Below are 72,089 nucleotides of genomic sequence, written 5' to 3'. Positions count from 1 at the left end.
CAAGGCATCAGCCACTACATTTGCCTTCCCTGGGTGGTAGTCGATCATACAATCATAATTCTTTAACAACTCGACCCACCTATGTTGCCTCAATTTCAACTAAGTATGTACTAAAGGCTTTTTTTGATCGGTGAAGATGTGGCACTTCTCACCAAACAGGTAAGCCTCTAAATCTTCAATGCGAAAACAATGCCACAAACTCTAAGTTATGGATGGCGTAACTATGTTTGTGTGTCTTAAGTCGATGGGATAAATAAGTCACAACCTTTCCTTTATGCTTTAGAATGCACCCCAGGTTATTTAACGAAGCATTATTGAACACTGTGAAGTCTTTTTTCGACTCAAGTTGGGTTAGAATTGGGGCCTAAGTTAGGATAGCCTTCAACTGTTCAAAGCTCTTCTATCGCTTCTTGTCCCACATGAAATGGACTCCTTTCTGAATTAACTTGGTCATCAATGATGCTATCATTGAGAAACATTTAAATCGATGATAGTACCCACAAGACCTAAGAAACTACACACCCCAGTTATGTTATTTAGGTGTTCCCAGTCAAGCACTACTTGAATCTTCTGAAGGTCAGCCCGAATTTCATTTGCTGCAATGATATGTCCCATAAATACAACCTCTGACAACCAAAACTCACACTTTTAAAACTTGGTAAACAATTATTGTTCTCGAAGTATTTGTAAAACTATACTGAGGTGCTAGTTATTTATGAAGACCACCAATAACTGATCTAGGTACGGGTGGAAAACTTGATTCGTTAAGTCCATGAATACCATTGGGGCATTGAGAAGTACAAACGATATTACCAGGAACTCATAATGACCATGCCTCATCCTAAAAGTTGTCTTTGGTATCTTAACCTTCAATTGGTAGTACCTCGACCTTAAGTCACTCTTGGAGTAAACACATGCTCCTTTAAGCTGGTCAAATAGGTTATCTATTCTAGAGAGAGGATAATGATTTTTGATGGTTAACTTGTTTTGCTGACGGTAGTCGAGACACAACCTCATTAACACATCATTTGTAACACCCATTTCCCGTATACGTTTCCATACACAAGTCATAGGTGTCACATGACTTTTAAAAACATTCACTCATTTGTAAAACCCATAAAATTTTGTTTCGAAACTAAAACATTCGTTAAAACATATTACTAAAAATTATGTTTTTAAGTACATTCCATAGCATTTTTCTTAAAGTCGATTACGTGCCAGCTAGTTTTCAAAATAAACATGATTTTCTTACTGTTACTGATAAGAGGTAACCTTAGATTGATGATAGCTACTACTGCACCCCTTACCCGGCTAGTCTTTCCTTTTACCTACGTGTGAAATCAACACACGTTAAGTATTTACTTAGTGAGACAAAACATTGTAAATAAACTGCAATTTATATATAAGTATATCATGGCTATTTAATTAGAACTAAATTGCATACTCCATTAAGATCAATTAAATCCTTCTCAGTTAAACCAATTTTTTTCATACAATCATTGAAATTATTCTTAGTATGCCCATCATACTTATTTTTTTTGTATATTTTTTCCCAATTATTCTTTATTTTCCTTGTGTATGTTAAATGGGAAAGTAATGTACATGTATTACACCAAAATATCAAATGGTCATTTATCTTTTATAAATTCCATGAGTGGAAACTTTTATGACGTTAATACACAGTTATGTATTTTCATTTGTGGCATCCTTTCATACCGATAATGAATTGTTATGCATTTTTATTTATGGCATCCTTTCATGCCAATAATGCAACGTTATGTATTTTCATTTATGTCATCCTTTTATGCCGATAATGCACTGTTATACATTTTCATTTATATCATCCTTTCATGCCGAAAATGCATAAATAATGCACCGTTATGCATTTTCATTTATGGCATCCTTTCATGCTGATAATGCACCGTTATGCATTTTCATTTATGGAATCTTTTCATGATGATAATACACCGTTATGCATTTTCATTTATGGCATCCTTTCATACCGATAATGCACCGTTATTCAATTTTTATTTATAGCATCCTTTCATGCCGATAATGCACCGTTATTCATTTTCATTTATGGCATTCTTTCATGCAGATAATGCAACATTATGCATTTTCATTTATTGTATCCTTTCATGCCGATAATGCACCGTTATGTATTTTCATTTATGGCATCCTTTCATGCCGATAATGCACCATTATGCATTTTCATTTATGGCATCATTTCATGCCGATAATGCACCATTATGCATTTTCATTTATGGCATCCTTTCATGCCGATAATGCACTATTATGCATTTTCATTTATGGCATCCTTTCATGCCGATAATGCACTGTTATGCATTTTTTATTCATTCATTCATTTTAGTGGAGTTCTTACTCTAAAACGTATTCATAATATCATTTTCATTCATATAATGAAAGTATATTAAATATTGTAAAAAAACATTAAATCAAAACATTCTAAGTTGTCCCATTGCGAGTCTTCCTCATCTCATATAAATACAATAAATGCACTCAATTGATATATCTTCCTAGTATGTTGTAATGACGTCCAACTACTAGACAACTTTATCCTTGCCCTTTTTCTTGCTTGACTCGGGAGCTGTGTTATGATCTACACAAGCATCCATTAAGTACACATACTATACCAATTTTTAGTATACTCTCTAACATTTATACTTTAATAATACTCAAAAGTACTATTATTTTCAATTTCTATTACAATTCCAACCTATCTTACAATTTTAGGCTCAATAGTATCGGTGCCCCTACCATGGTATCGATACTTGTATACTATGGTACTGATACTCCCTTCCAGTACTGATACCAACATTCTGGAATCCATGGTATCGATACCTTTCTCTTAGTATCAATACCCACATTAATATCGATACTAATTGCATCAGTATTAATAATGTTCATCGATATTCTTCAAATTTAAACCTATAGTATCGGTATTGTTCTTCCAGTACCAATACCCCTACCCAGATTTTCCATTTTTTTAGCTCGATTTTCACTAAATTTTCGTTTAATTCTCTTACTTTTACCTCTAACAATACCCTTACACTTAACATCACTTAATCCAACTAATTTTCCTCCATTTAGCTTCTTATAACATTCAAATTCTCTAAAGAACATCTCAAACCAAGAATCCTACTACTTTTTAACATGATTTTAATTGCATCCAATGCTTCTAATCTCTTATTTACTTCTTTGACAAGTCAAATATGCTAGTAAATCTCAATAAAAAACTCATATTTCAATATATCATTCAAAAACTCATTTTCTTCAATCTCAAATAAATCATCCATCTCTTAGTTTTAATTCTATTTAACCCTTCCTTAAGCCTCTATAACACTCAAGGTTTCAAGAGCAAACTAAAAACGAAAGGAAAAGCTAGCTAAATGAAGCTAGCTAGATGAAGTCTTACTTTTGGCTATGGAGGAGAGCACTTTCACGGGAAAGAAGAAGAGAAATAGCTTAGTGTATTTTCACTTTCCCCTTTTCCCCCTTTTTTTAATATCCTAATAAAATGAATTTTAAATTCATTTCCCTTTAAAGGACCAAAATGCACTCTTTATTCTTCTATTGTTACTAATTGGTCTTAAACACTATTTCTAAATCATTTCTTATTCTTTATCATTTATTCAAATTAATCCTCAAATTTAAAATCTTTTCAATAAAGTCACTAACCTACTATTTGGGGTATTACATCATTTTTCTTTACAAAGAGGATTGTTGCTTCCCAAAGAGAAATGCTTGGCTGAATAAAATCTTTCTATAACAACTCTTGAATTTGGGCTTTCAACTCATTTAGTTTCATGGGTGGCCTGTAATAGGGACAATAGATGTTAGAATAAATCATGGCATTACTTCGATGCCAAACTCTAGTTCTCAGTCAGGTGGTAAACATGACAACTTCTCTGGAAACACGTTAGGGAAGTCTCAAACAGTTCATATATCATTGAGTGTTGCAACTGCAACTCAAGTATCAACCAAATGAGCTAGAAAATCTTCACAACCCCGATCAATCATCCTTTGTGTCCTTACGACCGACACTATCTTTGAATACCTTGACTTCTTGCTAGTCATCATAACCTTAGTTCCATCAACCTTAATGAGTTTAAGTTGCCTAGCTTAGCATTTAAAACTAGCAACATGCTCCGAAAGCTAATATATGTTTAAAATCATGTCAAACTCTCTGAAAGTAACTCTATTAGATTGCATAAAAAAGTCTAATCCTAAGGGGCTAGACACTCAGACTCATATCTCTAAGTTATCTGCTATAATGGTTTTCTCTTAAACAAGATCAGAACAAATGTAAGATTGTGTGGACCCTAGATCTACTAAACCAATAACTAGAATAAAGAACACGACAAAGGTACCCGATATCACATAAGCTACGTCACACTGTTCTTAAGACCTAATCGTATACTATCGTGAGACTATTCTCGACTCAGAAATAACTACCGATATGGTTATCCCATACTAAATTATTCATGTATGGTGCTACCACCCTTCAAGGGCCCTCGACCTTGCCGATCTAATGGTGCTGATCTCTAGGTCATTGTTGGGACAACACCTTGTGCTCTAAGACAATCAAACAAAATGGTCTAGCAACCTGGAACCGTAGTATCCTCGGGTCCCATGCTGACATACTCCAGGGTGTCTCTTACAACAGGATGGGTGGGATGAATGAGATGGGGCCCTCGTTGATATGCTGGAGCTAACCCCAGAAGTTACATGAACCTTGTGAATCCTTGGCCCTTTTAACCAATGTTTAAAAAGACCTCACTTGTTCTATATATCTCTGGCTCTTACCTACCACGCCACTCGTAGCTCTAGATCTCATACTTAGAACCCTTTCAATCATCTTCGTTTGGAGAGTCAGCTCAACAAAGACTCTGGGAGTATCAATAGCTAGATGAGTAAGGATATTGAGGTAGTGGTCCTATCTAAACCTCCTATAGTGGTGGTACTCAAATGCGACCAACTTTGACGCACACCGACTCAATTGGAGAACTTCTTCTCGTACTCAAATACGAACTTTTCTCCTTGAGTTAGATATAGAAATTGATCCCTCAACTCATCGGTGTGAGCGTCTCTAATGTACTTCTTCCTAAACTCTAACAATAAGTGCTCCCACATTGGTCTCTAAGGCTCTATGGCCATCTCGATGGTCTACCACCAGTCTATGGTGTCACTCTTTAGTAGAGAAGTAACGTACTCGAGTTTACCCTTAGGGGTAAGGTGAAACTGTCAGAGCATCTAAAACTTCTCTCATGCACTGATCATCATCTATTGGGTCATCTCTAGATTCGAATAAATATGTTCCTAACTATTTCTATATGATCTCGAAAGAAGGTCATCTCATTAACCCTTACGTATCTTAAAATCTCAAACTCTAAGTTCGGGATAAACTCATAATCGGTATCGCCAGCTAGGGAGGCAAAACTCTCGTCTCTACCCTCTTGACTAGGATTTGTGCTATTGTCTATAGATTTTTTTTTTTAAATTAAGAAAAGAAAAGATGAGTCATTATCGCTATCCTAGACACAAAGAAAGTCTTGACACTCTAAAGGCATGTACCCATATTGAAACTTTTCTGACTCTAATCCTTGAGTCCTAGGAACGAATGAATCTAACGTTATGATACCACTAAATGTAACACTCTAATCTAATACGACCAGAAGATCGATGGACTAAAGTATTACAAGGGACCAACTAACCTAAATTTTTTTCTTGAAAATAATTAAAAAGCATCATTTAAAAATTATCTATAGAAGTTATAAGATAAAAGCATTGTATTTGAGTTTACAAATATGTGGATCTCCCAAAATACATCCTAAAAGTTAGACATAGAATGTTTCAAAATAGAGTTACAACTTGAATACATGAAGGTTTATGAATAGTAAATTCCCTCTAGTAAGTAAATCAAGACGTGCTCTATTTCTCTAGATGATATAGAAAAGGAAATTGCACGATAAGCTCCTTGATGATCCTCCTAAGAACCTACGCATGGAAACAAATTCTGAACATTGATCTCACAAGCTCAGTGCCACACTAATAACTAAATTTTACAACAAGCATCCACTACATGGCCATGCTAGTAAATAGAAACATTAGCATACGAGTATGCTATGATAAACACACATGCAGAGGTTGCCATCATGATGAGGTTAGAGGGTTTCACTATATCTCGAGACACACACTCCTCTAGCCTACCTAGGGTGAGATCTGAAATTTTTGTATCAGAAACATACACCCAGCCGACCTACACCTTGCAAGTACAAGGGGCATATGCACCTTTCCAGCAAATGAAGTGCTTGCGCACTAAATGAGACATGTCCAAATGTTCAAACATACAAGAAGATCATCACACTGCTAAAGTAATCATGTATCCATGTTGTTTCCTGAGAATCACAAAAAGGCTAGTTTTTTGTCGCTTAATTCATGCCATTTCTAGCTGTGCCTATGTTCATTAACTGTTCTCATTTTAAATTTTATTTGGTGAAATTATGGTGTTGTTAGAGACCTTTGTAAACCCCTTTATTAAATTGAGTTTCCTACCCAATTCAAGGCGAGGGTATCAATACTTACTGACGAGTATTGGTACTCCCTTTGGTACCAATACTAAAACTGAATTCTAGAATTTGAGAAATGCTTGCTCTTACTTGGAGTATCTTCTATATCGGGGTGTCAATACTATCTAGGGTGTCGATACCAAAAGTGGCTATTGAAATATGACAAGGCCTGACCGTATCAATACTCTTACTTGGAGTATCAATACTGGTCTTAAGGTATCGAAACCCACCCTTGGTACCGATACTATAAATGGTTACTAAAATATGAGGGAAGCTAAGGTATCGATACCCTTATTAGTAGTGCCAGTACTATGGCACTGGGTATCTATATCATCCTGACTATTGATACCCAAATAGCCTACTGAAATTTAAAATCTAGAGTTGGTATCAATTCTCTATCTATGGGTATCGATACTCATCGAACAATTTTGATACCCATTGAATAGGTATCGATACTATCAACCAAAAGCCCTTGTTTAAGGGTATCAGAAGAATAATATCAATATTGATCCAGTACCGAATACTAAAACCCATAAATGCTCTATTTTAAGCAGGAAAATCTGGCTTGACACTCTCCACTTGCCCCTTTAAGTCCCTTAAGAATTATTTAAGTCTTATATGAGTTGTCTGAGGTTATAAGAAGTCATTTTTATGCTGAAAAAAATCATGATTGTAATCTATCGTGAAACATACTCGTATGCTTCTTGAATTCATGCAAGCTAACCAAGAACGCTTAATGTCCTATAAGTAGTATAGAAAGGTTAGAAATATGTTACCTTTGTCTTAAGCTTCTAAGAAACGTTCCCAAGTCAACCAAGAACCAAATTCTCATTGGCTTTGGTCTCAGAACTTTCTCCAATCTCCTTCACTAATCATGACAAGAAAACTGAGTTACTAACCCATTTAGGAACATAGAATAAAGCTAACACATCCTAAAACCTAGGTACATAAAAAATGAGCTGGAAATCTATAGTTTCCTAAACCCCCACTAAACCTTTACATTGGCTACCTTGGTGAAATTGAGAGGTTGAATGCTTGATTTGGAGCTCTAGAGAAGATGAAGATTCTCACATTTCTAAGGCCAGATTAGGAGTGTAACCCACTAAAGTTACCACATTTGCTCTAGCTCTAGGGAGAAGAGTGAAGTTGAAGAGGGTGAAGAAGAAGATGACAAAGTTTTAGAAGATGGAAGGGGTGTTCAGATGTGAGGTCATTTCCAACTAATGGAATTCAACCTTTCAAAATAAAAAAAGGTATAATTATGCCCTTGGTTCCTTAAGTTTTGATCTCAACCTAAAAATATCATTTTTACCACAAGCTGGGCTCAGCCCATGCCCAATCCAACTCAAGTTTGGGTCAAGGCTTCCTACAAGGTTAATGGACTTTTCTAAAACCCTCTCGGGTCATCCCGAAACTATTAATCATGGATTTAGGGCACTATATATACCTTAAACCCTAAACCTCAAACTCTTAACCTTAAATCATAAACCCTAATTATTAAATCTTAAACCCTAAATCCTAAGCATAACCCGTAAAAGAAAAAATTGTTTTACTGTGAGTTAAAAAATATTTATTTATGGGTTATATGTTTTAATTAAATTCAAGTCATTTATTTATTTAATTTTAATGGCTATAAATTGGTGTAAAACTTTCTAATTTTACATAGTATAAGTGGATTCTATGATCCAATTACATAGTGTAAAATTATAAAGTTTTACACCTTTTTAGGGTTATTGGATGAAGGGAATCAAATGCCATGATAAACAATAGAAAATGAGATGATATTTACTAAAAAAAAGTTAGGAGTTAATTTTAACATTTGATTTTTTCTCATCTAAATGTCCTAAAAATAAGGATGAAAAAGTGGTTGTGGAGAGACTTGCAAAAGCTGATATTAACAGATCATCTAACCTTTAAATGTTTGTGTATGTAGTTTCAATTTTCGGTTAGCTTGTTTGGCTCAATGAGGTCTGTTCCCGTGGGTCCTCTGCCTCTGTGTAGATTTTTATGTTGCGTGGTCCTCCAGATTTGACCTGATCCAATTAAGCTTCACTTTCTTTTTTCCTTAAGAAAAACGAGTATATTCGCTTTTTTCTTAATTTTTATATATTATTTTTCATTTTCTTCTTTTATGTAAATTATTTATTATTTTAAAAAAATATTACAATATATCATTGTCTTCTTTTGTTTACACGAAACACAATCTAATAGAAGAAAAATGAGTTGAAATTTTGATCGTTTTGATCTAACATGGATTTGAGAATTATTATTTTTAATCTGATATGTGCTCTGCCCCGACTTTAGAAGATGTCTTACTTATTTCGACCTCTAAAGATGAAATTGCACTCTAACTCTACCAATCCGAGATGTTTTACATTTTTGTTAAATAAATATAATTTTTTATTTATTTAAAATCGAGCCCTAAATTATGAGTCTCGTTAACCCTAAATTATGAGTCTCGTTAAAAATCTTCTTAATCTTAGATATTATATATAAAAAATGCCTCCATTATCGCGACCAACGCCACTGTCACAAACTATTAAAACATTTTCTCTTCTTTTCACAAACTTATTTCACCATCAATTTTTTTCTGCAATTACGGTGGAAAATCTTTTCCCATGAAAACCTAGCAAGTAGCAGCGCAGTAAAGAAAAAAAATATAGAAAGCATAGTTAGGTTGGGTTCAAGATATATTTTTTTACTTTAAATTTTATTCTGACTTGAATTTAACATTTTTACATACAAAGTTAGATTTTATCTGACTCAAATATAATTTTTTTAAAAAAAATTAATTTTATAAGTTAAAATTGTAAAATGTGAAATTTAAATAAAATGATGATTTCTTTGGCCCCAGATGAATTTGGATATATGATTTGTATTCAAAAATAGTTTTCTCACGAAATTTGATTGTGATTGGAAATTGTTGGTGGCGTTTCAGTTGTTTGATCATTTATTGTGGTTCGTTTATCAATATAGTTATATTTATTCACGTCTTTATTTTGTATGAGTTTTTTTAGATGAGTTTTTAATCTTTTCCTTACATGGTATTTATGTGATGTAGAGTGACTAGTTACATGTTAAAGATTATAGGGATTATCCTAATTATGTGTTTAATTTACACTTATGGTTGCAAATTGTTATTGTAACTTTGAATTTTTTTTAATAAAACTAACAACTTCTATTTACATAAAAAATAATAGCATTGCTCAATTAAGTAACTTGTATATCAATAAAAAAATACTATTTTAATTATAATTGACATTAGGTCTCGAATTCGGTCTTAATCAATTTTTTTTCTATAAAAATATTATTATCTAAAAAAATTTCAATTACCTCTCAAGTTCAAATTACAAGAACATTTAGTAAAATTATATGAAATTCTATTCTAGTCATATAGAATAATAAATTAATCTGAATTGAATAATAAATTAATTTAAATAAAATTGATATTTATTAAAAATATTAGATTTATAATAAAAATAATATAAAGTTTAGTTATGTTATTATATAAGCGGAATATCAAAGTGAGAATCTAATTGTAAGATTGAAAATAATAATAAATAAAATTTACTTATCTTACTTGTAATAAAAATATTATATTTATAATAAAAATAATAGAAAACAACTAAAACAAGGGAAATAATATTATATTTTATAATAAAAATAATGGAAAACAACTAAAACAAAGGAAATAATATTATATTTATAATAAAAAATAATATCAAGTTTACTTATTTTATGACTAAAACTTAACAAATAAAATTATGTATTATTTTTTAAAATTTAATAAAAAGCTAAATTTATAATTTGAAATAAATTTTTTAATAAAAAATAATTTTTTTTATCAAATAGCTCTCATTATAAGCTTTTCATACAAGATCAATATAAACTTTTAATAACAAATTCTAACACGCATTATAGGATCGTATTTGTGTCAAATTATAGATTTATCATCTCTAAATGATGGTTTAATTCAAAATACTGAACGATTGAGAATTGATATTAGGCCTAAATTATAAGATTAACAAACATGAAGACATATTTTTTACAAGAATATATCAATAATTTTATATATACTTGATTAGACTCATAATCAATTCAACCAGAATTGACCTGATATAAAGGTTAACCTAAAACGAAAATCAATTGATCTAATATTGACTCGACCCGATATTTACACGGCCCGAAATCTAACTGATCTGATATTGACCCAACCCAAAAATCAACCGATCTGATATTGATCCAAATAGAAAAACAACCGATCTGATAATCACCCCACCCAAAAAATTGACTTGACCCGATACCCGACCCGATTCAATTTATCGTACACACAAACTAGATCCAACCAGATTCAATCCGACCCAAAAAAAGTTAAATCGAATATAATCTAGACCCGAAATAACCCAATCTGAAATGACTCAACCCAAACCCGATCTGAATGACTCGTTTGCCACCTCTATTTTTATCCATGAATAAATGTATATTTTTTTTATATAAATTATTCTTATTAGTTATTCATTTGTTTAATGGTTTAAACAGAGATTAAATCTATTAATCATTGATAAATGTATATATTTTTCTTATGAATTATTTTTATTCGTTATTTATTTAATGGTCTGAAGAGAGACTGAACACATAAACAAAAAAAAAAGTCTGTCATCAAGTGAGTATATATTTTTCATAATGTCTAAGTTCTGTTTGTTCCCTTCAATTTGCCTTCGTAGATTTCAATGAAACAATCATCCTTTATCTTATCAATGATAATCTATGGTGAGAAAGGTCCCAACAATGATATTGCCATATATTTGCAGCCTCTTATTGAAGAGTTGAAACAATTATGGGTGGGTGTCGAAACATATGATGTGTTGAAGAAGGATAACTTCAATTTACGTGCAACTTTATTATGGACTATTAATGATTTCCCTTCTTATGCAAATATATATGGTTGGAGTACCAAAAGTCATTATGATTGTCCTTGTTGTGCTACGCAGACATGTTCAAAGTGGTTGTATAATGGAAAAAATTATCTTACATGGGTCATTGTTGATGGTTAGGTGAAAATCATATATTCAGATATTAAAAATTTTTGTTTGATGGTACTGAAGAGTTTAGAAAAGCTCCTGACCAAACAATCAGGTCAGATATCTTGTCAATGTTGAAACATATCAAGTTCACTTTATGGAAAGATGAATCAACCATCAAATACACGATCAAAGAAAAAGGTAAAACATGTTTATCATTATGATGTTGAACAATAGAGTAATTATGACTCTGATGAAGAAGATGATCCAAATAAGGTGGATTTGTGGAAAAAGAGAAGTATTTTCTTCGAGTTACCTTATTGGAAGGATTTCATTTGAAGACATAATTTTGATGCCATGCACATTGAGAAGAATGTTTGTGAGAATATTATCGGGACCATTCTCAATGTCGATAATAAATCTAAAGATAATATAAAGAGTCAACTTGACTTAGTTAATATCAGAATTCGGTGTGATCGTCATCCTCAATTACTTCCTAATGAAAAATCTTGGTTACTGCCTTCTATTTTTGAAATGTCGAAGAAAGAAAAAGAAGTCTTCTACATGGTGTTGAAGGATATATCCCATATGGGTATGCATCAAATATATCCCGATGTGTCAGTGTTAAAGATCGAAGACTTTATTCTCTAAAGTCACATGATTATCATATATCGATGCAAGATTTACTACCAGTTGCTTTACGTGGTTGTATGTCGAATAAGGTGACATCTTGTATAATTGAACTTTCCAATATAATGAAATCTATTTATGGGAAAGTTCTAATGGTTGAAGAAGTTGAGAAATTGCAAGATCGAGTCACCTTAACTTTATGCAATCTGAAAAAGATATTTCGACCTTCATTCTTCACAATTATGGTGCATTTGCTAGTTTATCTCTCTCATGAAGCTAAATTTGGTGGACCAGTTTTCTATCGCTGGATGTATCCTATAGATAGGTGTTTGGTTGTGTTATGTGTATTCAATATATATTGAACATATCTTTTAATGGAAACTATTAATATATAGTTATGTTTAGTGTATAGGTTTTTATGCAAGTTTAAGTCTTACTGTCGTAATAAGCGTTATCCAGAATGATCAATTGCTGAAGGGTATTTGGAAGAGAAGTGTATGACTTTTTGCTCTAGATATTTAGAAGATGCTGAAACAAGATTGAATAGACCAAATAGAAATGAAGTGTCCAATATGAATAACTTAGTTGATACTTATTTGTTTGGAAGTTATTGTGAACCACTCGACAAAGTTGGAACTGCATAGTTAGATGAGAAGTCTTAGGTACGAGCACACCGATATGTTCTTTTCCATAACAATTCATTAGATCCTTTACGCACCTAAGTTTTACAATAAAAATCCTAATGTACTTTCTTGTGAACTTTCATATTTCTCGTTCTTTAACCACATAATCTTCTTTATAATGAGTTTAAAGAAGTATTAAGATCTCAATCACGCTCCAGAAGAATACATCAGCGACACATTAAAAATGTATTCACATAAACTTTTCATGAATATTTAGGGCATACGGTAAGCAAATAACTCCTTCCACGACACGAAATTATGTATAACACTTATTGTTTTAATATATTGATATAACTTCTAACCGATTAACCTTTCATGCATAATAGGTTTGGAGTAGGAGATAAGTTAGTGAAGAGGTTAAATGGCTTTCTCAAGGTTCGAATAGAATTGTTAAAAAATATAATGCCATCATCATTAATGGGTTCAGGTTCCACACAAAATCTCGTGAAAGATTAAGGATGACACAAAATTGTCGAGTAATTGTTACTTCTTCAACTACAAGTTATGCTAGTGCTAGAGACAACCATCCTGCGGTTGGAGATGTAGAATATTATGGAATCCTTATGGATATCATTAAGTTGGATTATTATGGAAAATGAATGATTGTGTTATTTAGGTGTGACTGGGCTGATGTAAATAGTACTCGAGGTATTAAAAGAGATCAATTAGGTTTTACAATGGAGAAATTTTCTCGATTATTTCACACTGGTCAGTAATTGATGGACGAGCCATTTGCATTTTCTTCACAAGTCAAACAAGTTTTTTATTGCTACGATCCAGTGGATGGGGGTTGGTATATTATACTTCGTAACACCCCTAGAGACTTGATAGACTTCGAGGATGGAAGTAGAGATGACATTGAAATAATATTAGAAACTTTTTCCTTTTGTAGAAAAAATTTAGATAAACCTATTACTAGTACTAGCTCACAATTCTAATGGGTTAGGGATGACATGGATGAAGATATTTATGAAAATTGGTATGACATAACAATGTAGTTAGATTGTATATCTTAATTGAGTAATTTATAATTTTATCATTTATATATGTTGATGTCGTCGAATATATATTATTAGTATTGTTGTTGGTATTTACTAATATTATTGTTTGTTTATTGCAAATATTATGTCTAGGACAAAATTAAGTGTTCTGCGAATTGTTTGAGCTCCTACAGAGGAGGAAGAAACAAATAATGAACAGTTAATTTGTGTTGGATCTACAGAAGTTCCAAATACCGTTGAACAAACTGTAGAAATTGAATGTAACACACCAAAATCAGGGCTAGTGATTAAAATGTAAGTTTTGAAACTTTAGAGTCTGATTTCAAAGATTTGAAAAGTTTAAGGATTTAATTGGAAATGTTGCGAGTATGATTGATTAGTAAAGATGGAAAGATAGAATGGTATAATGGTCATTTGACAAGAAATAATTAAAAATTCATTGGTTGTGTTATATTTAACACATGGGTGTTTGGGAGAATTACCTGGAACTCTTTTCTTCTTGCTTTCTTCCTCACGTTTGCTCCAGCTCCAAAGGTGAGTTTAATTTTTGTTGTTTAATTCTTGGATTTCTAAGCGGGTTTTGATTCTTTGGGTGTTATATAAGCTTACGGAAAGCTTATATGGGATTTAAACAATAAGATGAGTGAAGTAGGAAGGGAATTGTAAAATGGGTTTTAAGATGAATTTTTGATATGGTGTGGTTTTTAGAGTTTTGATGAGATTTTTGACTTGTCAATATTCTAAATTAAGAGTTAGGAGTGTTATAATTGGTTAATAACATGTTTGAAATCTTGGTGTGATTTTAAGATTCAAGTGTTCAAACGAGAAATTGGATAATTAAGAGTGGTAAATGAATACTAATTGGTGTGGAAGTATAAAGGTGAGTTTTAAAGCTTGATGGTGATGAATATAGGATATTTGGGAAGCTTTTGGGTTGATTTTCAAAGTGAAAATGGCCATTATGGTCTTCGAGTATCGGTACCCTTATGAACAATACATATACTTCTTGGGTTAAATATGAGTATTTTGTAAGGGTAGTATCGATACCTGTTGAAGAGGTATCGATACTGTAAGGGTAGTATCGTTACCTTAAGGATGATATCGATACCCTTGAAACATTGAATGCCATATTGGTATCGGTACCATGAGAAGGTATTGATACCCTTGAAGGGTAGTATCGATACTATCAGGGTAGTACCGATACTTTAAAACATGAAAGTGGAAATTAGTGTTTTATTTAGTTGCTTTTATATGAATTTTGTCAAGTAATTCAATCCTGATATTCATTGGAATTTATGTAGATATCGATCAATGTCATGCTAGGAAGATTTGAAGATATAAGAATACGCAAGAGTCATAAGTATTCGAATTGGCTAATGAGGCCAGGTGAGTGCATACTAGTTATATGATGTGTAATAGAAATAAGACTTGCCACGACTCTATTTCCTATATCAGAATGCATGAATTAAGGAATATAAGCATGTCTTTGATATGAGTATATGTGCTATATGTTATGGTATGTGTTACATGATATGTGTAAATACATGTTAGTGTAAAAAATCATGTGAATCGATATAAAAAATTCATATGATTATATAAGAATATGATATAAGTTACGTGATCATGAACTATATAGATAAGAAAGACTTAAGTAATAACAAGAGGAAGTAGTATAAATACCAATAATTATATGACATGTAATATAGGTTAGGTAATGAGGATCTATGTGTCTATATGACTAAGAGAAGAGATAAGAACACTAGGTAAACTATGGAATAAGAATTTACGTATTTATGTATTATCATCTTATGTACTTATGTGAATACATGATAAGTGAACACAAACCCTAGGGAATGTTCTAAGTTTAAGAAAACTATAAGACATATAGTATATTGTATGATAATGATTTAGGTGAAATATGATAACCAAGTACACGTTATATAAATTAGATCTATGTGAACTAATATGATAGACTTATGTGATTAAATGAAGACTGAGATAAGTTTAGTAGCATTGATATATATATATGATAATAAAATGAGAATCAGATGTAAACTAGGAAATATCGTCATAAGTTATTATACTAATATGTTATATTAGTTGTATGGTAATTATATAGGAAACCATATGAGAATACATGCTTAGGTAACAAAAGATGTGAAGCTGAACTAAGTGAATATAGGAAACTAGTATAAACTTTATATGATATAGATAATCATGAAAATTTGTAAGATAAGTTATATTGTATTAATATACATATTATAATAAGATATTTATAAGAGTACTTGCTTAAATTATATGGTTATATGTTATGTTAATACATTTTTGCTTGTATTACATGTTATGTGATATGAACTTATGTGATATGTGTTATAAGGAAATAAACTAAGTAACCATATGAAAAGGTTATATGAAACAAGTGATATATGATATGAGATTTGACCCATGTGATCATAGGTGAAATGATATAAGTCATGTGAAATCTGTGTGATTATGAGAATGTGTAACAAAAATAAATGATAATGCCCATGTTATATGATATGAGAGCTAGGGGTATAGTTGGCAAAAATCTGATTATGAGAATTCCCGAAGAAAAACGAGAGGTGAAACTGATGGTGCTAGCAATTCAGCTACCCTAGCCAGGCAAGATGAAGAGCGGACACCTCAGAAAGTGCCTCATAAGATCAAAGGTTGATTTCAGAAAGTTAAAAACATGATAGAATAGCGTTGAATGATCCCCATTGTTTTGAATAAAAAATATGATATGGAGTAGTTTCATTATTTCGTGGATGAGATAAAATATGGTGAACAAGTGTCACCCTAAGAACGTTAAAAGATCAAATGATGTGGTTAGAATTTGTAGAAGAGTTCAAGAATAAGTGCATCAGTGACAAGTTTATAAGATAAATGAAACTAGTGTTACGAATTTGAAACAAAGGAATAATATTATGTATAAGCAAGAGTATGGATAAGATAAGAGTTTACATTTTAGATGGAAAGAGTTAGCGTTGGCTAACAAGATTATGTGATGGAAAGTGTATTGGAGTTATAAGATTTTAAGATATTGTCAGGTTAAGATAACCAAATATGAAGTGGATCTGGATATAGTTGCATATTTTGATCATGTAAATGTGATATAGTGAAGGAGGTGATGATTTGTATGTTTGAGTGAAGCTAAGGACTGATAAGAAGAGTTTAAGATGATAAAAAGGGATATGTGTATTGTGATTTAAACAAGGATTTACAAAGAATAAGGTTTATGTAAGTAGTGTTGAATATCAGAATTATGAAAATGCGATAAAGATTGGTAATTAAGGATAAGTATAAGTGATATGAAAGGAGTATGAAGCATGAAGGAAAAGATATGACCTATGTTATAAGGAGATATTGATTTATGAAAAATAATGAGATAAGGAAATGAAGAGGATGAAGTTTAAAGGATCAGGTATGACAAAAGTTATATTGAGGTATAGATTATAAGTTTGATTAGAAGTAAGAAAAGTACATCAAGTGATATTAAAGATTGTTTGATTTTGCAAAGTGTATCTCTTGATGATGAAGAGTTAAGGTTATGTTTCTTGGTCAAGTAGACGTAGTCAGAGAGATAAATAATGATTTATAGGTATTAAGAGAAGTTTAAGATGCAGATGAATGATGAGGGAATAAAAGTTTGGTTATTATTACAAGGTAATTAGAGATTGATAAGGGAACTGATTGAGTTATGATTTTGATTGATAAAAATTTATGTTATTGTCTATATGATAAGTGAAATGATAAGGAAGGAAAAAGGGTAGTTGAAGAATTGAAGTAGTGAAAGCTAAGTTATTAGTGATAACACGAAAGATTAAATTGATGAGGTAACATGAGAATATGAATAGTATATGTGCAGACAATATCTTCATCTATAGGTGCAGTGAAAATTCAAGGGCGAATTTTCTTAAAGGAGGGGAGATATGTAACACCCCAAAATTAGGGATAGTGACTAAAATGTAAGTTTTAAAACTTTGGGGTCTGATTTTAAAGAATTGAAAAGTTCAGGGATTTAATTGGAAATTTTACGAGTAGGATTGATTAGTAAAGAGGAAAAGATATAAGAGTATAATGGTCATTTGACAAGAAATAATTAAAAATTCATTGGTTGTGTTATATGTAACACGTGGGTGTTTGGGAGAATTATCTGGAACTCTTTTCTTCTTGCCTTCTTCTTCACATTTCCTCCAACTTAAAGGTGACTTTAATTTTTTTTGTTTAATTCTTGGATTTCTAAGTGGGTTTTGATTCTTTGGGTGTTATATATGCATAAGGAAAACTTATATAGGATTTAAACAATAAGATGAGTAAATTAGGAAGGGAATTGTAAAATGGGTTTTAAGATGACTTTTTGATATTGTGTGGTTTTTAGAGTTTTGATGAGATTTTTGAATTGTCAGTGTTCTAAATTAAGAGTTATGAGTGTTAGAATTGGTTAATAACATGCTTGAAATCTTGGTGTGATTTTAAGATTCAAATGTTCAAACGGGAATTTGGATAATTAAGAGTGGTAAATGAATACTAATTGGTGTGGAAGTATAAAGGTGTGTTTTAAAGCTTGAGGGTGATGAATATAGGAGATTTAGGAAGCTTTTGGCTTGATTTTCAAAGTGAAATGGCCATTTTGGGCTTCGAGTATCGGTACCCTTATGAACAGTACTGATACTTCTTGGGTTAAATATGACTATTTTGTAAGGGTAATATCAATATTTGTTGAAGAGGTATCGATACTGTAAGGGTAGTATCGGTACCTTAAGGATGGTATCGATACCCTTGAAACATTGAATGCCAGATTGGTATCGGTACCATGAGAAGGTATTGATACCCTTGAAGGGTAGTATCGGTACTGTCAGGGTAGTACAGATACTTCAAAACATTAAAGTGGAAATTAGTGTTTTATTTAGTTGCTTTGATATGAATTTTGTCAAGTAATTTAATCCCGATATTCATTGGATTATATTCGTGTAAATATCGATCGAAGTTAAGACTGGAAGATTCGATGATATAAGAATGTGCAAGAGTCATAAGTATTTGAATTGGCTAGTGATGCCAGGTGAGTGCATACTAGTTATATGATGTGTAATGGAAATAAGACTTGCAACGAGTCTATTTCCTATATTAGAATGCACGAGTTAAGGAATATAAGCATGTGTTTGATATGAATATATGTTACGGTATGTGTTACATGATATGTGTAAATACATGTTAGTGTAAAAAATCATGTGAATCGATATAAATAATTCATATGATTATATAAGAATATGATATAAGTTACGTGATCATGAACTATGTAGATAAGAAAGACTTAAGTAATAACAAGAGGAAGTAGTATAAGCTTTGTGGTATAAATACCAATAATTATATGACATGTAATATAGGTTAGGTAATGAGGATCTATGTGTCTATATCACTAGCAGAAGAGATAAGAACAATAGGTAAACTATGGAATAAGAATTTACGTATTTATGTATTATCATCTTAAGTACTTATGTGAATACATGATAAGTGAACACGAACCCTAGGGAATGTTCTAAGTTTAAGGAAACTATATGGCATATAGTATATTGTATGATAATGATTTAGGTGAAATATGATAATCAAGTACACGTTATATAAATTAGATATATGTGAACTAATATGATGGACTTATGTGATTAAATAAAGACTAAGATAAGTTTAGTAGCATTGATATATCTAGGATAATAAAATGAGAATCATATGTAAACTAGGAAATACTGTCATAAATTATTATACTAATATGTAATATTAGTTGTATGGTAATCATATAGGAAACCATATGAGAATGCATGCTTAGGTAACAAAACATGTGAAGCTAAACTAAGTGAATATAGGAAACTAGTATAAACTTTATGTGATATAGATGATCATGAAAATATGTAAGATAAGCTATATTGTATTAATATACAGATTATAATGAGATATGTATAAGAGTACTTGCTTAAATTATATGGTTATAAGTTATGTTAATACATTTTTGCTTGTATTACATGTTATGTGATATGTGTTCTGAGGCAATGAACTAAGTAACCATATGAAAAGGTTACATGAAACATGTGATATATGCTATGAGATCTGACCCATGGGATCATATATTAAATGATATAAGTCATGTGAAATTTATGTGATTATGAGAATTTGTAACAAAAATAAATGACTATAACCATGTTATATGATATGAGAGCTAGGGGTATAGTTGGCATGCCAAGAGTAGAGGGTTTTATGTGGTCCTTTAAGATAAATATGTGGTCCTCTGAGACAAATATGTGGTCATTCGGGAAAAATATGTGGTCATTCGGGACAAATATGTGGTCCTTCAGGACAAATCCTATGTGCCCCTAGTGGGAATTATACGAGCTGTGGTGATAGCATATTTGCACAACTTCTACGTACTCACATATATTTAGTTCTCACATGTGTACATGGGCTAATAAAAGTGATAATAGAAATAATCTTTGTGTGATGTTATGTGTGTTTCTTTGTGAAATGTGTTATATTCTTTGTAAAGATAATTAGTTCAAGAGTATATGATAAAAGGAATTATCGATAATGATAATAATATTAATGATGATAATGATGATGGATGTGTAAGCATGAATTTTGTTATATGTAATAGTATATGATCTTTTATTATATGATGATATGAAGTGAGGTTAATGACGAGATATGGGTATGTCTACATTTGATACTCTGAATATTTCATGGTTTTGTATGATATTATAGTATGAATTATTCATGCATTGTTAAGTATTTAGAGTTTCCATTATATGTTTTATGCCTCACTAAGTCATCGACTTAGAGTGTGAATGTTTCACATGGATGTTCCGAGAAGGTTAAGGAGCATAGAGGGTTAAGACAGGTCAGCTACTTCTTTCCGAAGATCATATCAGAAAATGATTTTGAGTTGTATCTATTTTGCTATAATGAAGTAGTTGGCATGTAAATAAAGATTTGAACAATATTTGCTCTGATTGGTTTTGTAAAAAATCTTATTATTGTAATTAATGAAATTTATTCAATTTATTTTCAATATGAACTGAAATTTTAATTGTTTTGTAAAGATAAATGTTTTGAAAAGTCAATGTGACACATCGGATTCGTATCCGGGTTGAGTACGGGTTGAAGGTGTTACATTAAAGGTAATGTTCGACTCCTTATTTAAATGGTGATTGATTTTCATATTTACTTGCTTTTGAAAACCTACACTAAATTATTTCTTATGTAGTTGAAAATTGTCAAAGGCACAAGAGTAGACGTCGTACAATAATGAAGGAATTGTACCAACTTCCTCTTGGGGACCACGTGAGAGTTTCAAGTAACGATGTTGGTCAATCTGTTAGGAAAGAAGCACGTGTTCTATCAGGTTACCTAGGCATTATTGAAAGAAATGCAAGTATTCTACCGATCAATTATGAGTCATGGCATGAGATGTCGAATAGTAGCAAAAACCAGGCTATGGATTGCATTAAGGTAATAATTTCATTGTAATAAATTATTCATTATATTTCAATAGTAATATATATTTAATTTCAACACTTGTACAAATTATAGGATAAATTTTCTTTATAGTTCTCAGATGAATATTTAAAGCAAGCGTTAGGAAAGAAATGGAGAGACCACAAGAGTTTCTTAAAAAATAAATATTTTAAGAACAATCTCAGCCTTGAAGGAAAGCTGCAAAATGTCCCACCTGGAATGCTCAGATATCAATGGGAAGATACACTCAGGTTTTGGAGTTCAAAGAAAGGAGAGGTATGACACACTTTAAAAATAATATTATGTCATTAAATTATTAACTTTATTAGTCATGTGGAGTTTAAATTGTAGTACCGAGAGCACGTTGGTATTACTAGTAGACAACAACAAAAGTTTACACACATTGTTGGATCAAAGAGCTTTTCTCGTGTAGCTCATGAATAGGTATTCACATTTTAATTGTGATTATTCATATAGTCATTTCAAGTTGGTAGCATATAGTAATTAAAAGTTTTTTCTATTATTTCTTACTTTTTCGTTATTATTAATTTATATTCTACATTGTAGGAAATCACATCTGGCAGTAAAGATGGTCGAATACAACTCTTTGAAATGACACATACAAAAAATATGGCTCTCCTATGGCTCTTGAAGCTACATAAATTATGGTATATTTACTGGACATAAAATTTGCATTATGTTATATTTATAGTATAAAATTTTGTATTTTAAATAATTATTGAATTTGTTATATATTCTTAACTGATTATCAAGAAAAATTGAGAGATAAAAGGGTAGAGTACGAAGCTACGGCTTCATCCCATGCTTCTATTAATGTGGAGGATATTGAAAATAAAGTTATTGCTGAAGTTTTCGGTCCTGAAAGATATGGTCGAGTTCGCTGTCAGGGATCATTCGTTGCTCCAACCAAATTCTTTGGATCCAGCTCGTCTCAGTATATGCCATCACACAACCAATCTTCTCATCAAGAAGTTATTCAATTAAAATAACAGCTGAGTTAAGTTGATGACAAAACTACTCAAATGAAAGCTGATGCTGAAGCAAAAGAAGCATAGAGAGAAGCTTAGAGGCTCGACACAATAACAAAATATGAAAAAACTTTTAACAGAGGTGATTTTCCCAAAAAATCACCCTAGGGAACTTTAATTCCTGTCAGGCACTGTTCAGACTATATTTCCCGATCTAACACCCTTTGTAGAAAGGCGCGCCCCATGCAGAGCGCTTTACGCTGATCTGGCACCACGTGGGGTAAGGCGCCCCCCCTGAAGCATGCCTTATGCTGAGTTGGATACACGTGGCTAAAGCGCGACCCCTGGGGTGCGCCTTACCTTTAATTCTGACACGCGTCAGAAAGGCGCGCCCCCTGTAGCTCCCCTTACCTTTAATGACCCAATTACCCCAGCCATTCACCCCTCATCCCACCCTATAAATACCCCCATCCTCAATCACTTTCATCACACCAAATTCTCTCAACTTCTCTCAAATACTCTTATATTCTCTTATAATTGTTTAAGGTATATTTTATTATATTTAGTATTTTTTTAGTAATTTATTTAAATTTAAATTTTTTAATATTTTATTTAATTAATTTTTTTTGTAGATATAAAATGGAAGGCGGTCTACTTTGCTTGGATGGAAATCATATATCTCGATATTTTTGCTGATACGGTAACATTTTAACATCTTAATATAATTTAAATTATTAGTAATGATTTATTTATTTATTTAATGCATGATTATTAGATTAAGAATTAATTTTTGTAATTATTTATATTTTAGGAGAGAGACCATATATTAGATCCTTTTATTAGGAACCTTAAGTCAGCGATACCTACCCGTGTCTGGCCATATTTAGCAGAGGCTGGATTCGATCACATAGGTAGATATTAAGGTCACTATAAGATAGAACAAGACCTTATTTCTGCCTTAGTAGAGCAGTAGAGGCCGTAGACCCACACATTCCATCTTCCGTGCGGAGAGTGCACGATTACATTTGAGGATGTTTCTATGCACCTGGGGCTTCCGGTGGATAGAGGTGTGATATCAGGGATTGCTCACGATTCCTGAACTACTTTGTGCCGGGAAAATCTAGGATGTGTCCCGGAAAATTTTAACGGTGGTCGGATACCGTTAAATTGGTTAGATGTCAATTTTCGGGAGTTGAGTGCAGACGCCTCTGAAGAAGAAGTTAAAATGTATGCACGGGCATGCATAATATAGCTGATAGGAGGTTTGTCGATGCCAGACAAATCGTGCAACCAAGTTCACTGTATGTGGTTGCAACATCTTGGCGACTTTCATCTGGCTGGATCACTCAGTTGGCGCTCGGCAGTTTTGGCTTTCCAGTAAAGGGAGATATGTCGAGCGACTGACTACAGGAAAAATGTTATCGGTGGATGTCTCCTTCTGCTGCAGTCTTGGGCATGGTATCGATTGCCCTTTTTATGTCCCGTTGTGTAAACCCCCAACCCGTATCCGACCCGGATCCGAGTCCGAGGTGTCATATTGACTTTTCAAAACTCTGTTATTTACAAATCCACTAAAATCTTACTTTCTCATTTGAGAAAATAATTACTTTACAATAATTATTACTATCAAATTGTTTAATAAACCATTCAGAGCATATTAAACTCAATCAATTAGTATATGCCAACTATATTCAAAATAACCAAATACATTTAAATCATCTATTTTCTGATATGAAACTTTGTAAGGGATATGCTGACCTGTCTTGCTCTTCTTCGCTCGTGTGAAACAATCACACACTAAGTCTATGACTTAGTGAGGCATTACATTTATAAAAGAACTCTAATTATTTAAACATGCAGGAACACATCATCTCATGATGTCATACCAAAACAATATAACATTTCATACAATGTAATATACACATATACATATCTCACACTATTTCCATTACTAACCTTATTCCACAATCTATAGTCTTATCATTTATGTCTTATAACCATATACTCGTATGTCTATTCTTTTAAGCCACATATGATTCATTTAACCAAGTAATACACACATCATCATATAATCATATAATGCAATTTATATGACAAAAACATATACTTTACATGTAATATATATATTTATTGTTATCTCTTTGTTAGCCCATGTATATATGTGAGAACTTAAGGTATGTGAGTACATTGAGGTTGTGCACTATTATGTTGTCACCACAGCTCGTATAATTATCCCGAAGGACCTATCCAAAGGTCATAAAGAACCTCGACAACTATGCATAGGTCCTAAAGAACCTAGGTAAACTATCCATATGTTCCTTAGAACATAGGTATACTGTCCATATGTCTCAAAAGACATAGGTAATTCTATCCATATGTTCTGTAGAACATAGGTAAACCCTCGACTCTTGGCATGCCAACTATACCCCTAGCTCTCATATCATATAACATGGGCATTATCATTTATAATAGTTCACATATTTACATATTCATATCACATCATTCTTTCACATAGCTCTTTATCACATTTCATGTAATCACATATTTATTCTCTTCTGTCACATACCACATGTATGTGTAAACATTTATCTCATATCACATAAGATGTATCACATATTCCATATTCATGTAATCATATAGATCATGTAACATAGCTTATACAAAAACATATACACTCATATAATCAAGCATACATACATTTCATGTCATTCATTTCATTCTCTATATCCTTATCATATAACTTGTTCACATATATTTCCCATATAACTCATATCATTTTATTCATATCTTATTCTTATATCTTCTCATATACATATATTCACATATAAATCATAGCAAACGCATACTTCTATAAATTCATGCATTTTACTATTGAAAATAGACTTATCACAAGTCTTATTTTCCATTGAACATCATTACTAAATAATGTGCACTCACCTTGGCCTCACTAAGTTCCAATCCCATTTTATGATTCATTTCTTTCGATCAAATTTTAACTTGATAGTCGTCCCGGAACTTGTTCGTGCTCGATATTTACATAATCATACACTGATACATATCAATATTCAATTGATGTATTCTAATCTATCATATCTTAGACCAAAAGAAGTGTCTCATTCTATTTCCCCTTGAAGTGCATCGGTACATTCTATAGTGCATCGATGCATTCCTTAACATGTGCATCGATGCACTATCCATGCATCGGTACATAAATTACATTCGATGTTTTTATTTTAAGGGAGTGCATCGATGCACTCCTTATGCATCGATGCACTAATTGCATTCGATGTTTATTTATTTGAGAGTGCATCGATACACATTGAAGATGCATCGATGCACATAACCCAGAAATTCCATTTTGAGCACGAAAATGTCCTACTTTGTCCTCAAATTCCACTTATTAACCCCTCCTTATACCTTAAAACTTTTCTATACATATGTAAAACTTTTTATAACACTATAACACTTCACCATCTCTCATAATTAACCATAAATCTTGAATCAAAGAATTTCATCAAATTTTCCATGTGTTCTTAATTCAATTCTATCACCTCTAAGTTCTTAATTAATCCTTTGAAAAGTCAAATTTAACCTCAAATTATACTTATCAACTCTTTTCCAAATTTTCATTTAAAAACTTCAAATCTTTTATCTCTCTTAACTCCTTAATCTTATGGTTTTAAGACAAATTAAGTTTTCCTTAAGCTTAATTATCATCTCAAGAATTAAACCCAACTTCAAATTGAAAGGAAACAATCACTTGACATAATCTTACCTTACCAATGGAGCCACGGGAAGAAAGGAAGAAGAAAGCCAAGCATCTTCAGAGTCTTCTAATTTTTCTTCTCCTCTCCACGTGTCTACTTCTTTTATAAGGGAAAATAAAAATATTTCTTTGTCAAATGACCATTATACCCCTTATTCCATTAGTTATTTACTAAACAATAAAATAAATCTTTCAAAATCAAACTTCAAATTTTCAAAACTTCCATTTTAGTCACTAACCCCGATTTTGGGATATTACAAATCTCCCATCCTTTAAGAAAATTTGTCCTCGAATTTTCACTGTACACATCGATAAGTACACTACCTCTACATATCTTCTAATGCTCTTTATCCACATTCGTTCCTTTATACATTCATCTACTGTCGCTTATCGTATAACCAGTAACCAGTAACCTCAATCCATTTTTGTCTTTTCTCTCATTCGATTTTGTATTTTCCTTTGACCATTCTAAAATTCCATATCATGTCACTCATCACATAGACAGTAACATCCATTTTCATCTCTCAATCTCATAAATCCATCTCTAATTACCTTATAACCATAACCAAACTCGTTTTCCATCATCATTTGACCAAGAACACAACCTTAAATCTTCTTTAAATATGATTAACAGACACTTTAAATAATCTTTTCACATCACCTTGCACACTTTTCTTACTTCTATATCGAAATTATCATCTACACTTCCGTATAACATCTATCGTATATGATCCTTTAAACTCAATCATTTTCATTTCTTTATTCCATTATTCCTTTATTCATTCAAAATTGAAATCTCCTTATACATAAATCATAACTTTCCTTTCATGTTCGCATACTCTTTTCCTATCACTTATACTCATCTCTGATTACCAATCTTTATCACCTTTTCATAACTTTGATAATCAATTTCACTTATATAAACCTCATTCTTTATAATCTCTTATACTTGTATTTTCCTCAATCATACAAATCCTTATCTCCTTTACTACCTTACATTTCCATACTCAGAATACACCATCATATCCAAATCCACATTATATTTGGCTATCATAACCGGATAATATCTTATAATCTTATAATTCCGGTACATTTTATCACATACTCTGGTTAGCCAACGCTAACGTTTTCCATCTTAATTGCAAACCCTTATCATATACACACTTTTACTTATACACAATATTATCCCTTCATTTCAAACTCATAAGCTTTGACTTTATACATCTTATACGCTTGTCACTGATACACTTATTCTTGAACTCTTCTACCAATTCTCACTGCATCATTTGATCTTTTAACGCTCTTATGGTGACACTTGTTCACCATATTTTATCTTATCCATGAAATAACAAAACGAATCCATATCACCTTTCCGATTAAAAACAATGAAAACTTTCTATCATTATCCAGATATGATTTCAACTTTCTGAAATCAACCTTTAATCTTATAAGACGCTTTCTGAGGTTTCCACTCTTCATCCTGCCTTGCCAGGGCAGGTGAATTGCTATCACCATCAGATTTGTCAGCTATTGATTCACTTCGACAATTTATATAATCCATTTCTACTATATCATACAAATCTTATTCTATTAACAAGACAACATACTCCTTACACTATCAGATCAGAAATTTTCACTTTGAGTTGGCATGTACACATTTTTAAAACTCTATTACCTTCTGTTTAAGCCTAGAATCGGCTAAACCTTAGCTCTGATACCATTAAATGTAACACCCCCAACCCGTATCCGAGTCCGAGGTGTCAGATTAACTTTTCAAAACTCTGTTATTTACAAATCCTCTAAAATCTTACTTTCCTCATTTGAGAAAATAATTACTTTACAATAATTAATACTATCAAATTTTTTTATAAACCATTCAGAGCATATTCAACTCAATTAATTAGTGCATGCCAACTATATTCAAAATAACCAAATACATTTAAATCATCTATTTTCTGATCTGAAACTTTGTAAGGGAGATGCTGACCTGTCTTGCTCTTCTTCGCTCGTGTGAAACAATCACACGCTAAGTCTATGACTTAGTGAGGCATTACATTTATAAAAGAACTCTAATTATTTAAACATGCAGGAACACATCATCTTATGATGTCATACCAAAACAATATAACATTACACACAATGTAATATACACATATACATATCTCACACTATTTCCATTACTAACCTTATTCCACTATCTATATTCTTATCATTTATGTCTTATAACCATATACTCGTATGTCTATTCTATTAAGCCACATATGATTCACTTAACCAAGCAATACACACATCATCATATAATCATATAATGCAATTCATATGACAAAAACATATACTTTACATGTAATATATATATATTTATTGTTATCTCTTTGTTAGCCCATGTACATAAGTGAGAACTTAAGGTATGTGAGTACATTCAGGTTGTGTACTATTATGTTGTCACCACAGCTCATATAATTATCCCGAATGACCTATCCAGAGGTTATAAAGAACCTCGGCAACTGTCCATAGGTCCCAAAGAACCTAGGTAAACTGTCCATATGTTCCTTAGAACATAGGTATACTGTTCATATGTCTCAAAAGACATAGGTAATTCTGTCTATATGTTCTGTAGAACGTAGGTAAACCCTCGACTCTTGGCATGCCAACTATACCCCTAGCTCTCATATCATATAACATGGGCATTATCATTTATAACAGTTCACATATTTACATATTCATATCACATCATTCTTTCACATAGCTCTTTATCACATTTCATGTAATCACATATTTATTCTCTTCTGTCACATACCACATGTATGTGTAAACATTTATCTCATATCATATAACATGTATCACATATTGCATATTCATGTAATCATATAGATCATGTCACATAGCTTATACAAAAACATATACACTCGTATAATCAAGTATACATACATTTCATGTCATTCATTTCATTCTCTATATCCTTATCACATAACTTGTTCACATATATTTCCCATATAACTCATATAATTTTATTCAGATCTTATTCTTATATCTTCTCATATACATATATTCACATATAAATCATAGCAAATACATACTTCTATGAATTCATGCATTTTACTATTGAAAATAGACTTATCACAAGTCTTATTTTTCCATTGAACATCATATACTAAATAATGTGCACTCACCTTGGCCTCACTAAGTTCCAATCCCATTTTATGATTCCTTTCTTTCGATCGAATTTTAACCTGATAGTCGTCCCAGAACTTGTTCGTGCTCGATATCTACATAATCATACATTTATACATATCAGTATCCAATTGATGTATTTTAATCTATCATTTCTTAGACCAAAAGAAAGGTCTAATTCTATTTCCCCTTAAAGTGCATCGGTATATTCTACAGTGCATCGATGCATTCTTTAACATGTGCATCGATGCACTATCCATGCATCGGTACATAAATTATATTCGATGTTTTCATTTTAAGGGAGTGCATCGATGCACTCCTTATGCATCGATGCACTAATTGCATTCGATGTTTATTTATTTGAGAGTGCATCGATGCACACAACCCAGAAATTCCATTTTGAGCACAAAAATGTCCTACTTTGTCCTCAAATTCCACTTATTAACCCCTCCTTATACCTTAAAACTTATCTATACATATGTAAAACTTTTTATAACACTATAACACTTCACCATCTCTCATAATTCACCATAATTCTTGAATCAAAGAATTTCATCAAATTTTCTATGTGCTCTTAATTCAATTCTATCACCTCTAAGTTCTTAATTAACCCTTTGACAAGTCAAATTTAACCTCAAATTATACTTATCAACTCTTTTCCAAAATTTCATTTAATAACTTCAAATCTTTTATCTCTCTTAACTCCTTCATCTTATGGTTTTAAGACAAATTAAGCTTTCCTTAAGCTTAATTATCATCTCAAGAATTAAACGCAACTTCAAATTGAAAGGAAACAATCACTTGACATTATCTTACCTTACCAATGGAGCCACGGAAAGAAAGGAAGAAGAAAGCCAAGCATCTCTAGAGTCTTCTAATTTTTCTTCTCCTCTCCACGTTTCTACTCATTTTATAAGGGAAAATAAAAATATTTCTTTGTCAAATGACCATTATACCCCTTATTCCATTAGTTATTTATTGAATAATAAAATAAATATTTCAAAATCAGACTTCAAATTTTAAAAACTTCCATTTTAGTCACTAACCCCAATTATAGGATATTACACGTTGTATAGAACCCATTCGTATTTCCGCTACAATTGAGGTAATTATAAAACAGATTTCGTATATTAATCATTTTATACAGTGTATAATAATTTTTTTCTTTGAATAGGTGGTCTACTCACAGGAAAAATCATCAGGAGCTACCTGATGATTTAGAAAAAAAATTAGGGTGCTAATCGATCAGAAGGCTAGCACACAGGTATGCATTTTAATTTTTATAAATCGATTTATATTATAGTTATATATTTAGATTATTATTTTGATAAAAATTATATATATTTGTTTTAGTTTGAATGGGTGTCATATTCTAATGATGATGTGAGGATGGCGATCCCACCTGAGTTTAGGCGCCCATCAGATGTTTGGATGGCGATGGTCCCTTTGATCTGTTATGCGATCGTCGAGTGGCACTCCACTGATCTCGTGCTCTGGCAATTTGGTTGTTTTCAACCAATTTCGGAAGAACCTCGCAATATGGATGAGTTGCCTAGCACAGATCGACGCGGCAAGACAGATACAGATTGGCTGGTGAAGCATCATGAGTGGGTCGTGCTGTGGGAGGATCGACATCGGCGCCTTCCCCGTAGAGAGCCCATTTATGATGACCTATTGACGATTGGTGATGATTATTATCAATAGTTTAACAGTAACGGGAAATTATTTCTGCTTTCTGAGGATGCACGAGGGCTGACCTTTCAGCGACATCGACAGAGACGTCCACCGTCACAGCACCATCGTCCCCCGACTTGTGGACGGAGAGCATGTGCTTTTGGTTCATCCTCAACTGCACCAGTAGGACCTTCGCAGCAGCCACCGTCTCCAGCGACTTACATACCGCAACCATATATGATGTCGCCACCGCCTTTCCTTTACCAAATGTCGCCGCCGCCGGCTTTACCTGGTTTTATGACCCCGCCGCTGGCACTGTCACAGAGTTATATGACCTCTCCTCGAGGATATTATAGGTCTATGTTTGTAGATCCAACTTGGGGTTCATATGCTGGTTATTTAACGGGTGCAGCCTCATCACCCATGGCCGCAACACAGACACCTCCTGTACAGTTTTCACACACGGCGATGTCTGGTTTTATGAGTTTTCTCAGTTTTCGCAGGCCGGTGGGATAATCAGTCATACACCTCCATGGTTCTTATTCTATGGAGGTGCTACATCGTCATCAGCTCCTCATCAACAAAATGTATCTGCTCATGACGATGATAACAACGACGACGACGATGATGATGAGAGCGAGGACTCAGAACCAATTATACGAAGAAATCCTCCTCGAGACCGACAGCCATCGCCCTGCAGAACACATTCGCACCGCAGACATCGATAGATTTTGTTTTTTTATTATATTTGTATTTAGTTGTTTATTGGACTTTTTTATTGTAATTTTTTATTTATCATTAAATACTTACTTTATTTTATTAATTTGGTTGGATTTTTTAAAATTTATTTTGTTGGATTTTTTCTTAATTTATTTTGATAATTGAAAGGCGCGGCCCCTGCACCGCTCCTTGTATTATGCATGTGTGATAATTGAAAGGCGCGGCCCATGCCTCGCGCTATAGCCTTACGTGACGTAAGACACATGTATCCAACTCAGCAAAGGCACGTTTCAGGGGGGCGCCACAGGGGGCATGCCTTTCTGTAAAGTGTGTTGGATCAGAAAATATAATCTTAACAGTGTCTGACAGGGAATTAAAATACCCTAAGGTGATTTTTTTTTGGGAAAATCACCTTTAACAGACAATACACGTCATCTTATGCACAAAACGTCTAAATATAAAACAACTTTTAACGGACAATACACGTTACATAAACGATGTGGACCCAAAAAGCCTACAGCCACGTGTATCTCATGTTACATAAATGTCTAAATTCTAATCATAAAAACCTTCATCAGTGTGCGAGCATACTAAATCCCAAACTGGATGGACCACTCAAATAAACTGAGTAGGCCAATTCAAAGCAAGCAGTGATGCAGATGTATCTTCAAAATTTAAAAATTGTCAAATGTTTTAAAAAAATTTATGCATTTTTTTATTGAAAATTGATTTTGCTCCTTAAAAATTCATGTTTTTCTAAAATATTTCGATAAGACAATAGCTGTTACACATCACAGCAATAGTTTGATCTATTTACATTTATTTGTTTTAATCAATGTTATATTTTATTTTATAACAATCTTATTTTCACAAAAATTTAAAAGCAATGTCTATCTCCTAAAACATGATGCAACTCAATAACACAGCCTGGTTACCCGAGTTCAAGTTTTGTGATGCCTTTTGTTTCGTTTTTCCTATTCATTATTATATAACATATTACAAGGCAAAAGTAAAACCCTTAACAGTAAAAGTCAACTTTTATTTTCTATTTCCGAAAAGGTTGTACGATGTTTTCCGAAAGGAGAGCTTCGATTTCGATGTTTTATTTCCTAAACCCTTAACAGTAAAAGTCAACTTTTATCTGTAATTAAAATCAACATCGGTCAATAGGAAAAGTAAACACCAGTCAACTACTGGACTTAACTTGGCTTAAATTGACTCAGGTGAGCTCGGTTAAATCGGTTTAAAAGGTTAGGTCAGTCAAATCGAGTTAAACGAGTCAGGTTGATCAAATAGAGCCAAATGGTTCGAGTAAGTTAAAACCATGTTGAATTGATTTGGTTTGGTTTGATTTGAACATAGTCTGAGACAACAAGACCGATCAAAATTGACCAAAGTGAATGGGCTATAATGTAAGCCCATTTTTCTTTGACCCAAACCATTTGGTTTGGTTGAAGCTAAATGGGTTGGTAACCTATCCCAATCATGCTTATGGTTTGTTTTCGGCTCAAGGGACTGATGGGGCTGAACGACGACGGTTGCATCAACGTGTGAATCTCACAACAATCATCTAGCACCTAAAAATGAAAGAAAATCGATTGGAGAAGAAAAGGTAGAGGAAGAAAAAAAGTAAAGATGAAAGAAAGTGATATGTACCACGAGCTTTCTTAGCTTGCTAACGTTGGGATTATTTATCTTACATGTTTAAGAATTATAATAAAACAACGATATCATTAGAAGAATCTCGGTAAGAATACAAAAGTATACTAATAAAGACTTGAGTGTGCATATAGATGTTATGACTTTATTTGAGTTATGTTGTAAATATTTTATTCACGCATTAATTTTAAAATAAATGAGTTTTTTCCCCTTGTATTTTTATGTTTTTATATTCTTGTATTAGTGGTTTAAAAATTTTAATAAGCCGTCTCATCAAAAAATGTAAAATTTAAGGTCATTTCGGTGATTAAATGTGGCATATGCAAACTCGATTACATTTAAAGATCATATTTGAAGTGTTGTGGGTAGTCTCCTATCTTACCTCTCCCTTATCCCATACATATGGGAAAAAGGGACAGCCATTTGAAGTGTTACAAAACTATGTGGAGAAAGTTGTCTCATAATAAATATATCTAGTATTTGATCTGGAAAAGTAAATTAATAATTTGGAGAGTGATGTTTAGATAAAAAAGAAAGGAAGAAAAGAATTTTAACCTTAACTCTTATTCCACACATAATCTAAGTTAAATTTTAATTTACTTTTCACCAACACTTTTTCCCGACAATATATTCAACCGTTTGCTTTTATTTAGTGCAATTCAAACTTTTTACAGTCCTAAATAGATCCCTCGGTGATCATGTACAGCAGAATTCTGTCTTTCTCAATCTATTCTGATTTACAAACTGCAAATACAGATTAGCGTTTTAGTATCTAATTAATTGATATCAGTATATATTACCACGAAACTAATTTAGTTATATATGTTTTTTTAAAGGTTAAGATCCACTTACACAATATAAAATTCTTTAATTTTAGACATATTTAGAAGTAAATGGCTGAGATAAACTCTTTACTTTTTTTTTGTAAATATATTCTCATTTCCTACTATTAATCTCAACCATATATTTTCACTCATCCAACGGTCCTAAACATATAAAACTAAAATCATTTTACATTGTGTCACTACTTCGATAAATGAAAAAAAGAGAGATATTTTTACACTATATATTACAAATTAGAATGAAGTAGGAATCGAAATAATAAAATCTTTAAACATTGATGTATAAAATAAAAACCCTACTAATTACAGATCTGTACATCCGGGATCAATTTGGATGTTGGAATTGGTTCAATCCTAATTGGTGGTTGAATTTGGTGCCGGCCTAAAACCGTGGCCTGAACCACGACAAAGAGGACAAGATCTATGCTGAAGCAACCATTGATCTATGCATGATCGATGGTACAGATGTTTACACTTCGAAAGAGCCTTACAAGAATCCCCATCTTTGAACTCTTCCAAGCAAATAGCGCAATCGGTGCAACGCCGCTCACCATTCTCGTACCGGATCGTCATCGATCTTGAAGTTTCGTCTGGCTGTTGCTGAAATGGCTGGCTCAGAAATCTTCTTTCGATATCATGGTTGATGTCTCCGTTGGTGCCCCGGCGAACATGATGACGCATTCCTTCACATATCCTTAAATAAACCACTACCATCACAACAAGCAACATACTGAGAATAAGTACGATCCCAGGTATCATGGATAGGTGAAAGCCACGAGGTGGCATCGATGGTGACGATGGTAACATGTTTGCAGACTGCTAATCAAAACTAGAATATTAAGCTTTTGTACTCTTTATATGTATCCTCGTTGCTTGGGGAAGAAGGAATTAGTTTTTAACCTTAACTTTTGAGTTAGTGTTTAACCGTAACTCTTATATTACATATAATCTAATTTAAATTTTATTTAAATTTAATTATTATTTTGGGAAACTAAACCTTTAATACCCAACTATCACTTTTATTTTATTTTGGTCACTTGACTATTTTTTTTCAAAAGCATGTCTAACGCTATGTTTGATTTCATTTCGATCATCTACCATTAAAAAATTAACAGAATTTTGATGTAACATTTTTTATCTTTTTCAATAATGAAATGATAGTATTTTATGATGACACATCAGCATCATCATAAATTTTTTAACGGCGGCTAAACAAAATAAAACAAAAACTAAACGTTAGGTATAATATTTTTTTAAAAACGTTGGGTGACCAAAGCAGAAAAAAATGATAGTTGGGGTATTAAAAGTGTAGTTTACCATATTATTTTTAACACTTATCTTCCTATTTTTTAGTAAACTGCCTGTTATTATATAATGCAATCCAGTTTCTTTATTGCCATAAATAAACAAGTCCAGTGACATAGTTTTATGCGCCGTTCTCCTTTTCTTCTTTCGTTAAACCTGTCTAGAAAAGAAGTAATAGCATGATTTCTCTATTGCCTAAATTGGACATTCGTGCTAAATAGAAGCAAGGGCATTCTAAAGTTGACGATGGATTCAAGGTTCCTAAAGGAAAAATCACCTCCATTGCAGCATCTATTGATGTGGACGAGGGATTTGAATCTTATGAAGAAACTAGAAGTAATATTACAAATGGTAGCGGAAGCCACACTAGCAGACGCTATCGTGATAAGGCAGCTAGTGTAACAACTAATTTTGAAAGCGCTGTTACTGTAGACAGAGGAGGCAATGATGATACATTTGGTACTTCACGCTCAAGAGAACATTGGAGTTAAGATGTTCAAGCTTCGTCTAGTTCGAGTTCAAGGAAAAGACACTATTATGGTCATAGAAGAGATACCCATGGTCGATACGGTGAAGATTATAGAAGAAACCGAAGTAGATATGAAAGTCAAACGCCTGGCAGATTTGATTGGGATGATGGGTGATGGGAATGGCAAAATACATGATAACCGTCGTTATTTTGTATGAAAATAATTCTTGACTTCTTAATAAATAAAAAGGAAAATATCGTATAAAGAAACAAGGTCGATCCATAGGGCTATAATTTTTATGATTTAATAAAATTGTTTATTGATTTTAGAAGAAGATAGAATTCCAGATGAAGTTGAAAAGATATATTAAAATAAAATAAATAATAAAAAAATAATAATAATAATAAAATAATAAATATTAATAATAATAGTAATAAATATAAAAGGGGATTTTAAAAGTTGTTTTTAAAATAAAAAAATAATTAAATAAAAGAAAAATAATTAAATAAAACGAATTAAAGAGATTGAGATAAAGAGAAACTTATTGTGAAAGCAGCCTCAGACTTCAATTTTGTCTCAAATTCCTCGGATCATCGAAATAGATTTTTTACTTCAAGATTCACGTCAACTTACAAGAACAGTTCTTTGCTGTCAACTCGGATTGTGTCGTTTCAATAACAACTGATTCCGATCTCAGTTTCCTCTTAGCAAACAATTTTGCTAAGTGTGTTCTCGGGAAGTTGAATATGCTTCAATAAGCAAATCCTTCTTCGAACGTTAACCATAACAATATCGGACCAATTTCGAAATCGTTTTGATTTGAAAAATAAACTCAGAAAACAGAGAGAAAATCTGAAGCGATTTAAGTACCTTACAATTCACACGTTTGGAATTGAGTCTTCGATTTAGTCTTCGGCTTGAAAGAAAATTAGCTAAGCATAACCAAAGTCGTACTTAGCATAATAGAAAAGTGTGCGAAAAATAGAGAGAAAACTAGAGAGAGAAAGAAGATTTTATTCTCATATGAGAGATATATGTTTTTAGACTCACCCTTAGAGGGTATTTTTAGCCTTCAAATTCATAAAAACAAGCTAAAACATCTTAAATTCTAATTAAAACACTTAAAACTATTTAAACTAAAATACCTAAAAATAATATAATATTCTAAATCTTAATTAAAATACTAAACCTATTTAAACTAAAATACCTAAAACAAAGATAAAATATAAAAATAATATCATAAAACTTAATTAAAATAATAAAAACCTATTTAAACTAAAATACAAAGATAAAATATAATGTTTAAAATATTATCCTAAACTTGAGTTTAATTCAAACCCGAATTCCAACCAGCTTTGATTCGGAAAATAAAAAAATCTGTAGAATTGTGTAATTTTTTTGTAATTCTCAGATTCTTACGTCCTGTAAAAAAATGAATTAAAATGAACAAATAAGCCACACAAATCAATGATTAAGGAGTAATTTAAAAGTAAAATATTAACTAAAGTAAGAACTTATCAAATTTCCCCTAACTTATTCAATGCTCGTCCTAAAGCATTCCTAAATTAACATATCAAAATCATTAGTTGTCATATTCAATTTCAACTTATTTCTCAAACTTTCAATCAAACTAAGTCCATGATATTTGTCGAATTCAAGTTACAATCAAACAAAGATACAACCAATAAAATTTAAAGTAAGCAAGATATCACAATTAATTGTCAACTTCAATGAAACATGACTCAATACCTCACAATGATTCACACATATCCGCTCAAAGTGATTGGGTTAAATGGAATCGTTCAAACCGAAACTAACCAAAATATTACCATAGGCTTGGAATCCAATCAATCTCCACTACGAAAAATGAACATAATGCAATAATCAAGGGGTCTTTAAACTAGGTGTAACGGGGCTTAGGTTAGGGTAGGGAAAAGGCCGAAAATAAAGGTTTAAAATACCAAAACAAGAGATAAAAATAATTAAGAACAATCCATGAATTAACATGAAGCGCAATGAAGAACAAAATAAGGAAAAAGAATAGATGAAAGAAATTGAAGCGATCGATTTTTTCTTCATTTTTTTGTTTTTTTGAACAAAGTGCTTTTTTTCTTCTTTTTTGTTGTTCGAAACAATGAACAACTTTTTTTTCGGTTTTTTTCGTGGAACAACAATGATACAAGATCTCAAGTCTCGATAAGGGTGCGAAAAGAGAGGAAAAATAAAAAGAAAGGCTTCGGGTTTAATTATGAGGTGTAAAACAAAGAAAGTGATATATGCTCAAACGTGGTTAACTAGTGGATATATAACCGGGTAGGCTTTTTGGGAAAAGTAGGTTATCCTAGGTGCCCCAATCACTTTAAAACATTACGTTCAACATGTAGTCTCAGTATGCATTGTAATTACAAGTTCTAGAATATCCTAATTAGTTCGGCACTCACAAGTCAAACAATGAGTAAGAAAGAAAATGTATGCTCGTTAGGCTCAAATCTCACAAGAAAAATTTATATGCATTGAGTCAAGTTCATCTCTATCGACAAAATCATGAGATATCAATACTCAACAAAAATTCACTAGCTATATCAATCACCAATCATGCAATTTAAATTCGATAAAAAACATGGTCATAATCCAAAAAGAAGAAAGAGTATAAAGTGAAATTCAAGACTAGCAACCAACGATCCCAACATATCAACATCAGAATAACTCAATTTCAAACAATTAAACAAGTCAAGGAAAAATTTGACACATGTTTATCCTCCCCCTCACTTATTCCGTTTTTTCCCCAAAACGTATATAAAATTTAAAATCAAAGAGAGGGAAAAGGAATACTCCCCAATCTAGTGGCGATCGCGACCATGGTCATGTCGAGATGAGTCCGGGAGAAGGTAAGAAACATTCGATCGAAATTCGAATTTGTTCAGAGAAAAATAAAATAAAATAACTCAAAATTAAAAAAAATAGAATGAAATAAAGTTCGTTGAAAATAAAATGAAAATAAAAAAATTTAACGAAATGGGTTGCCTCCCATCAAGCGCTTTCGTTAGCTCGACGACCTGATTTTTCAAAGCGTGGGTTCCTCTAAATTGATTTCTTCGATTAGACCAACAAGAGCATTTTCATAATATGGCTTCAATATTTGACCATTAACTTTAAATCGTACTCCTGAGTTATCTTCAATTTCAACAGCACCATGAGGAAATACTTGAGTAACTATAAACGGTCTGAGCCTTTTTGATTTGAGTTTTCCTGCAAAACATTTAAATTTAGAGTTAAATAATAAAACCTTTTGAACAACAAAATTTTTTTTGAAAGAAATTATACTATCGTGAAATTCTTTTATTTTTTCTTTAAATATTCGAGCATTATCATAGGCATTTCTTCGGATTTCCTCAAGTTCTTGAATGTGTAATTTCCGAGCTTCACCAATTGCATCCATGTCCATGTTACATTGTTTAACGACCCAATAAGCCCGATGTTCTAACTCGATCGGTAAATGGCACGGTTTACCGAAAACAAGCTGGTATGGTGACATCCCAATGGGACCTTTATAAGCAGTTCGATATGCCCAAAGTGCATTGGTTAATTTTAAACTCTAATCCTTTCGATCCGGTTTAACAATTTTCTCAATAATTGTTTTAATTTCTCGATTTGATACTTATGTCTGTCCATTTGTTTGTGGATGGTAAGCGGTAGCAATTCTTTGAGTTACTCCAAATTTCTTCATTAGCGACTCGATTACTCGGTTGATGAAATGTGTTCCTCTGTCGCTTATTATAGCCCGTGGCGTGCCAAACCTAGAAAAAATATTTTTCAAAAAATTAAATGTAGTTTTAGCATCCTTATTCCGAGTGGCTTTAGCTTCCACCCATTTAGAAATATAATCCACAACTAAGATAATATAAGTATTCCCAAATGACGAAGTAAAATGACCCATATAGTTGATTCTCCAAACATAAAAAATTTCATAAACTTGTATAGAATTAAGAGGCATTTAATTCCTACGGTTTAAATTACATGTACGTTGACATCTTTCACAAGTTTTACAAAATAGATAAAAATCCCGAGAGATGTTAGGCCAATAGAAACCGCATTCAAGAATTTTATGAGCTGTACGTTTTGGCCCAAAATGACACCACAGTAAGAATGAAAAAATTGTAAAATTGCGTTTACCTCACTTTCGACGATACATAGTCTAATTACTTGATCCGAGCAGTGCTTCCATAAATAAGGATCGTCCCAAATATAGTATCAGGATTCTCGCTTAATTCGATTGATTTTAGCTCTCAAAAAATCTAATGGTAACTTACATGTGGCCAAATAATTAACCACGTCTGTAAACCATGGAGTTATGCTTTGCGCCACCATCAATTTTTCTTCAGGAAATCTTCTCTAAGTGGTGGTTCGGATGTGGAAAGGGGAATTTGACTCAAGTGATATGCTACCAGATTTTCACATCCCTTTTTGTCTTTGATTTCCAAGTTAAATTCCTGTAAAAGCATGATCCACCAGATAAGCCTCGGTTTTACTTCATTTTTGCTCATCAAATACCTTATAGCTGCATGATCAGAAAAAACAGTAATTTTAGTACCAATCAAATAGGATCTAAATTTTTTTAAAGAAAAATTATAGAAAAAAGTTATTTTTCCGTAGTCGAATAATTTTTCTAAGCCGGGTCCAAAGTTTAGGATGCGTAGGCTATGACATGTGGCTCTTTCCCTAGTCTTTGGCCAAGAACGGGTCCAACGCTAGTGTCCAATGCGTCAGACATAATTTTAAAAGGATGATTCAAATCTGGCAGCTGAACAATTGGAGCTGAAATAATCTTTTCCTTTAATGAATCGAAAGACTCCTTGCATTTTGAATTAAAGTCAAAGTCTTGATCCTTTTGAAGTAGATTGCATAAAGGTTGTATTATCTTCAAAAAGTCCTTAATAAATATGCGGTAAATCCTACATGGCCAAGAAAAGAACGAATCTCCCTCACAGTTGTGGGGTAAGGAAGTGAGCGTATAACATCTGTTTTGGATTTATCAACCGTAATCCCTTTTGAGGAAACAATATGACCTAAAATTAACCCTTTATCAACCATAAAATGACATTTTTCATAGTTCAAAACAAGATTATATTCTAAGCATCTTTTAAGCACATTAGTTAAATTATTAAGACATTCATTAAAAGAGTTACCATAAGCTGTGAAGTCATCCATAAAGACTTCGATGCCCTTCTCTACATAGTCGGAAAATATACTTAACATCCATCTTTGGAAGGTGGTCGATCCGTTACAAAGATCAAAGGGCATTCGTCTATATGCAAATGTACCGAAGGGACAAGTAAAAGTCGTTTTTCATGATCCTCTAACGCCACTAGGATTTGGAAAACACCTGAAAAACCATCAAGGCAACAATAATGAGTTTTCCCCAGCTAATTTTTCAATCATTTGATCTATAAAAGGAATAGGAAAATGATTTTTTCGAGTAAGAGAGTTGAACTTCCTGTAATCAATACAAACTCACCATCCATTTTGAACTGTTGTTGACACTGACTCCCCTTCTTGATTTTCAACCACTGTGACTCCCGTTTTCTTGGGAACCACATGAATCGGACTTACCCATTTACTATCCGAAATTGGATAGATTAAGTTAGCAACAAGGAGTTTCTTAATTTTTTTCTTTACTACTCCATCATCGGTGGATTTAATCGACATTGCCCTTCATGTGATAGATTTACTCCTTCTTCGACTTTGATCTTGTGCATGCAAGTCGAGGGACTTAATCCTTTAATGTCGGCAATGGTCCATCCTATGGCTTCTTTGTGAGAGCGCAATACCGCTACCAAAGCTTCATCTTCTCTTTCGGATAATTTACTTGAGATTATCACTGGCAAAGTTAATATTTGCCCAAAAAGACATATTTCAAATGCTTCAGTAATTGCTTCAATTCTATCTCAGGTGCCGGCAAAATAGAAGGTAAAATTTTAGTTTTAGAGAAAGATAAAGATAAATCAGAATTTATTGAATTAATATTTTCAAACTCCCTTTCTTCCTCTTCGTGGCAAAGTTCAGGATCCTTAAAAATATCATAAGAAAAATTAGATTCAATATATTCATCAATTAAAGGATCTATAACATCAACAGAATTAATTCTTTCAACATGATCAGGGCATTTCATTGCTTTGTAAACATCAAATTCAACAATCTCACCATCAAATTCCATTGCTAGTATACCACTTCTAACATCGATCTTTGTATGTGATGTTACACAAAACTATAACACGTGGGCAATATGTATAGATTCTTACCTTCAAGGTAAAGACTTGTGGGAGGTTTTCGGTGGTAGTGAAGTTACACAACCGACAGCGGAAGATGCTAATGGTGTCTTGCGAAAGTGGGAAACTAAAGCACGCAAAGCAATGTTTGCTTTAAAGACCACAATAGAAGAAGATATGTTAGAGCATATTAAGGATGCTAAATCACCGAAGGAAGCGTGGGACACCTTCGCTATACTCTTGTCGAAGAGGAACAATACAAAATTACAACTTCTCGAGAATGAATTTCTATCAATGGTGCAACGCGACATGGTGGTTTCCCAATACTTTCATAAGGTGAAGTCGATATGCCGCGAAATTTTAGAATTAGATATGACAGCTGCTATTGGGGAAGCCAGGATAAAAAGAATAATTGTCCATGGTTTGAGACCCGAATATCAAGGGTTTGTTGCCGCTGTACAGGGATGGCCGACACAACCATTGCTTGTTGAGTTCAAAAATTTGGTTGTAGGTCAGGAAGCCATGGCTAAGCAAATGGGAAGAGTCTCGCTGAAGGGTGAAGAGGAAGCGCTCTACACCAGCAAAAGCAGAGGCACTTTTTAGTGGTATACTGGCAGTGGATCTAAAAAGGATGGTGACAAGGTGAAAAATTACCAAGGAAAAGGAGGCCCTCATTCAGGGGGAGCTTCCAAGAATCGCGGTAATAATAGAATGTTCGATGGCAAGTGTTACAATTGCGGGAAGATGGGCCACATGGCAAAAGATTGTTGGACCAAGAAAAAGCCTGTTGAAAGTAATACTGCTACTTCTAGCTCGAAGGAGAATAATAAAGATGGTTGGGATGCTGAAGCGTATTTGCTACGGAGGAAGAAGAATGAGCTCTCATGGTAACAACACCAAAACATATTGACTACAAGAATGATTGGATCGTAGATTCGGGCTGCTCAAATCATATGGCGGATGACAAACAGAAGTTGCAAAACCTGTCTGAGTACAATGGAAGTCATGTGGTGGTGATAGCTGACAACTCAAGGTTACCGATAACTCACATCGGTAAGACTATAGTTACGTCTCGATATAATTCTAACCAGGTGCAACTTCAAGATGTTTACCATGTCCCAGGAATGTAGAAAAATTTGCTCTATGTGGCTCAACTGACATCATCAGGCCATTATGTCTTATTTAGTCCCAAAGACGTGAAGGTTTATCGTGACCTCAAAATCTCAGAAACACCAACAATGGAGGGATGAAGTTTGGAGTCAATCTAGGTGATGTCAGCAGAGTATGCATATGTAGACAGGACAAGAAAAAATGAGACACCAGATCTATGATACACGCGGTTAGGTCACGTTAGCTATTACAAGCTAAGTGTGATGGTGAAGAAGTCGATGCTTAAGGGGCTTCCTCAACTAGACGTGAGAACAGACACGGTCTGTGCGGGATACCAGTATGGTAAAGTACACCAATTACCATATGACGAGTGTAAGTTTAAAGCAAAAGAACCGTTGGAGTTAGTTCACTCTGACATGTTCGGATCGGTTAAGCAACAATCAATTAGCGGTATACAGTACATGGTAACATTCATTGATGACTTCTCCAGGTATGTGTGGGTTTTCTTTATGAAAGAAAAATCTGACACATTCTCAAAGTTTAAAGAGTTCAGACAGTCAGCTGAAGGAGAAGTGGGAAAGAAGATATGTTGCTTGCGTACAGACAACGAAGGAGAATATAGATCAAACGAGTTCTCTCAATACCTAAGGGAATGCCAAATACGTCATCAGTACACTTGTTCCAACACGCCACAACAGAATGGTGTAGCGGAAAGAAAAAACCGACATCTTGCAGAAATTTGTCGAAGTATACTACATGCAAAGAATGTACCTGGAAAGTTTTGGGCTGTAGCAATGAGGAGTACAACCTTTGTGATCAACAGACTTCCTCAACCAAGGTTAGGATTTGTTTCGCTCTTTAAGAAACTATGGAACATAAAACCTACGGTTAGCTACTTTCGAGTATTTGACTGTGTATGTTATGTGTTTGTTCTTGATCATTTACGGAGCAAGTTTGATAAAAAAGCTGTTAGATGTATCTTTGTGGGATATGATAGCCAGAGAAAGGGGTGGAATGTTGTAATCCAATGAGTGGAAGATGCTACACGTCACGAAATATGGTATTTGATGAAGCATCTTCTTGGTGGTCCTCAGAGAATGAGGTGTTCCAGACTCGAGAAAATTTGGAGACAAACTGTAACAAAAGATGGGGGAGTATACTGTTCAACTTCAAACAAGTTAAGATAAATTAGGAGATCCAAACGGCGATGATGTCGAACAAAGAGTGACTCAGAATCCTTGGCAAACTGGCTTGTATCAACAACCAAATGAAGAAGGCTGGACTAGTGAAACAGAAGAATCAATTCCACAATCTCAACTTCGAATGTCAACAAGAATACGAAGGCCAAATCTCAAATATGCCAATGCAGCCGTAATTGAAGATGCAACAGAGCCTGAGACGTTCGAAGAAGCATCACATAGTTATGAGTGGATGGCAGCTATTAAAAAGTGATCGATGCACTTCAGCAAAATCAAACTTGTGATATTGTGCCAAAGACAAAAAATGTGAAACCCGTATCTTGCAAATGGGTTTACAAGATAAAGCACCATCCAGATGGGTCAATCGAGAGGTACAAGGCACGATTGGTAGCTCATGGTTTCTCTCAACAGTATGGACTAGACTATGATGAAACATTTAGAACAGTGGCAAAACTTACAACTGTACGAGTCTTACTTGCACTTGCAGCCAACAAAGACTGGAACTTGTGGCATATAGATGTGAAGAATGCTTTTCTTCATAGAGAGCTAGATCGAGAGATCTACATGACCCAACCAATGGGTTTTCAGTGCCAATATCATCCTGAATATGTGTGTAGGCTGCGAAAAGCACTCTACGGATTGAAACAAGCACCTACGGCGTTGCATGGTAAGATTGCTGAATTTCTAACGAAAAGTGACTATTCAGTAAAACCTCCAGATTCTAGCTTGTTTGTCAAAGCCAATGAAGGTAAGCTAGCTATCGTGCTAGTGTACGTGGATGACTTAATCATAACCGTTGAGATGAGGCAAGTCAAGACAGATGAGTAAATTGCTGTATTGTTTACAAAAAGCTTGAGTGTTAGAAAGTTTGAACATTTCCATCGTCAGTTTGGCGTGATTCAAAGAATTGGGGATAACATTGAGGAGGAGTGTTGAGAAGTCAATAGTAGCCTAAACAAATTCAAACCTAAATTAATTTTATGTCATTGCTTACATCAATTTGATGTCATTGCTTACATCAATTTAGTTTTGATGTCATTGCTTACATCAATTTAGTTAGGTGGAAATTAGGTATTTTTCTCATTTTTAATTTCAATGGTTTAAATTATTTTGTGGTTATTTTAATGAGTCGTTTAAATTGTTTCTTATAACCTATAAATACCCTACTTGTATTTGAGTTTTATTATACAACAATCAAAACTTAATTATAAGCATTTGAAAGCTTTCTTAAAAGTTCTGTCGTAACCGGTTTTCGTCCGGGCACGAAATATTAAATTTAGCGGGGAAATTGATGTGAATAAATAATTTTGAAAATAATTTGTGAGTCGCCATCGACCTTTTGGATCAGGTAGGTCGAATACCTAAAAATTTTTCTTTTAAAAGAGTTTTTAAAAAAACATCAATTAAAAAAATGAACTGATCTGCGTTTTATAACCAAAAATTCGTTCTTAATAATAAAAAGGGATTCGTGGTCGGTTACGTTTAGGGAAGGATTAGCACCCCTACAACGCCCAAAATTGGTACTTTTTAATTATAAATTGTCTCTATTATTAAAATTATAAAAATTCAAAAATATATTTAATTTATAATCATATTATTTCAAAATTATATATAAAAAAATATTTATTTATTTAAAATATCAGAAAAGAACTTCTAGGTGCCTTAAGACAGCTCTTTTCTTTGATATTGATAAATATTAATTTAAATAATATTGTTTAAAAATATCAGAAAGGACATCCAGTTGTATTAAGACTGTCCTTTACTTCGATATTAAAAATAAACATTAAAAAATTTATTCCAGATTATTATATATATTTATGAATACATAAAAATATTTAAAATATAAACAAATAAAATTAAAACAATAAAAATACCACTAAACAATATTTTAAAAGCAATAAAATAATGAAAACTTATAAATTAAATTACTAAATTATAGTAAAATTAAAAACTTAATTCATATTAATCAAGTATTAGGGATTAAACATGCTATTTCTTTATTTTATTAATTTAGTGACTAAAATAAAATTATCTAAAATTCGGATATTATAATAAAATAAATTAAAATATAAACTAAGGATTAAAATATTATTTATTAAATTGAGGGATTAAATCTGTTATTTATCCTAAATATATTATTTTAATAAAAGGACTAAATAATAAAATTAAAATTCGAAGACTGAATTAAAAATATTATAAATTCAATTTAGTGACTAAAATGTAAAGTTTACAATTTCAGAGGACTGCGGACGGGGTTTAACTATTTTATAATTACGCGCATAGTCCTTCCCGAAACGACGTCGTTCGGGAAGGACTATATATGGTCCAAAACCGGCTGGCCCGAAGGGCTAACCTTCATTTTTCATTTTCCTTCTCTCTCTCTTCTCTGAGAGAGAGAAGTTTCTCTCGCTTCTCTCTAAAACAGAGAGAAGCCCAGCCGGCCGGCAGCCGTTAGCCGGCGTTCGTCCGCCGTCAACCACCGCCCTAATGACGGTCCTAATGACGGTTCCGATGCTCTTTTCCGTTAAACGGCTCCCAATCGGAGCAAATCTAAAAAGAATACCTTCGGTTTTTCGTAGGTTTTGGTGAGATCCGGCGTTTGTTGGGGTTCTCCGATGACAGGGTAAGCTTTTTCCTCTCTTCTCTCTTTTTTCCTTGCTGCGTTGATGTTGACTGAGACCGTTGGTATATTTTAGTATATATTTTTTTCTCTGTTTTTTTTTTCTGTCTTCCTTCTCTGTCTCTGTCTTTGTCTCCTTTTTTTTTCAGGTTCGGGTGGTGGCTTTTATAGCCACCACCGTTGTAGCTGTCGGACCGGTCCGAAGAAGGGCTCTCGGTGAGTCACCGGACTACCAGTGGTGACTCACCCCGTAGCTATGGCGTGGACGGCTGGTGTTCTAGCTTCTGGAGTCTTCGGTTGGGACGTGGCAGCGGCGGAGGCGGCGAGAAAGTGTCGGCAGCCGCGTGGAAACGGGGGCGGCGCCGCGTGGCCCTAGGGTATCAAACCCTAGGGTTTCCCTCTGGAGCCATCTGGACCGTGGATCTTGCCAGATCCAACGGCAGCAAGCCAAGGCGGCTGGTTTAGATTAGGGTTAGGAAACCCTAACTGGAAACCCAAAAGTTTAGGGTTTCTGGTTTGATTTGGACCGGTTCAGGTTTGTTTGTAACTGGGCCGGTCCAGTTGTAATTGGTCTGTAATTATTACTTATATATATATGTTTAATATATATTTAATAATAATAATAATTATGATAATAATAATAATACTAATAATAATAGTAATATAATAATAGTAATAATAATATAATAATAATAATAATATTTAATAATAATAATGATAAAAAAATTAATATCTTCAGCTGCCCCTCTTTGCTCATTCTTGTGTTAACAAGAATAGGGCAAAGATGAAAAGATAATAAAATTTTTTATCCATTTTGACTTCACTTGATTATAATGGAGATATTGAATAAATTCTTCTCTTTCTTCAGATGAGTTCTTCTCATTATGAACTTTCTACTGGGGATGATGATCCTCAAATGAATTCAAGCAAAAGATTGAACAAGTTCTTCTCATTATGAACTTCTTCTTCCTTCTTCATATGACGAGTTCTTCTCATTATGAACTCAACCTGGCAATATTGATCCATCCAATGATGAATTCAAGCAAAAGATTGAACAAGTTCTTCTCATTATGAACTTCTTCTTCAGATGAGTTCTTCTCATTATGAACCTTCTCTGGAAAAGATAATCCATCAATTTGATTAATTCAGAAAAAAAGGTTGAACAAATTCTTCTCATTATGAACTTCTTCTTCCTTCTTCAGATGGGTTTTTCTCATTATGAACCTTCTCTGGAAAAGATAATCCATCAATTTGATGAATTCAGAAAAAAGGTTGAACAAATTCTTCTCATTATGAACTTCTTCTTCCTTCTTCAGATGGGTTTTTCTCATTATGAACCTTCTCTGGAAAAGATAATCCATCAATTTGATGACTTCAGAAAAAAGGTTGAACAAATTCTTCTCATTATGAACTTCTTCTTCCTTCTTCAGATGGGTTCTTCTCGTTATGAACTTTCTCTGGAAAAGATAATCCATCAATTTGATGAATTCAGGTAAAAGGTTGAACAAGTTCTTCTCATTATGAACTTCTTCTTCCTTCTTCAGATGAGTTCTTCTCATTATGAACTTTCTCTGGAAAAGCTGATCCATCAAATGATGGATTCAGGTAAAAGGTTGAACAAGTTCTTCTCATTATGAACTTCTTCTTCCTTCTTCAGATGAGTTCTTCTCATTATGAACTTCTCTGGAAAAGCTGATCTTTCAAATGATAAATTTGAATCTTTGCTAAAATCTTTGAAATTCCTGTTTAGAAATTTAACAAGAATAAAAATGAATGAAAATGCATCTATTTTTGCAAATGCCTAAATATGATGCATGAATATTAAGTTGTTTGATTTTAGACTGGTGAATTGAGTATTTCTTCAATTGTAAAAACCCAATATATCTGTCTTCTTCAAATCAAAGAATCTATCATCTTTGACAAATGTAGATGTAGATATAATGTCACAAAACCTCTTGAGAATAAAACTTAATAGTATAACTCTTGAAAAGCTTGCATTCAGCAACATGTTGATTCTGATAACAACTCATCTGATTATGAAGTGACCTTTCAAGATGATTTCACAGATATCGATAGTTCTTCTAATACCGAGAAATCTTGACTTCTGATTCTGATGGAGAATAAACTGTTATACTTGACAAAATGGGATTATCATGGGCTGAAACTTCAATAGCCCTGGAGAAATGGTCCAGATTCATCAATTGCAGAATTGGCAAATTTTATATGTGCCGCTCAAATGACTAAGGCTGCTGATGCACTCTTCTGGTAAAAAATAGGAAGTTATGCAATGATCCCAATTACAAGCAAGGCAAAACTCGGGCTATGATTTTGAAAAGGAAGAAGCAGAGGAAGCTGAAAAGAAGCTTCTTAATGAAGATAATCATGCAGTTCATCTTTTAATTCTAATGATTGGTTCTGTAGTTCTTACCAAACCAGATCAGATAACTCAAAGAACACTTCCAGAAGATGCTATTAGCAAATTCATCTTCCAAATTCAATGATTGGTTCTGCCAAACCAGATCAGATAACTCAAAGAACACTTCCAGAAGATGCTATGAGCATATTCATCTTCCAATTCATGATTGGTTCTGCCAGATCAGATAACTTAAAGAACACTTCCAGAAGATGCTATTAGCAAATTCATCTTCCAAATTCAATGATTGGTTCTGCCAAACCAGATCAGATAACTCAAAGAACACTTCCAGAAGATGCTATGAGCATATTCATCTTCCCAATTCAATGATTGGTTTTGCTAAACCAGATCAGATAACTCAAAGAACACTTCCAGAAGATGCTATTGGAAAATTCATCTTTCATTTAATGTTTGGACTAGGATATCACAATGCTTATTCGATGTAGAGCCAGAATTTGTAGATTCGAAGCATTTCCATGCTACTACACTGAAAAGGGCTATATTCATAATTCTGCCAATTAAGAACAGATTTTCTCTTTATTCTGCTTCCTCCATGTGCTGATGCTTTTCCATTGACAAAGAAATGATGGCCTTCCTTTGAGTGTCCAGAAGTATTTTCTTGATGAATGCTGAAAATGGAATCTAGTATGGGTTGAAAGGAATAAAGTTGCTCCACTTGAACCTGATGAGGTGGAAATGCTTCTAGTTTTCTTTAAAAACCATATATAAGGATCTGTTTAAAGACATGTTTCCCAGTGATATCAATGTCTTGTTTCTTTTTACTGGAATCAGTGCTGCAAAGATCACCTTCTATTGTCTTAGTATATCTTTGAAAAAAAAGATGTGCAAGAACTGAATGGTGATCGGTTGGAACAATTGATGAGTAAATTTGGCGGATTCGACCTTGTTGTCGGTAGCACCACTTGTAACAATCTTGATGTTCATGGCTTTAAGCTATTGATGATTTGCCTACTTTGTATTCCATGTATTTAAAAGTATTAACATAAAGTGATATTCAGAAATCTTTAAATTATTTCAAAATTATGTTAATTCAATAGAAAAGAATAAATTGAATTTCCAAAAATAAATTGACTCTTAAATAAATTAAACTTGAAATAAATAGAATTGTATTCAAAATTTTGGCAAGCATAAGAATAATAAAAATTCAAATGTCTCAACAAATTATAAGCATAAGTATTTCTAAATTAATCAAGTTGACACAATTTAGAGTAATGATGTAAGCTTTTGTCTGGAAGATCTCAAACGTTGTCAAAATGCTTGTAAATGTGAAGTTTCTTCCAAACTGTCAAAATCTTAAGAGGGTTCAATTGCCAGATGCCTAATATCAACCTGTATTTGAGCCGCCTTTTCAGGTTTTCAACTCAAATCCTTCCTTTGGTTACAAGATGCCCTTTGCGGGTTTTCACCTTGATCCCCTTTTTCTTTTTTTCTTCTTTTTTTTCTTTTCTCCTTTTTTTTTCTTTTTTTCTTTCTTTTTCTTCAAGCATAATATTTCTTGACAGAATCTGAGTTTATTGGATTTTTTAGAATTTTTCCATCCATTTCTGCCAAGATCAACGCTCCTCCGGAAAAGGCCTTTTTCACAACGTATGGCCCTTCCCAATTAGGCATCCATTTCCCACGGAAATCTTTATGTATAGGCAATATCTTTTTTAATACTAGATCACCCTCTTGGAATTCTCTTGGATGTACTTTTTTGTCATGAGACTTCATCATCCGTTTCTGATACATCTGTCCATGGCAAATAGCTTTCAATCTTTTCTCCTCAATAAGGTTCAATTGATCAACAATAGCTTGGATCCATTCAGATTCATCCAATTTTGTTTCTCTCAATATTCGAAGCGATGGAATCTCAACTTCAATTGGTAAGACTGCTTCCATCCCATAGACTAAAGAAAACGGTGTTGCCCCAGTAGATGTTCGAACAGTAGTTCGGTATGCGTATAGAGCAAAATGTAACTTCTCGTGCCAATCTTTGTAAGTTTCAGTAGTCTTTGTAATGATTCTCTTGATGTTCTTATTTGCTACTTCAACTGCCCCATTCATCTTTGGACGATATGCCACTGAATTTGAATGTTTGATCTTAAACTGTGCACAAAGTTCGGTCATCATTTTGTTGTTCAGGTTCAGAGCATTATCTGTAATGATCCTTTCTGGTAGGCCATACCGGCAAACTATCTCTTTCTTTATGAACTTGCAGACTGTGGACCTCTTAATATTAGTGTATGAAGCAGCTTCAACCCATTTGGTAAAATAATCAATTGCCACAAGGATGAAGCAATGTCCATTCGATGCTTTTGGTGTGATTGCCCCAATGACATCTATTCCCCACATAGAAACTGGCCAAGGTGCTGTCATTACATGTAGAGGAGATGGGGGTACATGAATCTTGTCTGTATATATCTGGCATTTATGACATTTCCTTGCATAATCAATGCAATCTGTGTACATAGTAGCCCAATAGTATCCATATCTCATTATTTTTCTGGCCATGGAAAGACCATTTGCATGTGTTCCACATATTCCACTGTGTACTTCTTCAATGACGTTTCGAGCTTCGCTGGTATTTAAACATCTCAATAGCATTTGATCATTGCTTCTTCTATATATAATCTCTCCATCAAGAAAATATCCAGCAGCCATTCTTCTCAAGGTTCTTTTATCAATTTCTGATGCATTTGGTGGGTAACTTTGATTTTTGATATATTGCAGAATATCATAATACCATTGTTTACCATCTACCTCTTCTTCCACACTATAACAATGTGCAGGAATTTCATAAACTTGCATTTCGATTGGCATCATATCAATCTTCTTAGTTGCCTGAAACATAGCAGCTAATGTAGCCAAAGCATCTGCCATTTGATTTTCTTCTCGAGGGAGATAATTGAAGGTAATTTTCTCAAATTCCTTTACTAATTCAAGGGTAAAATTTCTATATTCCAACAATTTGGGATCTTTTGTTTCCCATTCTCCTCGCAATTGATACACCACCAAAGATGAATCTCCATATATCTTGAGAAATTTGATTTTTCTTTCTATAGCTGCTTTCAATCCCATGACACAAGCTTCATATTCCGCCATGTTATTGGTGCAAAAGAACTCCAGTCTACTTGTAAAGGGATAATAAACATTTTCTGGAGAAATTAACACTGCCCCAATTCCTCGTCCCAAAGCATTAGATGCTCCGTCAAAATAAAGCTTCCAAGTTGCATATTCATCATTTGTTCTGACTTCTTCATTCATGGATATGCACAACAGATCTTCATCGGGAAAATTAAAGTTCAAAGGCTGATAATCATTTGATACACGACTGGCCAAAAAATCAGCTATGACACTTCCTTTTATCGCTTTTTGGTTTACATATACAATATCAAACTCAGATAATAACATCTGCCATCTAGCCATCCTGCCTGTTAAAGCTGGTGATTCCATTAAGAACTTTAAAGGATCAAGTTTGGATATCAACCAAGTAGTATGGTATAACATATATTGTCTGAGTCTTCGAGTAGCCCACACCAGGGCACAACATAATTTTTGTATTGGTGGATATCGAACTTCACAATCAGTAAATTTCTTGCTCAGATAATAGATAGCTTTTTCTTTTCTTCCAGATTCATCATGCTGTCCTAATACACATCCCATCGAATTTTCGAAGACCGTCAAGTAGAGAATTAATGGTCTATCAGGCATTGGTGATACTAAAATTGGGGCATTGGATAAGTATTTCTTAATAATATCCAAAGTTTCTTGACATTCTTCATTCCAGACTTCAGGATTGTTCTTTCGAAGTAATTTGAACACTGGATCACATTTGTCAGTTAATTGAGAAATGAACCGAGATATATAATTTAATCTTCCCAAAAAGCCTCGAACTTCTTTTTTTGTATTGGGTGGTGGAAGATCTTGAATTGCTTTGACTTTATCTGGATCAATCTCAATTCCTTTTTTGCTGACTACAAATCCCAAAAGCTTCCCGGAAGTTACCCCAAAAGTGCATTTTGCGGGGTTGAGCTTTAATTGATATCTCCTCAATCTCTGGAAAAGCTTTCTCAGATTTTGAATATGTTCTTCTTCAGTTCGGGATTTGGCAATCATGTCATCTACATATACTTCAATCTCTTTGTGCATCATGTCATGAAACAAAGTTACCATGGCTCTTTGATACGTTGCCCCTGCATTTTTCAATCCAAATGGCATCACTTTATAACAGAATGTGCCCCACATGGTTATGAATGTTGTTTTTTCCATGTCTTCAGGATTCATTTTTATCTGATTATATCCTGAAAATCCATCCATAAATGAAAACCATGCATGCCCTGCAGTATTGTCCACCAATGTGTCTATGTGGGGTAATGGAAAACTATCTTTTGGACTAGCTTTGTTGAGATCTCTGTAATCCACACACATTCGAACTTTCCCATTTTTCTTTGGTACGGGCACAATGTTGGCTACCCATTCTGGGTATTTAGATGCCTGTAGGAAACCTGCATTGATTTGTTTCATCACTTCTTCTTTGATTTGCAACAACATTTCTGGCCTCATTCGTCTGAGCTTTTGTTGGATTGGTTTATATTCTGGATTTATTGGAAGCTTGTGTATTACTATATCTGTGCTTAAACCGGGCATATCTTGATAAGACCATGCAAAGATATCTTTGAACTCTTGAAGGAGATTTATCAATTCTTGTTTTATCTGGACTGTCAGAGTGGTACCAATTTTCACCTCTTTTATTTCTTCATCTGTTCCCAAATTCACAGTCTCAACCTCTTCTTTGTGGGGTAGAATTTGTTTGTCTTCTTTTTCTACCAATCTTAATAGTTCAGTAGGAATATCACATTCTAATTCATCCTCACAACCATTGATTTCTTCCAGACATATGGGCTGCTCTAAATTTATCACTGGATTAAATTTAGGAATAAACATGCTATTAACATGGTGACACCTGCAAATTTAAGTCGGGCATATTTCCGAAAGAATATAGTAAATTTATGAAATAAATAAATGTAAAAATGTAAAAAAAATATAAAGAATGATTGCCATCTGAAAATTTTAAAGAAAGTTCCTTATATTTAACATAATTTCTTTTACAAGATAACAAAAAGTTTTCATATTTTTGAGCTAAACATAAAGATTAGTTCTGAATATTACTCTGCATTAATATTAAAAACTATAGGAAGATCTTCAGCGGTCCAATTGGTGAGTGTTTCTCCAGGAAGACATGGTCGAATCCTATCCAAGTACTTGCCAGTCTTGTTGACATTCATGATCATGTTGATAAATAATCCATTCATAGCTTCTTCAACTATGTCTTGATCTTTCGTCAACTTCTCTTCTTTAAAGGCTTCAACAAGCTGCTGTTCCACATTAATTGTTCCCCCTGATCTGAATATGGTTTTCAACTGTGGGAAAGACATGTTTCCAAAGGATTTCTCCTCCTTTCAATTTTGCCTTTCTGTCTTCACATCTTCTTTCATCTCTTTGTTCTTTTGCTGAAGATTGGGCTTAAACCCCAGCCCAAAACGGTCTTTTTTCATCTTTATACTGATAGGAACTGAAATCCCTTGAAGATTCTTTCCTAGACCTCTCCCAGCTTTAGCTCCGATGCCTAAAGTTTGTTGTACTGTCATCTTGGTGCAATCAGACAATCTGGGATATGGAATTTTGCTTCCTTCTGCAATAAAGGTTGCATTTACAAATTCAAGAGCTCGAAAAGAGCATTCAAGAGCCTCATCATTGGTGTCGATATATGGTACATTGCTTGTTACAGACGCAATGATTTCTTCTTCAGCACTAACGCATATTAGTTGTCCATCAACAACAAATTTCAATTTCTGATGTAATGAAGAAGGAACGGCTCCTGCTGAATGAATCCATAGCCTCCCTAATAGACAATTATATGTGGGGTGGATGTCCATCACCACAAAGTCAATATTGTACACGACTGGGCCGATTAACAACGGTATTTCCATTTTCCCAAGCACTTCTTTTTGAGTACCATCAAATGCTCGTACCACATTATGATAACTCTTCATGTGTGATTGATCCAGAGGCATTCTTTGAAGTGTGACTAGAGGCATTAAATTGAGAGCGGATCCATTGTCAATCAATACTCCTGGCAACACATGACCATGACAATGTGTTGTGATGTTCAAAGCTTTTACTGACCCATTCCGCCTTCCGGTATTTCATCATCTGTGAACGTTATGTAATTATCAGCGGCTATATGTCCCACAATTCTGTCAAGTTTATTGAGGGATATATCTTCGGGGATAAATGTTTGATTGAGGATTTTCATCAAAGCATTTCTATGCGCTTCTGAATTCATCAAGAGATCAAGAATAGAAATTCTCGCTTGTTTGTTTGTGTAGTTGTTCAACCACACTATACTCACTATGTTTCAAAAATTTCAAAAATTCTTGGGCTTGTTTTTCTGTCACAGGCTCATTAAATGCTGGAAGGGATTCATCCTCAAATACCTTCTGAGGTATTGCCATGGCTTTTCCTTTTACTTTCGCTTGTTCTGAAGCATTGGATGTTTCGCCGGCTAACGGCTGCCGGCCGGCTGGGCTTCTCTCTGTTTTAGAGAGAAGCGAGAGAAACTTCTCTCTCTCAGAGAAGAGACAGAGAAGGAAAATGAAAAATGAAGGCTGGCCCTTCGGGCCAGCCGGTTTTGGACCATATATAGTCCTTCCCGAACGACGTCGTTTCGGGAAGGACTATGCGTGTAATTATAAAAATAGTTAAACCCCGTCCGCAGTCCTCTGAAATTGTAAACTTTACATTTTAGTCACTAAATTGAATTTATAATATTTTTAATTCAGTCTTCGAATTTTAATTTTATTTATTTTAGTCCTTTTTATTAAAATAATATATTTAGGATAAATAACAGATTTAATCCCTCAATTTTAATAAATAATATTTTAATCCTTAGTTTATATTTTTAATTTATTTTATTATAATATCCGAATTTTAGATAATTTTATTTTAGTCACTAAATTAATAAAATAAAGAAATAGCATGTTTAATCCCTAATACTTTGATTAATATTGAATTAAGTTTTTAATTTTACTATAATTTAGTAATTTAATTTATAAGTTTTCATTTATTTTATTGCTTTTAAAATATATTGTTTTAGTGGTATTTTTATTGTTTTAATTTTATTTGTTTATATTTTTAAATATTTTTATGTATTCATAAATATATAATAAATCTGGAATAAATTTTTTAATGTTTATTTTTAATATCGAAGAAAGGACAGTCTTAATACAAACTGGATGTCCTATTCTATTTTTTAAACAATATTATTTAAATTAATATTTATCAATATCAAAGAAAAGAGCTGTCTTAAGGCACCTAGAAGTTCTTTTCTGATATTTTAAATAAATAAATATTTTTTTATATATAATTTTGAAATAATAGGATTATAAATTAAATATATTTTTGAATTTTTATAATTTTAATAATAGAGACAATTTATAATTAAAAAGTACCAATTTTGGGCGTTGTAGGGGTGCTAATCCTTCCCTAAACGTAACCGACCACGAATCCCTTTTTATTATTAAGAACGAATTTTTGGTTATAAAACGTAGATCAGTTCATTTTTTTAATTGATGTTTTTTTTAAAAACTCTTTTAAAAGAAAAATTTTTAGGTATTCGACCTACCTGATCCAAAAGGTCGATGGCGACTCACAAATTATTTTCAAAATTATTTATTCACATCAATTTCCCCGCTAAATTTAATATTTCGTGTCCGGACGAAAACCGGTTACGACAAGTTCTTCTCTTTTATAATTTTGTGAGATTATTATAAAGAGAGTTTTTTTTCTTCTCGATCAATTAGAGTTTTTACTCTATTTTGATTCAACAGTTTCTCCATGGATGGGATATCACACTCCTTGTTCAACTGTTAATGCTTCTCCGTGGGACTATGTTTCTCCTCCTCCAGTTCCAATACGAGCTTCGGGGGTATCTGCAAAATCTTCAAGTTCTAGATATGGTCGGACATCTCACCAGCTTAGCTTTTCAAGGGGAAGTTCTGAGTCATTTGAGGACGAAGGAGATAAGAAGGGTTTGGCAGAAGAACACGATTACAAGATTACAGAAAGTATGCGCTTGGAGATGGAGTATAATTTAGACCGTGCATGGTATGATACAGAAGAAGGAAACACCATTTTTTATGCTGATAGTCATTTTTTCTTGGGAATGAAGCTTCATTCCATAAGAAAGAGGCAGAGTTGGCCAAAAGACTGGTTCGAAGATATAGGACTAAGATCTCCCTTGCTCAGAGCAAAAAGTTGTCCCAACTTACTGCTGATAATGCTCAGTGGGAAGACCGCCAACTTCTAAAGTCTGGAGCTGTTAGAGGTACTGAGGTGCAAACTGAGTTTGATGATGAGGACGAACGCAAAGTGATTCTTCTAGCACATGATACAAAACCTCCATTCTTAGATGGAAGAATTGTTTTTACCAAACAAGCAGAGCCAGTTACGCCCATAAAAGATGCTACAACAGATTTGGCCATAATTTCACGCAAAGGATCTAGTTTGGTTAGGGAAATTCGTGAGAAGCAAAGCATGAATAAGTCGCCCCAATGATTTTGGGAGCTTGCAGGCTCTAAGCTTGGTGATATCCTTGGAGTTGAGAAAACAGCAGAACAGATTTATGCCGACGCTGCTGAAGTAGATGAACATGTTGAAATTGATTTCAAAGAAGATGCCAAATTTTCACAGCATTTGAAGAAGGGGGAGGCTGTAAGTGAATTTGCAATGTCCAAAAGCATAGCAGAGCAGCGTCAATACTTGCCCATATATTCAGTTGTGGGATAAGCTGCTGCAGGTGATTAGGGAAAATTAGTTGTCGTTGTAGGTGAAACTGGCTCTGGGAAAACAACTCAACTTACACAGTATATTCATGAAGATGGGTACACTGTAAATGGCATTGTTGGATGTACCCAACCTAGGCGTGTGGCTGCCATGAGTTTTGCAAAAAGAGTTAGCGAAGAGATGGATACAGAGCTGGGCGATAAAGTTGGCTATGCTAGACGTTTTGAAGATGTGACCGGGGCAAACACCATAATTAAGTATATGACTGATGGAGTCCTGCTTCGTGAAACACTAAAAGATTCTGATCTCGACAAGTATTGTGCCATTGTAATGGATGAGGCACATGAGAGATCACTGAACACCGATGCGCTTTTTGGAATATTGAAAAAGGTAGTTGCTCAACGACGTGATTTCAAGCTTATTGTGACATCTGCAACTCTAAATGCACAGAAATTTTCAAATTTCTTTGGAAGTGTACCGATTTTCCACTTTCCTGGTAGAACATTTCCTGTCAATATTTTATACAGGAAGATTCCTTGTGAGGATTATGTCGAAGCTGCAGTGAAGCAGGCATGGATATTCGTATCACCTGCCCTCCAGGTGATATCCTTATCTTCATGACTGGCCAAGATGAGATTGAGCCGGCTTGTTATGCCCTTGCTGAACGAATTGAGCATCATACCTCCTCCACCAGCAAAAGTGTTCCTAAACTACTGATACTCCCAATATACTCCCAGTTTCCGGCTGATTTGCAAGGCAAAGATATTCCAGAAGGCCGAAGATGGAGCTCGCAAATGCATTGTTGCCACTAACATAGCCGAGATGTCCTTGACTGTAGATGATTTTTTTTATGTTATTGATACTGGTTATGCTAAAATGAAAGTCTATAACCCTAACATGGGTATGGATGCCCTTCAAATTTTCCCTGTTAGTTGTGCTGCTGCTGACCAGCGTACCGGACGTGCTGGTAGAACAGGGCCAGGCACATGTTATAGATTGTACACAGAGAGTGCGTACCTAAACGAGATGTTGCCAGCTCCTGTTCCTGAGATACAAAGGACCAACCTTGGCAATGTGGTGTTGCTGCTCAAGTCTCTTAAAATAGAAAACTTGCTAGATTTTGATTTCATGGACCCACCACCACTGGAAAATATCCTTAATTCTATGTACCAGTTATGGGTCCTGGGTGCAATTAACAATGTAGGGGCCTTGACCGACATTGGATGGAAAATGGTGGAGTTCCCATTTGATCCCCCACTTGCCAAGATGCTTTTGATGGGTGAACAGCTAGAATGCTTCGATGAGGTTTTCACCATTGTTTCAATGTTTTCAGTACCATCAGTGTTTTTTCAACCCAAGGATAGAGCAGAGGAGAGTGATGCAGGTAGAGAGAAAATTTTCGAACCAAAATCCGATCACTTAACGTTACTGAATGTTTACCGGCAATGGAAAACATATTAGTATTGAGGAGACTGGTGTAACGACCACTTCTTGCATGTTAAAGGTTTGAGGAAAGCCAGAGAGGTGATATCTCAACTATTAGATATTCTCAAGACATTGAAAATCCCACTGACATCCTGTGGTTACGATTGGGAAATTGTCCCGAAAGCCATATGTTCTGCTTACCTTCACAATGCTGCACGATTTAAGGGTGTCGGAGAGAGTAAGTTAATTGCAGGAATGGAATGCCATGCCACTTGCACCCGAACAGTGCTCTTTATGGTTTTGGTTATACTCCTGAGTATGTTGTTTATCATGAATTGATTTTGATATCAAAGGAGTACATGCAATGCGTTTCGGCCGTGGAGCCGCAGTGGCTGACCGAGCTAGGCCCATGTTCTTTTCTGTGAAAGTCTGTATGACATCGTTGGAAAATATGAAAAAACAAAAGGAGGATAAAACTGTCATTGGGGAGGAAATGGAAAATTTGAGGAAGTGCAAGCTGAGGTAGAGAAAGAAAGCAAGGAGGAGAGACGGAAGAGAAAGAAGCAGCAGAAACAAGTTTCAGTACCTGGTTTGTGGCAGGGTACTACTTGTCTGAGACCCAAGAAGTTTGGGTTGTAGGTGCAAACTACATTGCATTCACAAAATAGTTGAGAAACAACAAAACTGCGTCTAGTTATTTGTTGTAAACCCATGATTTAGAGATTGTATTACATGACGTAGGAAAAATGAATTTGTTTATTTATATTGAAGTAAAATAAATAAATAAATAAACAAGTAATAATGTATGAATGAAAGTTCATATAAGAATCGAGTTTTAGGACGTCTCCCTTTATGCTATACCCTACATACAATGACAAAACTAAATGTAAGTCTTCTTGATTTTTTTAATATAATTCTTTTTTATATGAAGTCGTTCGTTTTATTAAAATTATCAAATATCTAAAATTACAATGAAGATTTAATATAACCGTAAACTTAAAATATAATTATGACATTTTCCTATTATTATTGAGGCAAAAATTAGCCACCTAGATCACATAAAACCAATGAAGGAAAAGATACGAATAAATTTGACTACATTAATAAACGAACCACAAAAAAGATAAAGTTACTGAAAGACCACCGATAAATTGCAAATCAAAGTCGAGCGACGTGATAAAACTATCCACAAACGCAAAACGCATATCCAAATCAATCTGACGATCCAAAGCAGGGAGCGTCAGCATGATAACAAATAAGAACCATCTTGATCAGTCGTGGCGGTGTCAAATCCAACCCTGAGGGAAAAAGATAAACGAAAAAAGGCAAAAAAAATGAAAACTACCAAAAGGCATAGATAAACGTGCCACAAAGACAGAGATAAATGTGTCACAAAGACATAATTATTCTTATTAAAAAAAACTAAAAAAGAAACAGAGAAAAACGACGATCGACAATCCACAACTAATATAAAAACTGTGTCGCCTCCGGCTAAACAAAAAAAAAATTGATTTGATCTATAGAAGATGAAATAAATTGTAAAGGAAAAAGAAAACAAAAAGGGAGGGTAAAGAAAGAGAGGCAAGGGTTTTTGACGATATAGAAGTTATTGTTATTCTAAAGTTTTTTTTAATATGATATACTTAAATTTGATAATTTTAAAATGTTATGATATGATATTTCAATAATATATGAAATTATGATATTATATGATATAAAATTGTCATATTATTAAATGATGATATTCATGTAACATAATAAAAAAGTGTCCTGTTTAAGTATCAAATAGAAAAAGAACATACGTAACACATTAAAAGTATCAAAGTTAAGTACCGAAATAGATTAAAAAAATTAGTATTATCGGAACGATTTTTTTAACAATGGAAATTTGATTTCATTAATAGAAATAATGGAAAATATTAAAATTACAATGCACCTAGGAATAGAAAGAAAATTAGGGATAACAATCAACAAAAAATTAACACAAACCAAAAAAAATTAAATCCAAAGATACGAAGAAAAATAAAATCTTCCATTGAGAATGACAACCAACATCAAAAGAATCCAACAACCTGTAGAAAAGCACTTCGTCTCTATCGAACGACACTTTACGAAGTGATAAAGGAGTGATGATCGAACTAAACTATTTGAAGAGTTGATTTGCTACACAATTATAATCATATCGACAAACAACATTTAACCAAAGAGGACATCTGACTATATTTTACCATTGACAACCCAATCAGAAGAAAAAAATGTCATGATGGTCTTTGTTGGAGCACTAGAACAGCTGCAACGGTATGTGAAAAACTTATCAAAAATCATAAGGGTCGTGCCACAAGAGCAGAGGAAACTTGTGGAACAAGAGCAGAATAACACGTGACACAAGAACAAAAAAAAACGTGCCACAAGGATAACGATTCTTATTCAAAATTTAAAAAATCAAGAAAAAAGGAAAAGGAAAAGACAATATGAAAAATAAGAGAAATAATAATCGTCGATGGTCGATAACCAATTGTCGAGACGTTCCTTTTAAAATCAGGTCAATTAAAAATCAAGATTGTTTGTCTCGAATAATTTGGGACTCTAGTTTAAAAACAATAAAATCGATTTGTGTAGTCGACACCAATATTTGATTAAGGCATGATTGGGCACCCAAAAACATATTTTTCATTTTAATAAAATATTAACTTTAATTAAAACAATAGTTTTACAGTCTGCGTTACCAAAATTTTGAGTTCGGGAGTCGGTTAGTCATAGGGAAGGACTAAGACCCCTGTAGCGCCCTAAACTGGTACCTAATTAATTAATTAGTTTTCCTTGCAATAAAACTTATATGTTTGAATATAACTTAATTTGAGACCCCTTTTAATCACATACAAAGTAAGACAAAACTTAAATGCATACATCAAACGAATACAATTAATTATCTATTTTACCAACCTTTAATGAGAATAAGGATGTCTAGTTAATTAAAGACATCAAGACCAGACCTTAGATCCAATCTAACAGTCTTTTTTTCAATGAATTTAATTAAAAGAACATAATCTTTTCTTCAGTCCCAAATTTTAAATGAAATCAATTTTAGGATTACACTTAGTAGGATGCCCCTTTATTTTAAAATCAACAGAAGTGACATTCTTATACCTTAAGACAATCACTTCACTATAATTTTAAAATGAAAGGGTATTACCCTTATTCTAATTATTTTGATCGAGTCAAGAAATGTTTATGAGGGTATCATCCTAATTACATAAAAGAATGCCTAGACCTATATGTACAAGCAAATATATTTACATAGCATCCATCTTTTAAGAAAATAATATATAACAATAAATATAATAATAAAGTACTATATTATATTACCTTTTATAAAAAAGGCTAAAATGATTTGCAATTATATAAAATATCATTACTCTGAATTTATGCAAACAAATTTATTGATAAAGCACCAATATGCTAATAATATATATATATATATATAGGAAATAAAAACCTTAGCTAATAACTTTAAAATACCAATATGCTAATAATGTATGCACATATATTGACAAAACAAAACATGGGAACTAGGATATAAAAAAATAACCTTAAGACCATAGCAAAAAAAAAAAAACAATAAAGATCAAGGATTAACAATGCAAATAACACATAATAGAGTACTGGAAACATAAGTAACTCAAGTATAAGAGACAAACATGTACAAATTACAAAATATAGTGACCGAAAACATAAATAGACACCCAAATGTAAAGTAGGATTAAATAGAACTATTTCAAAATATTATGGAAAATGTATAAATAAGCATAAAATGAAACAAACAGTAAGGAGAACTAACATGAAATGCGTGTGAAATATGAAGACAGAATCATAAATTTTAAATAACTCAGAACAAGGACTAAATTGCTTTTAATTCAAACCCTAAAATATTATAACCATGAAATTTCAGTGACTAAAATAAAACTTCTAGAAAATCAGAGACCCTTATCGAGTAATTTACGAACGCGCAACACAAAGGTTGCCCTAGAGCCTAAAATGGCGTTGTTTTGTTGCCCACACATATATACCCTATTATAACTTTGAAACCCTAACCTTTATAATTTTATTTCACTAAACCGTTCAAATCCCCCTCTCATTCTCTTCTTCGATGAGAGGGCAAAGCCTTCTCCAGTCACGCTTGAACGACCCCAATTAGGGACCGTCAGCCTCCCCTTTATCCCCTTAACCTTTTCTCTTAAGATCCTTAAGTAAGCCAAACCCCAAACTAAAACACAACCCTTTTACATTCTCTCAAAAAAAAGGATTACCTTGATGCTTTGAAATATTAATGGCTCTGATGAACCAAGAAATTTCGGTTTGAGGGGTAAAAATCTTATTCTTTATGTTTTCCCTTTTTTTTTTCGTTTTCTTTCTTTGTTTTCTCTCTTCTCTCTTTTTTTCTCCTCATCTGAAATCTCCTCCCCCTCCTTGTTTTTTCTCTTCCTTCCTTTATTTATCCCTTTGTCTCATGTTGAATGGATAATTTCATGATGAATAAGGGATGTTAGAATAGACTGGTAATGGAAGATTTGGTTATTGCAGGGAGATGCTTCCCCATCAGGTAGGTAAAGCCATGAATACTTCCATTTAATGCTTTTATTTTCTTGTATTTGGTTGAAATTTTCCTTTTTTTTTCTTTTTTTACTATTACAAAACAGCGGTAGGAATGACATCTTGGCTGAGACCAACACGGTGGCCAGAGTTTGAACGGACGATGGCGCGATGTAGGTGGCTATATTTAGGGTTGGGTTAGCCAAAGAAATTAAGGTTGTGGGCTTGTTGTTTGGGCCCAATTTTTGGTTTCATTAGGTTTTGGTCCATTTTTGTTCAGGCCTGGTTAAGGACTATAAATGGACATTAGATATTTGAATATTTTACTATTATCTTGGGCCAGTTTTGAAAAAATATTTGCACCTTGAAACAAGCCCGAATGAGACTTGGTAATTACAGTTGTCCCTCTTTGTTTCATTGACGTGTAACAGTAATAGAGAAAAGATAAAAGAATGACCAATTTCGCCTGGTAGGGTTGGATTTCAAGATTAAATATAGAAACTGGTCTTCAGGGAAGATTGAATATGTGAAACGCGATTTGCTCTGCTGCTCTTCAGGGTAGATCAGATCTAGAAATGTTGATTCATTTCACTGCTCTTCAAGGGAGATTAAATCATGATTCATTTGCTTCACTACTCTTAAGGGGAGATCAAATATGTGAAAAGGGATCTGCTCCGCTACTCTTCAGGGTAGATCAGATTTGAAAATGTTGATTCACTTCACTACTCTTCAGGGAAGATTAAATCGAGATTGATTTACTTTACTTTTCTTCAGGGAAGATCAAATCTAAAAAGAGGATCGACTACACTACTATTTAGGAAATATCATATCTTGAATCTTGTGACTTTTGAATCCCTCAATCTTGAGATTTGGAACAAATTACTTATTCCTTTAAATTTTTAATATTGTTGGTTTTCATCTTTCTTCAAAGGACCTTAGAACCATTAATTATTATCATGCAATGAATAAATGTTATGCTCCTACTTATGCCTAACATGTATGCAATAATTCAACTCTTTGACATTTTTAATCTTTAGAGGGGGAAAACTTTATTCTGTTAATCACTTCTCGAATTCAATCTTATCCCAGACTCCAATACCACCACTGGTTCACCCCAACTCACAATCTTGATTAGCTAGATCTTTGGTTAAAATAATTTTCTGTTTTGTAATCAAACGTTCTGTACGGTTAACTGATTGCTATAATCTCTCTTCTTCAAGTGGTACTTTTATGTATGTGCTTGGATTTGGACACCTCCAGCAACAAAGAACGATGTTTTAAAGTTCATTTCTCTACTGATGATAAATATTTTGAAACATCTATGAGTCATTGGAACCCATAAGACACCTCAATGTTTTAGTCATCGCTAGTTGTCAGGCAAGACACATGCTAAAACCTTTGTTAGCTTCAAGACACCTGTATTTTTTCCAAAACTCTTTGCACAATAATACATGTCGATCTTATTTTTTTTTCAAATTAGTTAAAGTACATGAATTTAATTTCAATGTAAGATGATTGAAAAGAAGAGCTAACCAAGAAAAATAATACTTTTTATTTATGTACACGTAAAGATTTTTGGGTAAATACATGTCAAACTTTTACTGAAAGAAATGAAATAAAATAAAATAAAATAGGTACTCCCAAATATCAATAGTAAGAATGCATTTGAACCGGAACGCCACAAAGTAACTCAAGTGTAGCTTATGTGAATAAGATCTTGAGAATTGTCTCAGTGTATGAAGGTATGATGTTCCATATGGATTACCATATATCCAAAAATTAGATGCCATAAAACTAGCACTGAATCTTATTTGTGTTCAATTGAACCTCTGGCTTCTTCCATTGGGATCTTTTCAATCATGAGTCTCCAAATCTGATTGTCATCTAATGCTTTCATTTAAATTAGAGAAATTTTTTCATCTCTACCATACTCTGTTTTAAAGACCAGTTGTTCATTCAAAATCAATTCATGACTTTCACCTTGAACAAATCCTGAATCTTTCCAAAACACAAGTCGCTCTTTTCAAGTTTCCAACTTGATACCTCATTTTGTTTCAAGATGCCCTATATGAATTTTCATCTTGAACCCCCTTTTTTATTTTTCTTCCTTTTTTTCTTTTTTATATTTCTTCTTTCACTTGTTCTTTATTTTCTTATTCTTTAAGGGAAATACTTCTTCACAACATCAGAATTCACTAGATTCGACAAGTCTGGTTCATACATCTCAGTAAGGATCAAAGCTCCTCCAGAGAAGACTTTCTTTACCACATAAGGTCCTTCCCAATTTTTCATCCATTTCCCTAAGAAATATTTTTGAATTAGCATAATCTTTTTAAGTTCCAAATCTCCTTCATTAAACTCTCGCGGGTGAACCTTTTTATCATGTTCACTCATCATACGCTTCTGGTACATCTGACCATGACAAATAACTTTTATTCTTTTCTCCTCAATCAGATTCAACTGTCCAAACCTAGCTTGTACCCATTCTACTTCATCTAGCTTCATCTCTAATAGAACTCGAGGTGACTTAATTTCTACTTTGATATGTATCACAACTTCCATTCCATAGACCAAGGAAAATAGAGTTTCCCCAGTCGAAGTGTGTGAAGAAGTTTGGTAAGAAAACAAGGCAAATGATAGTTTCTCATGCCAGTCTTTATAAGTTTCAACCATCTTTTCTAGAAGCCTCTTAATATTCATATTAGTTGCCTATACTGCCCCATTCATTTTTTTTTTCTGTAGGTGGTGGAGTTATGATGCTTTATTTTGAACTGAGAACAAACTAACTTCATCATCTTATTGATTAGGTTCAAGGTATTATCTGTGATGATTCTTTCTGGTAGACCATATCGATAAATAATTTCTTTTTTCAAGAACTTGTACATTGTCGACCGAGTCACATTTTCATAGGAGGTTGCTTTTACCCATTTGGTAAAATAATCTATGACAACCAAAATGAAACCATGACCATTAGAAGCCTTGGGTTTGATTTGTCCAATAACCTCCATGCCCCACATAGAGAAAGACCACAAAACTATTATCACATGCACTGGGTGAGGAGGAGCATGGATCATATCTCCATAAATATGACACTTATGACATTTTCTAGCATAATCGATGCAATCAGTTTCTATTGTTGACCAAAAATACCCTGATCTCATTATCTACTTGGCCAGGGCATTTCCATTGGTATGGGTACCACCTATACCCTCATGCACTTTTTCTATAACAACTTTAGCTTTATTGGCATCCACACATCTCAACAAAACTTGGTCTAAGCTTTTCTTGTACAAAATTTAACCATCCAACACATACCTAACAAGTATTCTTCTTATGGTTCTTTTTTAGTTTCAATTGTTTCATCAGGATAACTCTGATACTTAATATACATCAAGACATCATAGTACCAGGGATTTTCATCATCCTGTTCTTCAATGCTACAACAGTGAGTTGGGTACTCATAAGCTTGCATCTTGATGGGTCTCATACTTGAGTGCTCATTTACTTTAAAAGCTATTGTCAGGGTAGCTAAGGCATCTTCCATTTGATTTTCTTCCCTTGAGAGGTAATTGAATGTCACTTCCTTAAGTTCCTCAATTAGCTTCATTACCACATTATGATATTCCACCAATTTGGGATCTTTTGTTTCCCATTTACCCCTAAGTTGGTAAATCACCAGAGCAGAATCCCCATACACCTTAAGTGTCTTCACTTTACGCTCAATAACAGCTCTGATCTCCAAAACACATGCTTTATACTCGACCATGTTTTTTGTGTGTTCAAAGTTCAATTGAGTAGTAAAAATATTGTGATCTCCTTCAAGTGAAACACATGCTTTATCATGAATTGATTTTGACATCAAAGGAGTACATGCAATGCGTTTCTGTCATGGAGCCGTAGTGTATGGCCGAGCTAGGTCCCATGATCTTTTCTATGAAAGAGTCGGTATAACATCGTTGGAAAATAAGAAAAGAAGAGAGGATAAAACTGTCATGGGGGAGGAAATGGAAAATTTGAGGAAGTGCAAGCTGAGGTAGAGAAAGAAAGCAAGGAGAAGGAGATACGGAAGAGAAAGAAGCAGCAACAACAAGTTTCAGTACCTGGTTTATGGCAGGGTTCTTCTACTTGTCTAATACCCAAGAAGTTTGGGTTATAGGTGCAAACTACATTGCATTCACATAATAGTTAAGAACTACAAACTGCGTCTAGTTATTTGTTGTAAACCCATGATTTAGAGATTGTCTTACATGACGTAGCAAAAATGAATTTGTTTACTTATATTGAAGTCAATAAATAAATAAATAAATAATCAAGTAATAATGTATGAATGAAAGTTCATATAAGAATCGAGTTTTAGGACATCTCCCTTTATGCTATACCCTACATACAATGACGAAACTAAATGCAAGTCTTCTTGATTTTTTTAATATAATTCTTTTTTATAGGAAGTCGTTCGTTTTATTAAAAATATAAAATATCTAAAATTATAATGAAGATTTACAAGTATACTCGTAAACGTAAAATATAATTATGACATTTTTCTATTACCATTGAGGCAAAACTAGCCACCTAGATCACATAAGAACCAATGAAGGAAAAGATATGAACAAATTTGACTATATTGATAAACGAACCACAAAAGGGATAAAACTACTAAAATACCACCGAAAAATTTGAATCAGAGTCGAGCGACATGATAAAACTATCCACAAACGCAACATGCGTATCCAAATCAATCCCAGGATCAAAAGCAGGGAGCATCAACATGATAACAAATAAGCACCATCTTAATCAGTTGTGACGATGTCAAATCCAACCCTGAGAGGAAAAGATAAACAAAAAAGGCAAAAAATTGAAAACTACCAAAAGGCGGAGATAAACATGCCACAAAGGTAGAGATAAATGTGTTATAAAGACATAATTATTCTTATTAAAAAACTAAAAAAGAAACAGAGAAAAAACACAATCGACGGTCGATAACCAATATCAAAAATGGTGTCGCCTCCGGCTAAAAAAATAAAGAAAAATTGGTTTGATATATAGAAAATGAAATAAATTATAAAGGAAAAAAGAAAAAAAGGGAGGGTAAAGAGAGAGAGGGTAGGGTTTTTGACGATATAAAAGTTATTGTTATTCTAAGGTTTCTTTAATAAGATACTTAAATTTGATAAATTTAAAATGTTATGATATGATACTTCAATTGTAATACCCCAAAATTTATATAGTGACCAAAAATGAAAATTTTGAAAGTTTGGTTACCAAAGTTTAAACTTTAAAAAAGTTTAGGGACTAAAATGGTAATTTTAAAAAGTTATATTTGTCCTCGTAAATAAATAGTTTATCTCAAGAATAACATTTTTGTGGGAATCAGAATTTTAATAATAGATTTGTAATAAAAGTTATAGAGCAAGGAAGTTGAAGAAATATTAAGTAAATCGAATCGAGTAGAAAATTTAGGAAAATCCGAAGGATGATAAATTAAACCTAAAAATATTATTTTTCACATTTGTAAATGTTGGAAAATAATATAAATCTTTAGATTTAAGGGTTTAATTCCATGTTTATTTTGGACAGTTGAATTAAAGTTGCAAGATTGTGATTTTTGGAAAAAGGCAAGGGCAAACCGGTAAACTAAGATCTTATTTGTTCATCTTTGACTTATGGAAGATGATAAGGTTTAGGTGTCTTGGTTTGGAAGATGATAAGGTTAGGTGTCTTGGTTTAATGGTAATTATGAAGTTTTATTAGGGTAAATTGGTATTTTCCTATTTTAATGAATTTAATATTCATTAAAGGTAAATTAAAGGTAAATTTAGCATGAAAAATATCTAAATTTCATGCCTAAGTTGTTCATAATCTTATCCATTGTCGTGAGTTAGCATAATGTAGGGAACAATATTTGTGTTCCATTTTAAGCCATTTCTTATGGAATTCAAGATATGCCGTGAAATAGGAAAGTGATTTAGTCGAAAAACGCTATCTTTTGGTACCAATTATGCTTACTCAACTTGCTTAATTTCAATGATCCCAAATCTTAGGGTTTATGTTCATGTTAGGGTTCATGAAATTGATGATGAATATTGATTTTTTGAGGTTGTAGATTCAATTTCAAGCATGAATTATGGTTAAAACATGTTCAAACTTCTTAGGGATGATTCTATAATTTTTGGTCAAATGAAGAAAGTATAGAACTTGGTGTTTTAATGAGAGTTGATTAGGGCTTTGATTGTATAGATGTTGTAAGGTTTATTGGAAGTTGATTTTATGCTTGAATCGAATCAAGTTCTCTAGGGGCAGTTCTTGGTGGCCGAGGAAAGCATCTGGCAGTGCACGTCGAAGGCTTTTTCTCCTCCCTTTTGTTCTTTGCATTCATATTTTGTTATTAGGTTGTAAGGAACGAATGAAACTTGCTTTGTGCTTGTTTATTTCGAACCCCACCATGAACTAATCCTATTTGGTAGGAGTTCGCTTGGATGTTTAAGTTTTTATTTCAATGAATGGTTGTTTTTCTATGCTCAAATCTGTTTTGTTTATGAAACTTAATGCCTTAAGGTTGTAGGAGCTACGAGAGTAGCCTTTCCTTAGGAGGTTTTAGGGTTTGAGAGAATACCTTGACAAAATATCCTTAGTATTAGAGAGAAACTTGGGATGAACTACATAAACAAGGGGTTCTAGGTAGTAACTAGGCCTAATCCACCTTAGAGATAAGGTTAGGATTTCATTCGACTAAAAGGAGTTATACAATAATGATAGGTTAGATGTTAATGCTGCCGCAAAAAGGTATTATCGAGACATATCCTATTATCTGGACCAATAGGATCACTGTAGGGGTTTACGCCAATCGGTTTTGGCAGGGCATCTTTAATCTATCGAATCCTTACTAGAGATAACATAGGTCACCTTAGTATACTCTATCGGGATGGCTAGGCATAGAAGAAATACGATTCGAAGAAATAGACTTAGATTTTCCCAGTGACTCCTATCACTCATTCTCATAGCAACTTGTCGTGTGAGAAAGCTAAAATCCCACATTTTAAATCCAATATTTACATTTTATTTTTCCTTGAGATTTCCATTTATTTGCACGCATCACAATTTGATTTGCCACGACATATCCATTTGCTACCACACTACCACCATTCTACTTCCACATCAGTTATTACATTTTGCCACAACATTCTCATTTGTACATACCATCACTAACTTTACTTAGTGACAAAGTAAAGTGCCTTGATAAACTTGTTTGATTTCCTCAATTCCCTATGGAGACGATACTCAACTTATCATTGTATTACTTGTTCGATTGTGTATACTTACTCATATATTCGCATTCATATTTAGTACTCATACCGAGCAAACATAGGCCCATATTTATTGAAAGAGGTTGAAGATAAAGTTAAGATAATTCAAGAAAATCTCAGGATGGTAGCTGATCGGCAGGAGTCTTATGCAGACTTGAAGTGAAAAGAGATTGAATTTCAGGAAGGGGATAAAGTTTTTCTAAAAGTATCGCCTTAGAAAAAGATTTTATGTTTTGGGCGCAAAGGAAAACTATGTCCAAGATTCATTGGACC

General features: G+C 33.3%; 1 protein-coding gene and 1 pseudogene across 1 annotated transcript; one reads left to right on the top strand and one right to left on the bottom strand.

Annotated features, from left to right (window-relative positions):
* Positions 1–34,624: 34,624 nt before the first annotated feature.
* On the bottom strand, positions 34,625–35,077 carry LOC120129441 (E3 ubiquitin-protein ligase RING1-like). The gene has a single exon (XM_039146938.1). It carries the CDS (start codon positions 35,075–35,077, stop codon positions 34,625–34,627), a length of 453 nt encoding a protein of 150 aa, XP_039002869.1.
* Positions 35,078–35,821: 744 nt separating this feature from the next.
* LOC120129440 lies at positions 35,822–60,564 on the top strand (annotated as a pseudogene).
* The last annotated feature ends 11,525 nt before the right edge of the window (positions 60,565–72,089 follow it).

The sequence above is a fragment of the Hibiscus syriacus genome, unplaced genomic scaffold (genome assembly GCF_006381635.1).
Source record: "Hibiscus syriacus cultivar Baekdansim isolate YM2019G1 unplaced genomic scaffold, ASM638163v2 tig00110500_pilon, whole genome shotgun sequence".
NCBI lineage: Eukaryota > Viridiplantae > Streptophyta > Magnoliopsida > Malvales > Malvaceae > Hibiscus > Hibiscus syriacus.
This window is presented reverse-complemented; position numbering and strand designations above follow the sequence as displayed.

What these genes read in the sequence shown, in the direction of transcription:
- LOC120129441 (XM_039146938.1), bottom strand. Translation starts at nt 35,077, where the DNA reads ATGTTACCATCGTCACCATCGATGCCACCTCGTGGCTTTCACCTATCC.